Source organism: Miscanthus floridulus, chromosome 6 (assembly GCF_019320115.1).
Source record: "Miscanthus floridulus cultivar M001 chromosome 6, ASM1932011v1, whole genome shotgun sequence".
NCBI lineage: Eukaryota > Viridiplantae > Streptophyta > Magnoliopsida > Poales > Poaceae > Miscanthus > Miscanthus floridulus.
The window spans coordinates 104,642,058-104,710,523 of record NC_089585.1 but is presented as its reverse complement, the minus strand read 5'-3'; the positions used below and the strand labels follow the sequence as shown (position 1 = coordinate 104,710,523).

The following is a 68,466-nucleotide window of genomic DNA, read 5'->3' as shown; positions in this document are numbered from 1 at the left end:
ACATTTGTACTTGTTGATTCTACTTGTATGATGGTCAAGTCATTTTCTGACATTGTCGGTTGATCATCCTGATGTTCTTGCTATTTCTGTTAATATATTAGGAGCAGTCTTAGTTTCAGAGTAATGGCATTTGTAATACAAATAATTATTTATTTCATTGTACACTGAAATAGTTGGCCACATGATTTTTTTTCTATGTACCTCATCAATCTCCATGTTATTGAATACATCAGTTTGCCAATGATGGTGTTCATTTTTAGATATATCATCATCAGCAATGCTTGCCATTTGTCCATCATTGTCATCAGCAAAATCCTATTTTTTGCAAAGATAAGTCCATTTTTTATGGCAGTAGTACATATTTTGTAATTTGCTTATAAATGTAATCAATTTGTTTAGTTGTCTGTATGTACCTGATATGGAATTCTTGACTCTGATATTGACCAATCAGTTTTGGGTCCAGAGGTTGCATCTAGGGCATTCATGTCATTTCCAATTATCATCTGTGTTAATGATTCTTGCATCCCTTCATGTAGCTGTAGAGTTTATAAGGAAGATTTGAAAATTACACTCCTATTATGCTAAATTAACATCAAATGCACGGTTGTAATTTGCACATGTTGGCACTATATTTTGCACATGGTTGTAACTTGAAGTATAATTTTTTACCTGCGCATTCCTGTTAGTCTGATCATCTTCTTCCTGTGAGTTCAAGATTTGTTCGAACATAAGTTCAGTGTAGCCTCCCTGCATTGAAATAAAATTTAGTTCAAATAACAACCTTTTTATATTGGCTTTCCTGGGAGTAAGCAATGACTTTGCTCACCTTTTTGTATCTGTAGGTATTGAAAAGGTCAGTGAAACAAGTTGTGCCTCCAAATACTTGATAAGGAGCTGACTGCACTACCTTCATTGCTTCTATACTATGTGAGTTCATTGATGTTGGATAATCATCAACTCTACTTGATGTTATATACATACTATTCTGCTTCATAAAAAAAAGCGAGCACCTGAGTACTTATTTTGCTTTTTATCAGATCTTCTTAATTTTTATTGCATTTATGTAATGTGTTTTTTTTACCTCAAGTAATTGATCAAACTAATATTGTGGCTCTGACATTTGCTCCTATCTTGTACGTCTTCCTTGGTTCTTATTCTGTTAAAACATAAAAAATTATGTAAGATGTAATCTGCTACTCATACAATCGTCTAAATTTTAAGTAAGTCCATGGGATAGTCTATTATCTCATCTCCTATTTGAACATGAAATTAAAAGCATTATAATCTTTTATGCATGATAGCCAGACTAGTCCAGCATGAAGAAAAATTATACCTTCAGAACTAGCACTCTTGTCATGGTTGTGTCTTTGTGGTTGTGTTGTAGTGTGCATGTTAACTCTAGCTTGCTGATAGTTTTTCATTTTTAGTTTCTTCTGCTCTGATATTTGTGTAAGATGTTAATCCCTGTCTGGCTACTTATTTGCACATACTGGAACAAGTTGTGTCAGGTCTGTTAACTCTAGCTTGTTTTGTTTTGCAGTTCCAGGAGCAGTTTTCAGAGATGAGGGGCCAGGAGCTGTTGTTGTAGTATCTACAGATGATGGACTAGGGGCTGTTGTTGTGGTCTCCACAGATGATGTGCCAGTAGCTGTCGTTGCAGTCTCTATAGATGATGACCTAGGAAATGGTGTTCTAGTCTACTTACTACTTAGTTTGAAGCTGTCTTGTGCTCTTCTGCATACTAAGTGTGGGGGTATGGCCCCCCAGTACTCACGGTAGACCACATGGGCTGCGCCCTCAAGGGCAGTCCAGCCCACAAGATAAAGCCTTGCGGGGCACGACTCTGGTCAGTGCCTTTCATAAGACATCTGGAAGATATCCCAAAGATACTATGAGATCTGTTAGGATATGTATGATCCCAAAATTCTTGTAATCAGTTATTACTTTCTAGTTATCTCTCAGATCTAACTGACTTATAACCCTGCTCCCTGGACTATATAAGGCGGACAGGGACCCCCTCCAAACACACGCAATATCATACAATAGCTAATACAAACCAACAAACCATAGGAGTAGGGTATTATGTCATACTAACAGTCTGAACCTATCTAACTCATGTATCTCTGTTACCTTCTTGTTCTTGATCTCACGTTCCCTTGCCGATCAATCTACCTTTGTGGGATACCCCTCGAAGGACTGTCGATGATATTCTGTCGATAGTTGGCATGCCAGGTAGGGGTGTGCGTGTTGTTTCCTTATCGAACAAGATGGTTTTTTCTGTAGGCTCTTTGTCCCTTCCGTAGCCCGACCAGATCTTCATGGTCGGATCCATCTCATAGGTCATCAACGCTGATGGAGTCGGAGAGCTCCTCGAGCTGGTGTAGATCGGTTCTGCCTCGACCACCCCCTGCACCTGCAACTGTAGATCCTATCTTGGAACCACTTCTGAGGTCACCATCAATGACTCACCGCCCGCTTCCTCGCTACCAGAGGGGGTAGATCAACAATGATGATCTAATCGAATCCATCGATTGGGTCGGTCTGAAGCTCGCCGATTGCCTCTCCATCACCGAATCGGCCTTGGATACTTTGGTTCAGCACCGACCACCCTCTGATCAAGATCTGTCAGAGGCTGCTCGGAAAACTCTAGGATTTGTGGCTCTGCCCTTCAGGCTCACCAACACCGCTGCCGCTTACCAACATGACATGAGGGGTAGATTCGCCTACCAGGTTGAAGATGTCCGTCCTCTCGCCGACCAGATAACGCCATACGTCGCCGAGCAGACTTTCTGTCTAAAGATAAGTCATGCTTTAATATTCTTCTAAATATTCTCCAATCTCCGTATATTGCCATGATGTTTCTCTGAACTGTTTTCTCTATATTTGCTCTCCAAACAATTTTCTGAACCCCTGAACAGTCATGTTGATGCTCGGACGCCTCTAGAGATGGCCCTGTCTCTGGCTTCTCCCTACACGTGCATGAGCGTCTGCCCTCTGCGTTATGGGTGGTCGGCAGCGGCTCCTTGGTCATGCCTGTTCCTCCTGCATGTGCATGGGCTCCGCGCTCTACATTATGGTTAATAGGCTAGCTAGGGTTGGAGACTCAGCTACACACTAACTATTCGAGCGGTTTATATTAAATGCATCTTCGCTCCAACTGATCGCCAAGCTACATACGCTATTTTTTCTCCGGAGTTCATATATTTTTTCATCATGTACTACCCGTTCTACATGTTTGTATTACAGGGTCATCGTCTAGGTGATCGAACCACCTGGTGCTCAAACTTCTACACCGATCAATTGGTCGGACCACTTGGTTCATCGACTTCGTCGCCGACCAGTTGATCAGACTGTTTGCCGGTCATTTCTAGTCAATGCTCACTTCGCCGCCGACCAGTTGACCAGAATGTTCGTCGCTCGTGCTTCATCGCCGGTTACGTCGGTTACTCCTTGGCCCTTAGATTCTTCGTGCCCAAGGACTAAGTGGGCACACTTCACCGCACAGACGTCGCCAGCTACGCCGGTGCTCGGACCTTGCTAGATTCACCAGGAACTCCTTGGTGCTCGGACATCGCCAGCTACACCGAGTACTCCTCGGTGCTCGGACATCGCTAGCGACGCCGAGGACTCCTCGCTCCTCGGAGCTCGGTCATCGGCAGTGACGCCGGGGACTCCTCGCTCCTCGGTGCTCGGTCATCGCTAGCGATGCCAGGGACTCCTCGCTCCTCGGTGCTCGGTCATCGCCAGCGACACCGGGGACTCCTCGCTCCTTGGTGCTCGGACATCACCAGCGACGTCGGAGACTCCTCGCTCCTCGATGCTCGGTCATCGCTAGTGACGCTGGGGGCCCCTCGCCCCTCGGTGCTCGGACATCGCCAGCGACACCAGTGGCTCCTCGCTCCTCGGTGCTCGGTCATCGCCAGCGACGCCGGGGACTCCTCGCTCCTCGGTGCTCGGTCATCGCCAGTGATGCCGGGGACTCCTCGCTCCTCGGTGCTCGGTCATCGCTAGCGACACCGGGGACTCCTCGCTCCCTGGTGCTCGGTCATCGCCAGTGACGTCGAGGACTCCTTGCTCCTTGGTGCACGGTCGTCGCTAGCGATGCCAGGGACTCCTCGCTCCTCGGTGCTCGATCGTCGCCAGCGATGCCGAGGACTCCTCGCTCCTCAGTGCTCGGTCCTCGCTAGTGACGCCAGGGACTCCTCGCTCCTCGGTGCTTGGTCATCATCAGCAACGCCGGGGACTCCTCGCTCCTCGGTGCTCGGTCATCGCCAGCGACACCGAGGACTCCTCACTCCTCGGTGCTTGGTCATCGCCGGCGATACTGGGGACTCCTCGCTCCTTGTTGCTCGGTCATCGCCAGCGACGCTGGGGACTCCTCGCTCCTCGGTGCTCGGTCATCGCCAGCAACGCCGGGGATTCCTCGCTCCTCGGTGCTCGAACATCGCCAGCGACGCTGGGGACTCCTCGGTGCTTGGATCTTGCTATGTCTCATTGGTGTGCTATCAAGCTGCTCCATGTTGTTTGGATCAGGGTGCTGATCTTGGGCAGCACGTCTGGGGTCTTGATACGCGCATGCTAGACGACGTCGGCAAGCTTTCAGACTTCTTTGACCCTGCTACAAGATTCATTCTTCATCTTCCAGCAGGCTCGAGGACTAAGTGGGCACACTTCACCTTACGATGAATGTGCTTGTTCTCATCTCATGGCTACGCCTGGGGACTGGCTGCCTGCTTGGTTGGTCTTCTACTTTCTGACCCTAGCACCACATGACTATGTCACCTACTGTCAGGCTCAGGGACTAGCTATGGGGGTATGGCCAAAGGTACCCACGACAGACCACATGGGCTGCGCCCTTAGGGGCGACCCAGCCCATAAGACGAAGTCTTGCAGGGCATGACTCTGGTCGACGCCTTCCGCAAGATATTTGGAAGATATCCCAAAGATACTACGAGATCTGTTAGGATATGTATGATCCCAGATTCCTATAATCGGTTCTTACTTTCCGGTTATCTCTTAGATCTAACCGACTTGTAACCCTGCTCTCCGAACTATATAAGGCAGGTCGGGACCCCCTCCAAACACACGCAATATCATACGATAGCTAATACAAATCAATAGACCACAGGAGTAGGGTATTACGTCATACTAACGGTCTGAACCTGTTTAACTCGTGTGTCTCTGTTGCCTTCTTATTCTTGATCTCACGCTCCCCTACCAATCAATCTACCTTCGTGGAATACCCCTCGGAGGACTGCCGATGATATTCTGTCGATATTGAGTCAGGTAGGTGTAAGAAAAAAATGTAGTTTGAAGCTGTCATTGTAATTGATCTCTGATAGATTTGTGAACATAGGATTTGGAAATGCATACTGTCCAGCCTACATCTATTTGAACATATATACTTATTGACATATGTCTACTTACAATGGGTAAATAATTATTTGAAGTAACTAGTACCTGGTTAGTCTGGTACATTAATTGTAAGGTTTCTTGCCACTTCTTGATCCCATCTGGTGTTGTCAGATCAAAGTTTGGTTCTGAGTTCCCATCCATAGTGTCAATTATTACCTAAAAATATAGCAGATGCATAAGATATATGTGTGGTGTGCCTGCAAAAGTCCTTAAAGAGATTGGCCAAGGAAATTTTGATTTCTGTGTGTGTGTGTGATTGAGCTATCTAAATGATGCTCTTATCTTACGTAATCTATGTTGGATCCTCCGGCACTAATTTACTACTTTTTCTAGAAATTCTTCCTCCACCAGTTATTTAGTAGAGATACCTAGAGAAGATTGTGCTAAAAGGAAATCTAATCAACATTCTACTCTTGTCTCATGATTTACAAACTAATGAGGTAAAATTCCTTGTACATATTGTTTGAGACCATCAAATCTTGATGAGGACATATTGCAGGTATCTAACACATGCAATCCTTAGATGTGGAGTGTACTAACCTTGGAGGATGTTGAGGTGAGTCATGCCTCCTTGGATCTGGTGATTTTCCCCTGCTCTGCGTGAGCAGAGTAGAGCTCTTACCTCACGAACAGATCTGCCGATCTATTGTGTGTGGGTTTCCTTCTTTCTCAAGTAGGTGATTTATTTCATAGGAATTTTGTTGCTGGGCTGATGGGCCTGGGACTTGATAACATGGGCCTTTTTGTCGTCATGTTTCTGGGCTCACTTGCACAATTACAACTACAACAAATCTTCTCTCTGTGGGCCTTGTTTGTTCTCCTCACACATATTACAACTCCAACATAAGACAACTACAATAGATTTCAGATACAACAGAATCTGTGTGCTACTTCCTCCTAAAACACACGGTTTTTCTCCCTGGATGGATTTCGTGTGCTACTTTAGGAAAAAAACACATGGTTTTTTCTTTCTCTACTGGGACTCTTGTGTTGCCTAGGCTGCCCAAAATCGTGTGTTAGGTTCCAAAAACACACACGGTTTTTTGGGTTCCTGGAATTCGTATGTTTTGTTGGCACAAAACACCGTGTGCTGGTTTTCTTCAAAACACACGAGTTTCAACTAGACAGGCTCTTGTTTTTTATGGGTATTTTTTTTATATGTCGAGGAGGGGGGGGGGGGGGGAGAGAGAGAGAGAACCCCCACCTGTTTCAAATTATATTGTGGCTCCAAAAGCCAAATGTTTGGAAAACATTACAACGTTTTACTGAGCTTTTATATTGCGTTAACTAATACTGAACACCACTTTTCAGCAACTTCCCTGTCTTTCTTTGGTAAACGCACTCTCCAGAACTGAGCCTCGGTCTTGCAGGCTATCAGTGCCCCTTGAATTGTAGTACGATGGTTCCTGAAGACGATGTTGTTCCTCCCTCTTCCAAATATGCCAGCAGCACAGCAGCAAGAAAGTTTGGAAGTGTTTTGCTGGGATATGCATAGGTACCGTGATCTCTTGCAGTTTCAGTACCGCCCAGGAAGGGTCTCAGTTGTGATCTCAATGGACTCCCAGAACTCTCGCGCGGCCGGGCAACCGAAGATGACATGCGCTGGCGTTTCCTCAGCTCCATGACAGACGTCGCATTCCGAGCTATCGACGATTCCTTTTCTAGCCAAGTTAGCTTTGCATTGTATCCTCCCTTGTGATAACAGCCAACCAAAAAATTGCACTCTAGGCGGCGCCTTGTTCTTCCAGATGAACTTGGTCCAGAGATCCGGACTGGAGTCTGATGTTTTGAGCGCTCGGTAAAGCAGCGATGTATCAAGGCTACCATTTCGTTTGAGTAGCGGGCTCTGCCTGCGATCTCTTCCATCAGTGAATTGCTGCTGATCAATGATAGCAGTGGCTTCAGTGAGTTGGAGAGCTATATAGAATACATTCATAGTACTTCAGCTAGCCGAAAGAGAATATTTTAGTCCTTGTGCACTACTTTGCTACCACATCATGGTTGCTCTTAGAGTAGCAACGATAATTTCACAGTGCTAGCAATTGTCACATATCATATACACAATCGTCATTTCAAAGGGAAAAAAACTATACTCTGCCAATTGGTGTGTTCCTGAGCATGTATTTTCTTCACATGGGCCAAGGTTGGGGTGGACTGGCCTCAGGTGGATGTCGAGCGACGCCCTACTGGGCCAAATTCAGTCCATTTTCGACAAGTTGGCCCCTACGCGTCAGTACTTTCCAAAAATACGGATTTTACTATTTTTAGAATTTTTTTTAAGTATAAGATGTGTATTTTTCATCCCAAAAGTTAACTGTTATTGACGATAAAATTGAGCATTTGATTACCGTCAACATCCTGCTAGCTAGAGGGGACAGTGAGTGGCCGAGCAAAGACTACCGGGAAGAGTGCTCTAAGGAACCACCCCACCGGCGACCACCCGGTCCTGGCATCCACCTTAGCGGCCGCCGTCGGCCTCTCGGTGTTTGTGAACAAGGAAAACGAACCGGTAAGAATTGAGTTATAATCGGATGTATTGTTGTACCCTATTTACAACGTTGCAAAGATCAATTATAGTTTTTATTATATGGCATACGAGTTGAACTGTAGTAGAAGATTTCAGTAGTATTTGACCTTGCGCATGAGATGTTTTTGCATAAAACATGCGTACCACAAGTGCATGTGTATCGCTACAACATGCCAATAAACTGTTTCAAGCTACAGCTGTTGTGAGTAGGTGCCTAGGTGGTGTGATTTGTATATCTGATTCTAATGTCACATTCTTTTTTCACAAATGACTAACTCGTCTAACCTTGACGGGAGAGGGATGAGGAGGAGACGACGAAAGAGATGGGTAAAAAGAATAAGCTGAGCGGTTAGGAAGGACAGGGCACGGATGGTGGACAGACGACACGGCACCCGAGGTACCGCTAGCCACAGGGGAAGCAGGGAAGGGAAGGAAGAATATGAAGGCACCTTGTTTTGTGGTCGGAAATCGATAGTTAGTTAGGGAACTAGCGGATGCCGCTAGTTATTCACTAGCAGTCGCGAACCCAGAAATTTTCTAGAGCCTGGACGAACATAACGATGGATAATAGCAAATTCACATAAACATATCGACCACTGATCTAAGCCAACTTTACAGTGCACTAGTGAACCTAAAAGTTATGTCTTCATTGACTCCTGTTTATTTTTAGAAAAAAGAATAAAAATGATTACTTGCTACAATCAGCCTGTTCGCTCGTTGGTTTCAGCCAGGGTTTATCAGCCAGCCAACAGTGTTTTTCTCTCACAACAAATCAGCATCAGCCGGACTTATCAGCCTAGAAACCAAACAGCGAACAGACCGAATATATAAAACCAGTAAAGAAAAGGAGATGTCACCAATTGTCTAGATAATATGACAATAAAAATTAACTGTACATTAACAAATTGCCACCAAAAGTTCAATATACACCGCGAGCCAGCTATATATTTCTGAGACCGATGAGTGGTAATTTGACTGTTGAGTGAAAATGACCGGTAGCTGAGTACTATCTGTTGCTTGTCTATTGCTCCGTGAGACATGAGAACTGATTTTCTGGAGCCAGGCAGTAAACCAGGACTGCAGACCTGCGGCGCTGCATTGGCGATGCTACCTTTCACTGTGTCACGTCGTCACCACGGAGAGCCCGGGCAGGTGCCCTGGGTCCGCCCATGTTCACTAGCTCGTAAGGTAAGTTGGTAACAAGACTGTGAGGACTGAGAAATCTGCTAGCTAGCGGATTGGCACTAGTGACAAGAGACGCGAATCTTACCACGACGATGGACAGGTATCGCGCGAAGTTCAGTGGACATGGGGCTCCCAAGTCTCAGACTCTCAGCCGACCCGCACGGCGCGGCCTCACCCACATGAAGAGCATCTAATCTGATCTAATCACCGAGATGTGTCTGCTAGTGCTTGCAAACACAAATTGAAGGGGCAGCTGGCTTCGGCCCATGCATGCGAATGAAATTTGCCATCTGATCTGATACCGTGAATTAATCCTGGCCTGGCTTGTGTCCGTTTAGCACCTTGGAGGCTTGTGGACCTGTCGGTGATATGGCGAGGACATCGACACATCCTCAGATCGCGGCCCTTCTCGCAATTTAGACAGTGGGAGCGAAAAAAAAATGACTCCAGCAGACTACCTACTCCACCCTACAAATTTATTGGCTATCAAAATCTCCCCTCCCACTACTCATTCCTGTTGGGCCAGACCAGACTACCCAAATTTTGTTTTCGGCTGCATGCCTGCGTCCTCTTCATCGCTTGGTCTCCTTCGCCGCGGCCACTAGCAGCCCGACGGCGCCACGGCCTGCCCCCGACGACAACCCTACCCCATGGCGATGTTGCCTGCCTCGCGTGGCCTACCCCGATGCGAGAGCCTTTCTCCGCGGTTGCCACCCCAGGCCCCGCACGCCTCCAGCCAAGCCGCACCTGCCACCCTAGGCCAAGCCACATCTAGCCACGCTCCGCTGACCATGCCGCATCTGGCTGCCCCAGGGTCCGCCCTGGACGTCGTGGTCTCCTCCCCAACGGCGGACCTCCAGGCGTGGCCTTCCCTGCCCGGCACGGGCTGTCCCAGTGCGTCCCAGTTCGACTCTGCTCCGTCCCTAGGAGGAAGATGCTGACAGAGGATGACACGTGAGACCCGCCTGTCATTTTCTACTGGGATGGGTTTGAGTAGCCTGTTTTATGTAGTATTGCTGAAGTTGAGAGCAAAATATGGATAGTAGAAAAATAAGTGGCTACCTAAAGATGCATTTAAGTAGTCTAATTTAGGTAGCATCGTTGCAGATGCTCGGAAGCCGTCAATCTAGCCTGGTGGGCTCGTGAATTGTTCTGCATCGATCACATCCGGCGGTTTCCAGTGCATGTACAGTGCTATCTTTTGTTTTTCTATATGAACCTGCTGCGTGTACAGTAATCCAAACTTGACAGATAATTCATCTACTTGATCGGATGCCGCTATTCGCATTTCACATGGTGTTGCTCGATCTTGAAAGACACCGCAAATAAGATGTTTGTCTCTCTTGCCACTTCGCTTCAAATAAATAAGTAACTAAGATGTGTGTCAGTTTCTTATTAGACTAATAAAATAGGAGTTGCTAAAATTCTGTTTTCTTTTAGATGGCGGTTATTCCATATATTTTATACTCAAATTACAATTAGTTGGTTGTAATACATGTAGGCATAATCTGTAATTTTCGGCTCTAAAAATAAAGAAATTATTAAACAAAACCAAAAACCTGATAAAATCTTCGTCACGTTCGTTTGAGCTTGTTTGGCTTATAAGCCGTACTTTTTCAGCCAACGAACAGTATTTTTCTCTCATACCAAATCAGCCAACAGTACTTTCAGCCATGGCTTATCAGCCAAACAAACCCAAACGAACAGGGCGTGTCGGTGCAGAAAGTGATCAACTAGTGAATATTTGTAGTTTTGCCATACGTTGTGATCGGAGGTGACCTAGCACTCAATGACACAGGATTTATACTGGTTCAGGCAATGTGCCCTACGTCCAATTTGGGTCGGTCAGTGACTTTATTTCTGAGCCCAGGTGCTCGAAGTTTGCAGTGGGGTTACAAACGAGAAGGAGAAAGAAAGGGTGTACAGGAGGTCCGGTCGGAAGGGCCAAGAGCGATAGGAGCTACGCTATGAGCTAAATGTTCAAGCGTGTGCTTGGAGTCCGAACCCGGCGGTTCTGTGGTCGTGAGCTATTGAACTTGATCGGTGCTTGTGGTCTTCAAGAAGGGCTCTCTCCCTTTGTTGGAGGGGGCGCGTCCCCTTTTATAGATAAAGGAGACGGCTTTATAAGTGAGAGGGTGAGGGTACATATGCTACCGAGTCTTGTTGTCCACGCCTACCGAGCCTTGTTGCCCACGCCGACGGATATAAGATAATAGTAGACACCTACAACACTGTTGATGTCACTGTAGAATGTCAAATATATACGGGAGGTCGTGCTGCCTTTTTCAGGGATGGTAGACGTCGGTACCTGCAAATACTGTTTAATGCCTAGAGGCATGTGAGGAGTCTCGCTATGTTCATCTGGTACAGTAAATCCTGGCGCTCATACCGCTATCGATGCCCAGAGGCACGTGGGGGGTCTTACCGTATGAGAGTTTTAGCGGCCCCTACAATACTGTAGAGGCAGATGTCGGCGCCTACAATACTGTTTGTGTCAGGGTGGCTGCAGAGTACTATTCCGTGCAGGGTAGGGTCCCTGGTACAGTGGTTTTGACTTGCGAGCCTTGCCTTGCTTTTCTCCGCACGTCTTCTGGTTCCCACCGAGCGGGGGTCCCCAGTCGGATGGCTCTAGTCGGCTCTGAGTGTGCCGGTCGGAGAAGAGCGGTGAGCAGGGTTCCTGTGAACCCAGGTCGGATATGCGGGGTCAGAGTCGGAAGTGGTGTTTTAGGCCAGGCCTTTTGATCGGAGGGGCCGTCCGGAGGCGGCTGGAGTCGAAGCGAATGCTCCGGTCGGAGAGGTGGGCCAAAGTAGCCGATGAGCGGGCGTTGTTCCTCTTCGGCCAGACCTTCCGGTCGATAACTGGGCTACCCTTCCGCCCTGTCGCTTTAGACTCTTGGGTTGAGCCTTGGCATGGAAGCCGGTCCCCGAGGGACCCTGGGTTTATAAACCCGACAGAAGCCCTCGAGCCCCCGAGTGATTCGGGTAGAATCGTCCGGGGGATTTTTGTCTTGTCGGCTGGTGCGCGCCAGCGCACCCAAGGGTGTAGCCCCTGAGCCCCCAGGCGGTTCAGGCAGAACCGTCTGGGGGTTCCTATGTTGTCAGTGGGGGAGTTTTTCGTTTTGAGATGGAGTTTTATCGACAAGGCATCGTTGTGCAGCCGAGACGATTTTTAGTTGTTTTGAGAGATTGGGTGAGAGGGAGCTTGTGGATCCTGGCGTCGGTGCGCGCCGTGGATCGAGCGAGGGAGTCAGTTAAGGGTTTTGGACGAGACAGAGCTTCACTGATCCTGACGTCGATGCGCGCCGTGGGATCGGGTGAGGCAGTTAGTTTTGGATGAGACAGGGCTCACTGATCCTAGCGTTGATGGGCGCCGTGGGATCAGGTGAGGCAGTCAGTTTTGGACAAGACAGAGCTCACTGATCCTGGCGTCGATGCGCGCCATGGAATCGAGTGAGGGAGTCAGTCTTGGATGAGACAGAGCTCACTGATGCTGGCGTCGATGTGCGTCGTGGGATCGAGCCAGTCGGAGTCGTGTTTTGAATGATACAGAGCTCATTGATCCTGGCATCGATGTGCGTCGTGGGATCGTGCGAGGAAGTCAGTCTTGGATGAGACAGAGCTCACTGATCCTGGCGTCGATGTGCCCGTGGGATTGAGCGAGGGAGTCAGTCTCGGACGAGACAGAGCTCACTGATGCTGGCGTCGATGCGCGCTGTGGGATCGAGCGAGTCAAAGTCATGTTTTGGACGAGACAGAGCTCACTGATGCTGGCGTCGATGCGCCCTGTGGGATCGAGCGAGGGAGTCAATCTTGGACGAGACAGAGCTTACTGATGCTGGCGTCGATGCGTGCCATGGGATCGAGCGAGGGAGTCAGTCTTGGACGAGACAGAGCTCACTAATGCTGGCGTTGATGCGTGCCATGGGATCGAGCGAGTCGGAGTCGTGTTTTGGATGAGACAGAGCTCATTGATCCTAGCGTCGATGCGCGCTGTGGGATCGAGCGAGGGAGTCAGTCTTGGATGAGACAGAGCTCACTGATGATGGCGTCGATGTGCACCGTGGGATCGAGCGAGTCGGAGTCGTGGGGCGAGATCGGGGTCACAGACCCGGATGTTTAGAGCGCAGTCGGAAGCGTAGCCGGATAGGGCGAGATCGGGGTCGCAAACCTAGGTTTTTGGAGCGCAGTCGGAAGCGTAGCTGGATGGGGCGAGATCGGGGTCGCAAACCCAGGTTTTTTGGAGCGCAGTCGGAAGCATAGCTGGATGAGGCGAGATTAGGGTCGCAAACCTAGGTTTGTGGAGCGCAGTCGGAAGGGGTGAGTTCGGGGTCGCAGTCCTAGGCTTTTTGTCTTGAGCCTCCGAGCCCTGTTGGGCCTTAGTAGGGGTCGGTGTGAGTTGTGTGCGTTACCCCATCCTCGATTCCTCACAACTGGAGGGGCTGAGTTTTGTCGCTTGTCCCGATCGCTCGGGCTCGAGTGACGTGCTCGGTGAGTTCGCTAACGGGTGTGATCGAGTGGAATCCGGGTCCGTCGTTCGTGACGGAATCGGCATAGCCCTCTTGTGACATTTCTCTACTCCTTTACCTACAACCCGGCAGATGCCTGGGTCGTTCCGGAGACTGACCTAGGTGGCCTAACGGCCTCCCCTCGATGGAGATTCTGTGGGTTTGGCGAGAGGTTCAGGATCGAACGAGAAGGTTGAGATGACTCGGTCTGCCTGACCGGGCGAGGGCCGCACGGGGCTCATCTACGTTTTTCTCCCCTGGCTCTGTTGGTTGCTCATGTCGAATGAGGCAACCGCCGCTTCGTGACGCAACACGGAACGTTGTGATGTATTTCGTTGTACATGCGATACTTAGTTCCCGAGCCTCCGGACGGTTCAGGGACCCCGAGTTTATGAACCCGACAGGGCGCTTATCCGTGTTGGCACAAACAATCTACAATAGTCAGACAAGAACCAAAAAAATGATGTGTTGGGACATAAAGATAAATAACAAAACACAAAAGTAACAATTTACTTGTACTAATTGGTTAATTATACAAGAGTGTCGTCTGAAATCATCTTAAAATTTAGGCACTTAAAATACACAAGAAGTGATAAAATAAAGTTACCAGTATTCGTTCATTCTCTTATTTGTACCATCGTGCATGATGCATCTATAATCTTTTGTGCATGCATGCCACTAACTAAAGGAGGAGGGTATATAACCAGCATATTAACTTTGTATGAGAATTTGCTCTTCGTTGGTGTGATAAGATGGTATCTTAGGCCTAGAACATGGAACATGGTCTTATTCTACGTTCTGGGAACTTCGTTCCCAAATGAGAAATAGAAATAATGTGCAAAGGCTAAACACCTCTCGTCCGCACTTTCTCACTATGAAATTTGATTCTACCACATGTGTTGTTTGTGTAATGTCGTACTAACGTGCTACAGTGGAACATGCATTACCAAAATGAAACATGCTCCAAGTCCTATGAATATCATTACAATTAGGGAAATTTTGCAGGTGGACACCGTTCTTCGATCGAATTGGTTGTTCCACATCGCTATTTTTTGTACTTGCTCAGTACCATTACACAAATTTAGCCGTTTCTATAATGGTACTGAGCAAACACACACAAAAAAAAAGAGGTGTTGTACAACCAATTCAATCAAAGAATGATTTCCGTCAGCAAAATTTACCTTATAACTATATTATAGGTAGACGTTTCATCTGTCGAACGAACCATACGAATAAAGATATCCCTTTGTACCATAGCATTAGAAATAATGTTCTTTGTTTCACGTCCCAGGTCCTTTCCTGTCGTTTCGAGAATCTTAGCTAAGGGTCGAATAATGAAACGGCTAGGAGCTTTCCTAAGCCGGCCTCCACATGACGCATGACGCGATGTTTCAAGCTTTTGCATGCAAACATGGACAAATGCAGATGGTGCGCTCATATGTGAGATCCACCTAGATATGTGAGATCCACCTAGATAGCACTGAGCCTCTGTTTGGGACAGCTCCACCAAGCCAAAAAATTGGATATCTAGAATTCACCTAGATCCACCGTAAACCAGCTTCAGCCGGAGGTGTTTGGGACAGCTTCACCTTCATCTCTATTTCACTTCCGCATGGGTCCCACGCGTCAGCACTTCATCCCCTCTATCTTCATCTGCCTACGGATCAGATCAGAGCCGAGCATAGCAGAGCATCGTTGGGGAGTCGGGAGCGGCGTACGGCCGGCCTTGGGCGACGCACGGCTGGCTGATGGGCGTCGTTCGGCCGTCCTGCCGCAGCAGGACGCGGCGGCAGCCATGGCTGCCCTCGAGCATTGGGGATGCGAGGCGGAGCAGCGACGTCCAGAGCCCGCGCGGCCTGAGCAGAGCCGCGCCGGGGCGACGCTCGCGGACGACGTTGGGCCCTCGCGCTTGGGGTGGGCGGATGGCGTTGGGCCTCGCCGGGGCTAGGGCGAGACCTCGCCGCGGCGAGCGGGTGTGGCACGCCGGGGCTGCGGCACGATGTCGCCGGGGCAGACGGGCGGGCGTGGCCGGCCAAGGCTTGCAGCTCCTGCGGCGGCCTAGGGAACTCGCGGCCAGCCCTGGCGCGCGGCCCGCGACGGCCACGGCACCGGCGAGTGCCACCCCGGTCAGCTCGGCCATGGCTCCGGCGGCCTCAGTCGTGCTCCAGGCGGGCTCCGTCGTGCTTCAGGCGCGGCTTCGTCGTGCTCCGGCGGGAGCAACAGTCGTGAGGTGCTCCGGCGGTCACGAGCAATGCTCCGGCGGGAGGGGCTCACGACAGCCAGGCGCGAGATGCGGGAGGGGAAGGCGCTCGTGATGGGAAAGACGGGAACAGAACAGATCGAAAGGTTATTTTTGTGTAATCAGCGGTAGCGATGGGTAATTTTTCGTAACTCTACTAAAGTTAGATCCAGTGAAGCACCCCTTGAGGAGATCTAACAATTTGGTGAATCAGTAGGTAGATCCACCAATTTGATGGAGCAGGCTAACTTTTTTAGATTTGGATCTGAATTTGTTGGATCCGGAGCTAGGGGAGCTGCCCGGGACCTAAAATGCGAATAATCCTGATTCCCGCTATTGAGAAAAAATTGCTAGATGGTCGAATTTGGACGGAAAGAGAACTTATAGAAGGCAAAAATTGACGGAGGAACAAATACAGCATGATTTGAAGATAAGAGGAAGGAGAAAAGGAAGGCGAGAAACAGAGGACACCGCGTTCTCATGGTTCAAAACAGTCAGGCAGGACCAACAGAGGACACCGCGTTCTCATGGTTCAAAACAGTCAGGCAGGACCATCAGCCTGTTCATTTAGTCATATTTAGTTTATAAACCATGACTTATTAGTTAACAAATAATATTTTTCTCTCATACTAAATCAGTCAACCATAACCATGACTTGTAAGTCAAACCAGCCGAACGACCGGACAGCAGCCACCACCTTCGGGGGAGATTCTCCGCGTCCGCCGAATATCCGCTGCGGGACACCCCCAGGAAACGTGACAAAATCGGGGCAGTACATGATCTTTGCGGAACTGCCCAATCTCGTGCCACAAGCACGACAGCATTCCCCTGGAGCAGAGCAGAACACAATTTCGCCACTGACAGTATATAGCAGAGACTGCTGTACAGAACTCGAAATGAGCTCGCTTCAGTTTTGTGCGTGCATGTATGGATCAAAAACAAAGAGGAAGACGTCCAATTATTTTCACTTGGTTCACGCAGCGTGAGGTGGGGCATTTTTTATTTCCTTTATTAAAAAAAAACTGAGGGTAGACCAGTTTCGGTAAAAACAGAACAGAGAAGCTTCTTTCGATGATTCGATCCATTCCACTCAGGAAAAAAAAAATCGTTGGCACGTAAATCTTGGCTCGGGTGAACCACGAGGTGTCCGCAGATACGGAAATGCGAAAGCGACTCGACCACCGCTCCCCGAGATGGACCGGGAGTGGATATTCCCTGGTGCAGGAGCCAAGCATCTCCGGGTCCTTCTCAAGAAGCCGCCGTCGAACGACTAGCGCCTTCCTTTCCAATACCAAAACAGAAGCGGAGAAGCCGCATCCCGCGCACCGCCACCGCCACCGCCCGCGAACCAGACCAGAAGCTGGCGCCACGCGTGGTTTCTCGAGGGAGTTTGGCGAATCGCATCGGTCCGCCGCGCCGAATCTACTCCACCGCGCCAAACTTGACGCGGCCGATCGATGAACCGAACAGCACCGAGACCGAGACTGGCTCGCTATTCTTAGGCATCTCGGTAATATTCCCTCAGCATCTTCCCGCGCCCCGGCCCCGACGCCCCGGCATATAAGGCCGCCTCCACCGCGGCTCCCCAGCCATCGATCCACCGCAAACAAGCCCTTGGCAATCCACGACGACACAAAGCAAAGCATCGTAGCCAGCCAGCCGCCCAGCCCCCATTGCCTCTCGAAAACCAGCCAGCTAAACCCATGGCCGGGATCGTGGTGGTGTTCGACTTCGACAAGACGATCATCGACGTGGACAGCGACAACTGGGTCGTCGACAACCTCGGCTTCACGGAGCTGTTCGAGCGCCTCCTCCCCACCATGCCCTGGAACACCCTCATGGACACCATGATGGGTGAGCTGCACGCGGCCGGCAAGACCCTGGGCGACGTCGCCGAGGTGCTCAGGGCGGCGCCCATCGACCCGCGCGTGCCCGCCGCCATCAAGGCCGCCTACGCGCTGGGCTGCGACCTGCGCGTGCTCAGTGACGCCAACGCCTTCTTCATCGAGACCGTCCTGGAGCACCACGGCCTCCGGGGCTGCTTCTCCCAGATCAACACCAACCCCAGCCACGTCGACGCCGACGGCCGCCTCCGCATCGGGCCCTACCACGCCGCCCCGCACGGCTGCGGCGTCGGCACCTGCCCGCCCAACATGTGCAAGGGCCAGGTGCTCGACCGCATCCTCCGCGAGTCGGCGTCGCCCGCCGGGACCGGGAGGAAGCGCGTCATCTACCTGGGCGACGGCCGCGGCGACTACTGCCCGTCGCTGCGGCTGGCGCGGGAGGACTTCATGATGCCGCGCAGGGGTTACCCCGTGTGGGACCTCATCTGCGAGGACCCCGCGCGGGTGCAGGCGGAGGTGCACCCGTGGGCCGACGGCGCCGAGCTGGAGGAGACGCTGCTGCGCCTCGTCGGGAGGGCGCTCGTGGAGGAGACCGCGCTGCTGCCGGCGCTCGACTGCAAGCTCGAGTCCACCATGCCCGTTGCCGCGCAGGACGCCGGCATGCCCATCATGCCGCTGGGAGTCAAGAACTGATACAGTCTGTCTCTGGTTGAGAATTTGAGGAGATTATTGCCGGTTCGGGTTCGTCGCGAGAGCTCGAGCTCGAACAAGTGCGGGCGAGGCACGGTGTACGATTAGTAGCGTTTATTATTAACTGTATTGACTAATTTTTAGTGCGTGTGGTGTATCCCTCCGATCCGGATCGAGCCTGTCACTGCTGAATTGGCTATGGCGGCTCGTTGTATCTTGCCTACCGACAAAAGATAAAATTAATTAATGGATGAAATCCTTTACGACAAGCAAAAATCCATGCGCGTGCTTCGCTGTTAAACAGGGCACTACAATTTGTAGCCACAATTACCCAATTAGCGATGTGAAATTCATTCACATTTAGTTGCAATCAAGCGTGCGTGATATTGTATGATTCTGCCATACATTTTGCAAGGCTAGCGTATCCTATGCCGCTTAAATTGGTCTCGTTTCGAATCGCACTAGCAGCACTAGAGAGTGTGTCTGCACCGATCTCCGAGCTTGTTGCGCGCCACAAAAGACAGGTAACCTGTCACGCATCATATGCCCCGTGAAAGAGATACTATTCGCCGCAGATCTGCGTTCCATCAAATTTCAGGTACATATTCCTAGGATATGCTTTGACATATCCGCGATCCGCGTGAAAGCAATTGAAACGAACCGGAGTCACGGACTCCCAGTCTCCCACTGTCCCACTCCCACATCGACATCGTCGGATACACGCACGCCCAAGTCCCATCTGATTGGTGTATGCACATACGCTCTCTCTCAAAAATAACGGTAGAAATCAAAGTTTCTGAATTTCAACAAATATACAACACAAAATATATATATATATATATATATGTATATATGTGGTGCGTGAATATCAGTACATTAATCATGGTATAGGTTTTTATAACAAATGTTGAAACTACTCCCTCTGTCCCACTATGTATGTCGTTCTGACAGTGCATTGAAGTGTCTACCTTCACGGTTTCGTCCATGCATACGGACACAACCAACATCCAGGTTTAGAGAATCATTGCTACACCATGTTGAAAGCTAAAACGACTATTATAACGGGACAGAAGGAGTATTTCGTATAAAATTAGTTGAATTCAAAAAAGAAGTACTCCTTGAGAAATGAAATACGTGGTTATTTTGAAATTGAGATAGTGTAGATGTTGACCGAGGGCAACCAAGACCTTTATGTTTTTTATTTTCAACGTTTTTAATCACTACTTTAATAATAACCAAATGTTTGGTCACACAAGTATGCCTGGTGTGATAAGACTGTCGGATAGAACCTGCCACACCGTTGACTCGGATCAGCATGGCGGTTTGGTGGGACCCACTTAGTCGCGCCAACCCCCGCTTGTTGCGACATCCCGCCTAAGGCGGCATGTCTTGTCGCACCGCCCTTCCTAAATTGGAGTATAGAAGCCACACTATGCCCTTCTGTTCTCCATTTTTTCCTTCTCTCCATCTTCTGTTCTCCTAGCCCATGCTTGCTTTCTATGCTGGATTGCAATCTCGCTGGTGGCTACTCATCTCTTTATATAGACTGAGGCATAGCTAGCCATGTTTCATGCTGTCACAAGACAACAATGATTTTATGTGATTTTCCATGCAAAATTGTTGTTCATATGTGAAGGTGATATATGCTGCAACAGAGATGACACCAATTGATTTGTATGCTAAATCTACCCCTTATATAAATATATATATATATATATATATATATATATATATATATATATATATATATATATATATATATTCATAATATGCCTATTTAGAATTATAACAATTGATACTTGATACTATCTTTTATAAGTTTAGTCCAATTAAAATAGTTTGACTTGACAAGATGAAGAAGGACACTTTTTTAGGGATTTTTTTTGAGACGGATGGGATACCGTGAGTTGTAGTACCATTTTGTAAAAAAAAGATGGAAACAATCTATTTGACCTTCCTCAATTATTGCATAAGTTAGTCGCAAAAAAATTATTGTATAAGTTCAATTTACCTCCACAATTAAAAAGCCATTTTTTAGACTCCTCCAACTAGAAACCGTCCAATTTACCTCCCTGAGCGGTTTTGAGAGTGGTTTTAACTAACGTGACGCCACATCAGCCCACCTATATGGCGCTAAGTCAGCCACTAGGGAAGTAAACTATGCCTTCACGATAGTTCAGGGAGAGGTCAATTAGATTGTACAAAATATTTATAGAAATATTTTTCCAAAAAATATCCAAATATTTTTCCAAAAAATATCCAAATATTTTTTCTAGAATATATATGCATTTAAAAATACTAAAATGTGCTTTAATATTAGAAGATTCATACAAAATTTGTTTTAACTGAGAAAAATATATACCCTATTTCATATTTTTCCTAAAATCATGCTCCTAAAAACTTTGTAGAAATAATTTTTTAAAAAGTTATCCAAATGCTTTCCTAGAATAAAAATGATTTAAAATACTAAAATTTGATTTAATATTAGAAAATCATAGAAATTTTGTTTCAACTCAGAAGAATATGAAACCAGTTTCATGATTTTTTCTAAAATCATGCTCTATATTTTTTGAGCTAGGCACCATAGCATGTTTTAGGAAACACTTGAATTCCAACGTCTTGAGCCTAGCCAAATTGTCTTCGTGCTGAATCATGCTATCGGTGCTTGTGCAAATCTATAATGGCGATGATGAGTAAAGAAGCGATTGTGTCCATCCGGATGTTGTCAGTCAAGATGCAGAAGTTGGTTTGGGAGGCTAAGAAGTCGCATACTAATTGATGGTCCAATAAGTCTACACATGGCATTGTTATGATGTCCCCTAAAGAAGACAACGGCACTATAAAGTTAAACCACATGATCCATGTTGTAAATATGCCATCAGAGTTTGAATTATATGTTTTATTTAGATATTTTTTCTGCATGTGTTGACGGTTAACCAAGACACAATCTTTTTAAGTTTGCATGGAGAGTTGCACAACGACCCATGCTATGGTCTGCAAGATTTATCTTGGTCTATGTCCTCTAGTTCATATTTGGCGCAATTTCAAATTTTAGGAGGTTGTATTAGATTCAAATAATTCTAAGTAAGGAACAGAAAGGTAGATCATGATTTTAGAAAAAATATGAAACTGGTTTCACATTTCTTCTAAGTTAAAACAAAATTTCTAATTATAAATCTGATTTCAGTATTTTTAAATGCATATTTATTCTAGAAAAATATTTGGAATCTATTTTGAAAAAAATATTTCAACATTTTTTATAAAAAGTCTAACCGTACTCCCTGAACTATTGCGAAAGTCCGATTTACCTCCCTCATGGCTAACATGGCGCCACACCAGCTAAAACCACTTTCAATGGTGCTCAGGGAGGTAAATCGAACGGTTTCAATAGTTGGATGAGTCTAAAAAACTAGTTTCTAATTGAGGGGGTTAAATTGAACTTGCGCAATAGTTTTTTTTTTTTTGAGAGAGAGACTTACGCAATAGTTGAGGGAATCAAATGAACTTTTTTTCCAAAAAAAAATAGGGCTTCCTCTGCAACAAAAAGGAAATTTAGGCCCACTGGTGAATTAACCTTGGACGGGGCCCTCTGCAACAAAATAGGGCTTCCTCTGCAACAAATAGGGCTTCCTCTGCAACAAAAAGCAATTATTTGAGACTTGGGCCTGGGCCGGTACATAGAAGACACCACATACTTATTGGTCCTTTGGGCCAGTCACACTCACGGCGCGCACACAACACGCGCCCCGACCTCCCCACGGCCACGCACGAGACAGCCACCTCCCGACCTGTGCCCCCAGAGCTCCGAGAAGCCATCCCCAAATCGGCCTACGCTTCCACCCCCTCCTCCACGAGGTGAGGAAACCCTAGCGGCCGACCATGGCGTTGCTCCCGCGCACCGCGCGGCTGGCCCTCCTCTCCACCCCGCGGGCGTACTCCGCCGCCGCTGCTGCTGGCGCCTCCCCGACGCCCCCAGCGCCATACGGGGGCGCCCCCCCGCCGGCGATGTCGAAGACGGCCGAGTTCGTGGTCTCCAAGGTTGACGACCTTATGAACTGGGCGCGTAAGGGCTCGATCTGGCCCATGACCTTCGGGCTCGCCTGCTGCGCGGTGGAGATGATGCACGCCGGCGCGTCCCGCTACGACTTCGACCGGTTCGGCGTCATCTTCCGTCCCTCGCCGCGCCAGTCCGATTGCATGATCGTCGCCGGCACGCTCACCAACAAGATGGCTCCAGCCCTCCGCAAGTCAGTAACACATTCCTCATCTCGATGATTAGGCCGATTTTAGATTTCGATTTGGGGGTCCTTAGATCTCTCAAAGGATCTGGGTAGGGAAATATGAAGCAATATATTTCTATCTTTGCACCGAAAAAATAGGATCCATAGAATTAGATTTTGACTACTGTTTGGCCATGGCGTCTGTAGAAACCATGTTGTGCTCAGATCATTATAGGGAGCATTTTCAGTTTGCTCCCAAGAATAACATGTTGATAGAATTGTTGAAGTATGACATGGTACTTTGATTTGACAACCAGCCACATAGACTTGATGATCTGCAATTCTTCTAAAAATGGTTATAACTTGTATCAACAAGTTTTGAGGATAATTGTGTCCCAAAAAAAAGTTTTGAGGATAATTGTAATCGATCAATTTGCTTCGGGCAGACAACCAGCCACATAGGCTTGTTATTTGTATAGGGATTTTACTGAATACCGAGCTTCTGTTAATCCAAACCCACCATTTTTCTGGTTTATGTATTGTCTTCTGGAGTAATTGATATAGTATGTGACCTTAGTTTGCATATCATACCAATCAACATTGGTAATTCTTGGTACCAATTTGCATAGGAGACCTGTTGTTTGAGTTGCGCCTTTCTATGATGTGTGGTTATGAAGTTGTGTTCCTTTTCTTTAGCAGGTTGATGGCAAACTATAGAAGTTCAAACATAAACTTAGTTCATTTTTGTATCTTTTGTACTGTTTTCTGCGCTAAGAAGTTTTGGAGAATTAAATTCTAATGATCTAATCTTGTACTGATTTTGCAATGCTTGTTAGTACTAACTGTAGATGCTGAAACACAGGAGTGCTCTAGCAAACCCAGCATCATTTTGGATGCCAGCTCACCATTGCATTCATTAGTTTGGTCTTGTTTGGAAGCCTGGTAATTAGGTCAAAACCCTTGTAAATTACAGGTTTGTAAATTTTTCCAGCTGAAATAAAAAATTACTGTTTGGATGGTTAGTGAAGCTACTAATTTTACATCCGGATTTAGCCAATACCGTTGTAAAATAAAAAGCGTCCCCCTCGGCCTGGAAAAGAAAACGAGAAATGTCGGGCTCCTCCGCTCGACTCCTCGGTCTTCACTGGTCGCGGCGGCGGCGCCGCGCGAGGATTCCTGCCTTCCCGGTGGCAGCGTCGACGAGTTACAAGCTCCTGCTCAACTCCTCCATGGTCGACACCCTGATCCCTCGACTCGGCAGGAACCGCACGGATCCGAGGCGAATCATCGGCAAGGGCAGGCACATCGGTGGCGGTTTCTACGGCAGGCAATTTCACAGTGAAGGCACGCTAATCCAGCAGCGGCGTGAGTAAATCCATGGCGACAGAAGAAATTGCAGGCGGAAGCTGCTCTTCTACGCCTCTGAGCAGGCCACCCTCCGGCCGTCCGGCGCTACTTTCGGGCGAGTGGCGGCGCAAGGTCATGACGTGGGGCCTGCAGGCACCCGCGGCTTCCTCCTGCTCGTGCCCCATGCACGAGGAGCGGCATGCCGCACAGCTAGAACGCTGGCTTGTAGAACTCCAGCACACAGGCATGGCAGATCGATTGCACGGTGTGGATTATAGTTGGTTTTCAGTTGTTTCTTTTGAATTTACCCAAACAATGTTTTACTAGGGAATGACATTCGGGTTGTCTTCTTGTGCACAAGAAATTACAGATGGAAGTAAACTACAGATGAAATAATTTACAAAGCTTCCAAACAGGGCCTTAACCTTTTAAATTTGATCACTTCTCAATGTATAAGTCGTTAGGACCATGTCTAAGTTACATATAAAGTTGCCACTCAAACTACTGTTACGGCACCACCTCTTTTAACAAACTTAATACACCCTCTGGTTGGATAAAGGTTTCGTTACAACCGGAGGGGCCAGTCTCTTTCAAATAACATTGATGATTTTGGTCAGCATGGTATCTTTATTCGACCAGAGGTAGTAATAATACATTGATATAAATTCTGTAGTAAAAGATGTTGGAAAAGACATGCTCTGTATGACTTTATTTGCTGATACTGACAATATTAGGAAAACAAATAAGCTTGCATCGACTGGCTAGCTGCATTATCTGCATGGATTGACTTATCCATTTTGCTTGCTGAAACATAAAAATATCAAAATTATAGGAATGGAGGAAAGAGGCTTTGCTTGGTATCCTTAAATTACAAATCTGGACTGTATACTATAGAGACTTGCTTTAAGCTTTAGGTGCTTCTAATATTCCCTATTTTGTCTCTTCTTTTGTTGAGACGCGTGTATGAACATATTTAACTGTACATGTTGCAATTTGATCATAATTCTGTGATTTAGAGAGTTATTTATTTTTATTATCAAATCATACTTTTCTAGTGTAACATGAACTTCATTTGTTATCTGCAGGGTTTATGACCAAATGCCTGAGCCTAGATGGGTTATTTCAATGGGCAGCTGTGCCAACGGTGGTGGATACTACCATTACTCCTACTCTGTTGTACGTGGATGTGACCGTATAGTCCCTGTGGACATCTACGTCCCTGGGTGCCCACCAACTGCTGAGGCACTACTGTACGGTGTTCTTCAGCTCCAAAAGAAGATCAACAGGCGCAAGGATTTCCTTCACTGGTGGACCAAGTGAAGCATGCTTCTGCTGTAGCTCGCTCCCTATATTTCTTTGCATTTGACCTACTTGCCTCATCTGAAATAAGGACAGACTTTGCGTGGATTTGCAAATTTGTTGTGCCTGTAAGGATGTATGTCCAGGTTGTTTGCCTGTAATGGACACCAGACCTGCTGTCAATCTGTTCTTAAGCTCCATTGTAATACAGCAATACACCATATCCTTTGTCTGTTAATGGGTATCTTCCCCCTACCATTGGGTTGAGATACAGGCTACACGTCTTGTCTTTTATTATCAAATGCTAAACTAATGAATGGTACTGCATATTTTTCTTTTGATCTGCAAGCCTTGGGAAATTGTATTGTTTTCGGAAGCACTGCAGAAACTTAAAGGCAGATAATGTGTCAACAGCACTTTTTTTGAGTTATTTTTTAAATTGACATAATTTTCGCCCTGTTCGTTTGGCTTATAAGCCGTACTTTTTTAGATAACGAATAATATTTTTTTCTCACAATAAATCAGCCAACAGTACTTTCAGCTATGGTTTATCAGCCAAGCGAATAGGACACTTATTATCATAGTTTTCATGAATTATTTGAGACTTAATTTCAAACTGAGCTCCATGAGTCGAGCGGAAATCAAAATTAATTCATCTTTGTTCTAAAAGGAAAACCAAAGGTTAATCAAAATTAATTCATCTTTATTCTAAAAGAAATATTGAGTTCAATCAGAACAAATTTTAAACAAGCCATATATGTCTTTGGGATGCTACTTCTCGAGTCCCTTTTTTTTGTGAAATGAGGTCGCTAATCTGTATGGGAACTACTGGAATCGTATGCATAATAGATCTAAAAAAGAAATCGTATGCATAATGGAGTCCACTTGGACAAAGCAGGCGCTAACCTCCCCTCCAAGCCAACAGCGCCGCTAACAAGCCTACTAAAACACCGCTGTCCCCTTCCCGTAATCCCGTCCCGTCCCCTCGCAGCCGCCTCTCCCAAGTTCCAACTCGTGCCCTCACCTCTCGGATCTCTGCATCCCCTTCGTCCAAACCACCGACCACAATCAGAAGGTAGACTCAAAGAATCCATCACATCATCCTCGAATCCGCGCTTCCCGACCACCGGAATTTTCTCTTTCCCTTTGTAATTTTCTTCTTCTGACCCGCATTGCCCCGTTCCGAACCGTGAGCAGCGGCGCCGGCGCCACATTCCATGGCGGCGCTGGGGTCGAAGCTGGCGCAGCTGCAGTCCAAGGCGTGCGAGGCGACGAGGATCGTGGCCAAGCACGGATGCTCGTACCACAAGACGTTCATGGAGAAGAACAAGCACTACGTCGTCGACCCTCCCACCATCGAGAAGTGCCAGGAGCTCTCCAAGCAGCTCTTCTACACCCGACTCGCCAGGTCAGTGCTCCTTCTCGTCCCCGCGCCACCAACTCTGATAGGACAGTGGAGGAGGATACGCTTTGTAGAGTTCTGGCGCGTACTCATGTGAATCTCAGTATATCAATTTTTCAGCTTTTAGATGGGAGATTTGGCCGTCGTGATGGATTATGAAGCTGCTCCTTTAGGATATGGTAGCTTATCTATGGCCTCCTGAGGAGGTGCGAGGGCGCATGCATGGGTTGGGTTTGACCGTCTGAGTTCCAATGCAAGCACCACGATCGTTTGATGACCTTATTTAATTGTGTAGTGCTGGGTAGACAATCAGGAATTTTACAATCCGCCTAATCCTTGGGATGTGCTGATTTAGTAGCACTGTAGCACCCAAAACTTTATAATTCAGGCGGTTTAACTACGGTGGATTCTATTCTGTGCTGTCACATTTTGCATATTGCTATCACAGTAAGCATAGAGGAAGGCTTTGGATATCTGTGTTTGGATGAATCATGTCTCTTCCAACACATTGAGGTTCATCAATTCTGTCTCTTTCGCTGCAACACTGGTCTACTAGGTTGTTCATGATGCTTGTGTCAACACAACTTGGAGTCAATGTATGTGCTACAGAATCTGTGTGAATTACTGAAATTATTATCTAGTAACTAGAATTGTATCGAACTGTTGGAGGAAACGCCTTTGTAGGGTTTTTGTGGTGTGCATTGTTAATTTGTTAGCTTCTAGATCGTATGGGAGGTTTAATGATCAAATTGGGATTCAACACTGTTATATGGGCTTATGGGAGGCCTCTTGAGAATTGCAGCAAAACCTATATGGATCGACCAAGTATCGTTTAGGTTTTTGTATTGATATAAGATCCCAAAGTGCTTATTAGATGCCTTGAAGTATTCTTATCTGATGAAATTATATGATTGGGCCATGTTGGGTTAGAGTTAGACGCAATTGATTGGTTCCATCGCACAAATAGACATTAACAAATTCCAGAGCCTACCTAATCATTGTGACGTGCTAATTTAGTGGCACAAAAAAATTTAGGATTTTTTGTCTTCTATTAACTAGTGTGAGTCCTAGTTTCTGTGGCACACAGTTTGCATTTGGTTATCAGAAAAGAAATGCATAACACGTTTGGATGAATCATGTCTCTCACACCACATTGAGATTGATCAATCATGTTTATTGCCTCTTGTTTGAATTACATCTGCTGAACTAATAGAAGATTTGGTGTGCTTGCTTGTTTATTTGGGGTAACATGCATGATGTTTTGTCTGCATAGGAAATTACTGCTGTATAAATTGCCTGCCTGTTAAACTTTTTATGTCAACTGAAGTTTCATGTATAACTCCAGTCAAATTATTTATTGTTGTCTGCTAGCCACCCATGCTGAGTTTGATATCAACGATATGTTTTGATCTAATGTTGGAGGCCTACAATATCTTTGAAATATATTAGAAGGCTCACTTGCTAGTTAAATTCTAAGTATTACACCAAGATGGTGGACGTCACGACAGTCAGTGGAATTCACCTACTGAACTATTGGGGCACCTGGCAATATTGATTTCTGGATGCATGTATCCTGAATTTATGTTCAATGGCTATGTAGCCAGTGCTTGTTTCACAAACAGAAGTTAATAATAAATGAAGCTGTACTGCTGCATTTTAGACAATTTTTCACAACACACGATTTGAGAATTATGCATTTTTGTATATTGTGCTCTCGTCAGAAATTTTAACACTGGATATGTGTTTCTTGCAGCCTTCCTGGTCGTTACGAGTCATTCTGGAAAGAGCTTGATGGTGCAAAGCTCCTGTGGAAGAACAGAAGCAATCTGAAGGTTGAGGATGCTGGTGTTGCGGCGATGTTTGGCATCGAGTTGTATGCGTGGTTCTGCCTAGGTGAGATCGTCGGTAGAGGATTTACTGTCACGGGCTACCATGTCTGAAACCTCTGAATGCCTGCCTTACCTCTAGAATTAGCAACCACATTAATCCACATTTGCCGACGAATATTATGGAATCGGTGTTAGTGATGCAACGTTTTGTTATTTGGAAGTACTATTGAATCTTGATGCTGTGGAACTATATTCATCTCGGTGGACGGGAAATCATGAGCTAATAATTTACTGTATATCATGCCCTTTTTTGGAATATTTCCCGGGCCGTTCTCGGGCATGCCTTGCGCCCGTGTTCCGTCAGTCGTCCAAGCGGGATTGCATTGCATGCGCCCTCCACCCCCCCCCCCCCCCCCCCCCCCCCCCCCCCCCCCCCCGATGCTGTCGTGCATTTGTGTCCTGTGGAGTAACTCTACTGGCACTTGCAACTTTGGTGAACAAATCGTGAGCTCGGCAATGCCCCCGCGTTTTGAGATAAACACCATCTGATTATCCGACGCTTGCTTTGCTGACCGGACTGCAATTGCTGAGATGCAAGAGCAGAGAAGCACCATCTTCGGACGAAACTCTGTCAGTCTGTCGTCAGCAATTGCTGAGATGCCAGAGCAGAGCACTATCTTGTTTTGATGATAGCGGAGGGTACGGTTTTAAAGGAAACTGAAGTTTAATAAACACAAGGGGTGTTTCAAATTAAAACAAAGCCAGTAGCATTCATACCATAACTGAAAACTTACACCAGGCGTAGTATATAATTGGAAAAGATTTTAAACGCATGCTGCACACGAAGAATTTCCATCGGCCATCTTTAGCACGTCCGGCCCGCCGCCCGCCTCTTCACCGGTCTACCACTTCGCGCCATCGTGCCGTCATGGCGTCGCCCGACGCTCTTCCGCTACGGTTCCTCCTCGTCGTCCTCGTCACCTTCACCGCTGACGCCACCCAACGACCAAAAACGCTGCACATCCCCGTCGTCCACCGAGACGCAGTCTTCCCGCCCCGGCGCGGTGCCGCACCGGGCAGCCTCCGCCGCTGCCGCCATGCTGCCCCCTACACCGCACAGCTAGCGTCCTTCCACTCGATCACCGACGACGACGACGACCGGCTCCGCTCCCCCGTCATGTCGGGTGTCCCCTTCGACAGCGGCGAGTACTTCGCGGTCATCAACGTCGGCGACCAGCCCACGCGCGCGCTCGTCGTCATCGACACTGGCAGCGACCTCATCTGGCTCCAGTGCGCGCCCTGCCGCCACTGCTACCGCCAGGTGACCCCGCTCTACGACCCGCGGAGCTCCAGCACGCACAGGCGGATCCCCTGCGCCTCGCCGCGGTGCCGCGACGTCCTCCGCTACCCCAGCTGCGACGCCCGCACCGGAGGCTGCGTGTACATGGTGGTGTACGGCGACAGCTCCGCGTCCAGCGGCGACCTTGCCACCGACAGGCTCGTCTTCCCCAACGACACGCACGTCCACAACGTCACGCTCGGGTGCGGCCACGACAACGAGGGGCTGCTGGAGTCGGCGGCCGGGCTGCTCGGCGTCGGCCGGGGCCAGCTGTCCTTCCCGACGCAGCTGGCGCCGGCGTACGGGCACGTCTTCTCGTACAGCTTCGGCGACCGCATGTCCCGCGCGCAGAAAAGCTCCTCGTACCTCGTGTTCGGCCGCACGCCGGAGGTACCGTCCACGGCGTTCACCCCGCTGCGGACGAACCCGCGGGAACGGTAGTCCCGCAACTGCTGTTCGCGTGCCCAGCATCGTGCTGCACTTCGCCGGTGGTGCGGACATGGCGCTGCCTCAGGCGAACTACCTCATCCCCGTGCAGGGCGGGGATCGCCAGACGTATTTCTGCCTAGGGCTCCAGGCGGCGGACGATGGCCTCAACGTGCTCGGCAACGTCCAGCAACAAGGCTTCGGTGTTGTGTTTGATGTCGAGAGGGGAAGGATCGGTTTCACGCCAAACGGATGTTCAGTTTAGGGCACGTTCGGTTGCAAGGGAATGACTTTCTGGAAAGATTCCTGGCTGGATTGCTTAGTTAATTTGTATAAGCTTCATCAGGAATGGTTCCTGGGCTTGTTCCAAGACAACCGAACGAGCCCTTAGTGATCAGAAACGAGGACTGGTTCAAAAGGGATTGCTACTTGGGGAGCCAATTTGCCGCATGGAGAATTTTTAGGTATTATTAGCTGATGTTGTGATTACATGTTATAAAATCCGGCAGAGTCCAATGATCTTTTGCTGGGTTGCCACAGCAGTGCAAGTTTTTTCACCTTTCACACTCCTTTTTTTTTTGACAAAAAAACTTCACATTTTTCGTGTCACGGTGGAAGCTCATCTATCTATTTAATACAACAAGTGTTAAAAAAAGTTCCAGAGTCTAGAAATTTTGAGATTAATCTGAAAAAGAGAAAAGAAGAGTCAAACCTATAATAAATAAATACAATTAAAAGAATAGTACATGTCAAGGTTTATATTATAAAAATATAATAAACACAACTAAAAGAATGCATAAGGATCTGTTTAAATCCACCAGTGTTGGTAATACTATTTTATCATGGGACGACATGAAACTAGCAGCTAGTACTTGCTAATGAAATTCCTAATTCCCAATCTTTCTAATCCTGCTAACATGACCATAGCTATCGTTGGCAATTTGGCACACAGCCGCTCAAGCAACGAGGCCGACGTACTCGAGCTCCACGGAGCCCAGCCACAGCTTCCCCCTCCTCTCCGCCACGTCGCTCAGTGTGACACCCTTGGCCGCCGTAAGCTCCTCGACCTCCACCCCGTGGGCGTCCAGGCGGACCCCGACGAGGTGCTTCACGGGAGCCGTCGCCGGAGTCGCGTCCAGCCGCTGCTTCTCCTGGTTCAGCGCCACCCAGTAGCCACCCTTGCCGTCCCGCCTCACGTTGTCCGGGTAGCCCGGCAGGTCCGTCAGCAGCTCGTACTGTCCCGCCTTGGCGCCCCGGAGGAAGTACGTGAACGCCTGGCACGGCACGGTGTGCGCGACCACGACCTGCGCGCCGTCGCGGCTGACGGCCACGCCGTTCGGGTACGGCAGGCCGGCCTTGAGCACGGTGACGCTCTTCGTCTGCGCGTCGTACTTGAGCAGCCGTCCCGTCGAGTCCGCGTTCATCATGATCTCCGTGTTAAACCTCCTCGGGTACGTGCTGCTCGAGTCCGTGAAGTACACGTCGCCGGTGGCCTGGTGGACGTCGAGGCCGTTGACGAAGTTGAACGGGACGCCGTCGGCGCTGGTCGCCAGCACCTCGGCCTCGCCGCCGCTCGGTCCGACCCTCATGAGCCCCAAGTAGGCGTCGGCGATGTAGAGGTCGCCGGTCTTGAAGTGGAACTGGAGGCCCAGGGGCCGGCCGCACATGCTCTCGGTCTCGGCCGATGGCACCACGCCCGCCGTGCACAGGGGTATCTTCCTGTAGTTGGCGCTGTGCGCGAACGTGGTCCAGCCGACGGCGCTGCCGCCCGACTTGAGGACGCGGCCGTCCGAGACGCCGGCGTAGGGCCCCTCGCTTTTGCCGTCGAAGGCGAGGCTCTCGGCGCCGCTGACGCCGCCAGGTAGAGGGAGGTGGAAGCTCCAGCGCGTGTCGGTCGTCTTGACCTGCGCTGCGGCGCCCGGCGTGGCGAAGAGGGCTAGGACGACGACGGCGAGGAGCGACGACGCCCGATTCAGCCGCCGCCCCATGCTGTGCAGTGCGTCTCCCGACTAGCTTGCTTCCTCGCGATGATCTACGATGCGTGCAGCGTGCGCTCTCGCAATCTCTTGCAGCGTGCAATGGATTTGTCGTGTGTTCTGATGTGCCTCTCGCGGCGCCGGGGGCTCGCGTTTTATGGCCCTTCTCCCCGTCGCTCCTTACGGACTCGGCCGCTGTTGGCGGGAGATTTCGTTTACGAGCCGGACTGCCCTGCCGATCACGAGACGGTCCTGTTGGTGTTGGGATTTTGGAAGCTGGCTCGCGCACGCGGTTTTGTACCTATCACAGTTCGGCCCTTCTGTCTCTTTGGATCGGAAGCTCGTGGGCGTAGGGACCTCCAAGATTTGTGCGTCAGTTCGCCGTTGCTTGACAGGGACCAGGGCCTCGTCGCGCACAAGCTGGGGTTTTTTTTTTTTTTTTTTTACAACAGCGCACAAGCTGGTTGTGGCATCGTCCCGCACAACGCAGACAAACAGAACGACAAAGGCTGTTGCGCGAGCGACAAAGGAGAGCTTACATCTGTGCTTCCTCACACGGAAATTTTGATTTTATTAAAAAAAAAAGGTTATATCAAAATCGTCATCATAACTCCGAGTCTTCAACGGACGAAGAGGACGATGTTTTGAAAGTTACACTTCTAGCTTTGTCGCTTCAATCCAAATTCAGACTCTCTTGGTCTTGGATCTCCAACACCACGCATCATGATCAAGGTTTCAAGTGTAGTAATGCGCGGTGCACTCCAGTGACAGGTCGGGCCGCCACCACTGGTGGATCCCGTGCGCCGTCTTGAAGTCCGGCGACGGCACGCGGTTCACCGTCAGCACGGCAGAAGGGAACAGGTGCAGCGGCTCGCAGCCGCCGCCACCGCCGCTTCCACCCTTCCCAATGCCCAGCAGCAGGTCCTTCACCGAGTTCCTCGTCGCCAGCCTCCCCACGGCGCCGGCCCCGATGGCCTCCATCTTCCTGCGGTGGTCGAAGTACCCCACGTACTCGGCGCTGATCGGGTCCGCCGAGTTCACGAACAGGTTCGGCACCCAGGCCGCCATCACCGCGAACGACGCCTCGTGGACGCTGCCGCCGCCGCCGCCTCGCTGCAGGACGGCCGCCACTCCTGCCGTGACGAAGCTGTTGGCGATGCGGATGCCCTGCCTCAGCCGCCGGTCCCCGATCCGCTCCACGGGCGCGGACACGAACGGCGCGTTGAAGAGGAACGTGGGCAGGGCGGGGGCGCCCGCCCTGACCAGGGTCTTGGCGCCCAGCGTCGCGATGGCCGAGCCCAGCGAGTGGCCCGCCAACCAGACGCGGCCGTGCTGCCCGGCCGCATCCGCCAGGGTATCGTGGATCGCCTGCATGGCGGCGCGGAACCGGGACTTGCCTTCCAGCCCGTTGCGGACTAGCTGGAGGTCCAGCTCCAGGTCCCGCTTTGCCGAGCCCTTCTTGGTGATGGTCCCGCGGAAGGCGACGGCGTAGTGCGGGGCGCTGGCGGCGGCCGTCGGGTCGAGGAGGTGGAGCGGCGGCTGGAACACGTAGACGGCACCGAAGATGGAGCCGTCGGCGGCGTCGATGAGCACCTGCCGCAGCTCGAAGTGGAAGAACCTCCACCACGCCGGCGCGCGGGCGTCGGGACCCTGCCGGTTGCACTGCCGGTCCCGCTCCAGGACGTACACGCCCTGCACAAGGCTTGCCATGACGGATCGCCGGTGGTGAGGGCAGTTCCTGGCCGGACCAACGCCGATAAATACAGGTAAGCAATTCATATGATACATCTTGATCTCATCGAAAAGGAAAAAATGCCACATTGGTAATGACAGAACTCAGGAGCATATCACGTACTACATCGTCTGACAAAAGCGTTGGAAATAGATCTAAATTTGCAGGGGCCAGTTTCACTGCGATCGGCTTGTGTTCATTCAGGATTCAAGAACTAGGAGAAAGTAAAATACTCTATTCATAGTCGGATAGGCCACAATCTTTCAAGCAGAAGTAGAAATTGAAGCTGGATGCTGCATTGCTGATCACTACAGTTGTTGTTTTGCCTTTCAACAAAAAAGTAACCAACTCACCAGTTCACGTATGCCAAATACGTTGGCCCTGAAACATCAAAAAGGTCCTTCTGTGGCGTCATTTTGGTTCTTCTTTCTTGTTCTGAACCTTCTGTCAAAGAAAGATGAGAAATGAATTGTTTGTAAAGCATGCTGGGATATCTTTGAACAAATTTACATATATACTTACTAAAGAAGAAATCAATCAGCATGCACTTTTGCAGTTTAGACGATAGAGAAGTTCAGGCCCAACCAGTGCACCTCTAAACCCAAGGTAATCTTCAGAGTTCTTTCAGAAACACAGATGGATAAATCAAACCCATATTCCAACAACATTTCGAAATACCCCTCATCCCTTACCCCTTGATGCTTCATCCTACTGCTGACCTATAATTCCACATTCTCTAGGGTCCAGGGATATATCCATATCCTCATCAATAGTTTCTTTTGTTCTCATCGGACATTCTAAACAATTCGTTAATCGGCACCATATCCACAGGGCTTGAGGCACAAACCATAGATTCAAGATGCAGCACAGCAAGCACATTTCTGAGGAACCAGCAGAGGAAAGCAAATTAAAATAAACTAGGAAATTACCAGAGACATGCCTTCTTCAGCTGTGGAGCATCCTCCTCATTCCAGTATGGACTCTGCAAATCTCGTACCCTGCCGCAGTGCTGTAGCTGAATATGTGGGCAACGACTTTCAAGTCAACGAAAGGACAATTCTATTTTAAAGCCACGATGAAAGAGTTGAAGAAAATGGGGAGATGCAATTGGAGAGTTGGGCAATTTTTTTTGCTGGTGTAGTGGTGCTGACTCGATCGGAGATTTCAAGAAATGAGACCGAGCTTTAGGAAAGAACTCAAAGAGGAGAGAACGACTTATGAGCATGAAGCGCTGAAGTCTTCCCATTTATTAAGTTGGGAGGATCACAAGTGGGATAAATGAAATGAACTCACCACATGCCAAGATATCGTGCATAGTTCCACGGCATTAATTTTGGGTATCTTCTTTCCCTCAACAGGCAAGTATAGATGTGAGCAATTGATGGAGTATATAATATATTGCTGGATGTATAAATGGGTTCTATTAATCCTCCTATGAACTGGATGTTTAGATGGATTTTTTTAATGCCGTGGAGGCCTAGAGGGATATTTTTTGCTGAAGAAGGCACACTATGAGGCAATTTTGCTTACAGATGGGTGAGAATCTAATAATAGATGTGTCGATGGTCACTATGGTTCTGTGAATTATGGAGCGTTGCTGTTCTGTACCAACGCGGTTGGCAGAACTATCACTGAGTGGAAGCAAAAGTTTGTTGCATGGTAGTTTGGATTCTTTGAACAATCTATACATGGTCGATAACTACTATGGGCTACGGAACTACTCGTACAAGGTTTTGTGTCGCAAGTTGCGACAAGTGAAACTGGAGAGCGCCAAATAGATTGCAGTCATCTACTGAAATTATTATTGAAAGTGCATGGCATCTTATAGAAGTCTTTAGCACGTCATTTTAGCTTTTGGGTTGGAGATACGTGACCAAAGATTTCCATTTTCTGTTTCCTCCTTGCGTTTTTCTGTAATTGTTTCCTCGTCCCTTTTATTTTGCTTTTCTTTCCCAAAACATTCTACTACTTACATACTTCATCCGTCTCAAAATAAATCTACTCGTAAAATCCCAATAAGTCAAACTTTAAAGTGAAGAATAACAGTATTTATGATACCAAATATGTAGATTATGAAAATATGTTTCTTGGTGTATCTAGTGATACGAATTTGATGAAATAAACGTTAGGTCCTTTTTTTTCTATAAATTTAGTTAAACTTAAAATAATGCATGGACGGCAACAGGCAACTATGTAGATCATCAGGCAGCTATAAAGAGCATCTTGATGTAGGACGATTCATGGACTCCAGGTACTTCTAGTTTTCCACAGTACTAACTACTAAATAATATTTCTATGTGGTCTTAGCAAATGTTTGATTTCTTAAGTTCTTTTTTTTTCTTTTTCACTTTTCCTAGTTTGTTGCTACTAGATAGTAGAATGTACATTGTTGTTGCAAGCACGCTTTCTTTTTTACTCGACCAATATGGTTTCCAACTCAATGTGTTCTAGATTGAGAATAAATTGAGTTTAAGTGTCGTTTTTCCTACAATTTGATTGACCAAAAGTCTAGAACCCTACACATTTATCTTATTGTAATCTTGTTCTAGATGAAAATTTGTTTTAGTTCTTTATTTAATGAAGGCTGTTTTAGTGAATTAATTTCATTATAAATTGCTTTACGATAGAACTGTCATGTCTGAATATTAATGTAATGGACAAATTATCTACTACAAACTGCATTCAAATTAACAGTGTATCACTTCATTATGGATATTAAAAAGGCACCGTTTCATATCTTCTTATTGTAATCTTGTCCTAGATGAAAACTTGTTTTAGTGGTTTATTTAATGTAGACTGTTTTAGTGAACTAATTTCAGTACATTTTTCTTGTATGACAGAACTACCATATCTGAATATGAATATAATGGACAAATTATCTACTACAAACCCCATTCACATTATCACTTTATTATGGATATTAGAAAGGCATCCTGTATCTCATTATTTCTTTGTGTGTGGTACCTTTCAAATGCTAATCCTAGTAGGATTTTATTTGTTGTTAAGGTGGTTGTTTGATATGGTTCTGGTGTTGGTATTCAAAGGTTTATGGATACAAATAAACCTAGCATTTTGTTTGAAGTGGCTATCTTTGTATTAGTGGACCTTTATATGATGACCTTTTTTGTTAGATATTACTCTGTAGTTACTTGAAAGGGAGCATATGGGTGTTCATCTGTAGAGTTTTCTTGTGAACAATATTTGATTTTGAGGATATATGATCAAGAAAGGCATAACATGATTGATAACATATTACAATTAATTATATCCATATATTTGATTTACTTTTTTGTTTTCTCCAATATTCAGTTTTGTTGACAAAAATAATTCCATAGATGATCTAGTTGGTGTCGTTGAGCACTGTGGTGGACCATTCATGAATGTTGGACTCTATGTCGCCTATGTCAGCACAAGAAAGATTGGAAATCAGCAACAACAGAGCAACTGCTCTTCCTCATAGTTTTGTGCGGATGATAGTAACATCATAGAAGTCACCCTTCGAGAAGTTCTCAAGTGCAAGCCTTATGTTCTTTTCTACGAGAGGATGGAAGGCAAATGCATGTCTGTCATAAGATATGACAACTTATCAAAATAACTGTAATAAAACAAGCTGATTAGTGAGATTAGCTAGCATTCTTTAGATTGTCATTGATTTAGTTAGTGTACATGTAGGCTGTTGGTCATACCCATTTTTTTTAACAGGGCTTAAAGTTTCATTCAATCCTACAAATTGAAGTCTTTGGCTTGCCTATTCATGCTGATTGATATCTTTTGTTTATTGTTAGAAAAATTTCGCCTTTTAGGATCAACCCATGAATGGAATGGGGACACGTGGCTTGGTCAGACCGGTTAATTGGCCATACAGGCCCTGTTAGGTTGTGTTGGATGGTAGTTTTAAATGCTAATCATTTACATGCATTATGGACAAGACATTGAATTTTTTTCCTGAAACTTTGAGCTTTGGTTGCAGCAACATTGTTTGCAACATGCTTTAAATAATCCCTGAGCTGCAATTACAGGCTTATTGTTACCTACTCCCTCACTTTCATTGAAAGCGTCGTTTTTTTTTTTACTTTTGGACTTCTTGTTTAACGGTTTGTCTTATCCAAAAATTTTATATAAATATTATTTATTTTGTTATGACTTATTTTATCGTTAGAGATAATTTAATAATAATTTATTTATTTGTATAAAAAATTTAAATAAAATGAACGGTTAAACAAGAAGTCTAATAATAAAAAACGATATTTTCAATGGGACAGAGAGAGTATAGTGGGTAGTCATGGAGGGGAGCGGTCGAGCGGGTGTGGGTGCTGTTAGGATTAAGAGATGGGATTTGGCTGATGGCACATCCAAAACCCGATACTAAAACTCGTTTCCGCCCCCATCAGGTCCGAAACCTGCGGGTTACAGGTCCAAACCAGCCTGACTGTCATCCGTTCTTTTCTCATGCGTCGTGCGGCCATGCCCAGTGCCCGTTTCGCACGGCGCCAGCTCAGCTCCTCTCCTGCGTAGGCATCAGCCATTACATCTTCTCCAAGAATTCCGTGTGGTGATTGAGCGCACCGTTGGCTTTGCGCATAAACAAGAGCGAGGCAAGCTATGTTTATGCAAGCACATGTTCCCCAATTGCCCTTTACATATAACGCAGAGCAACACGTTCCTTAATATAATGATGGCTTCCTTCCTAGTTACAGTACTTCTAAGTTCTTTGGCAGCCGCCTGAGTACACCGTAGCACGATGAATATGAGGACATGAGCCTTGACGAGATCCTCTACACCTACAAACTTTCCGCAGCTTGCTGCTTGGAATTGGGCGCCACCCATAGCTCTGCGAACTTCACCTTGGAGATGCTCTCCAGCACCTCGTACGGCGTGATGTCCCCAATCACCACCACCTTCTTGTTCTCCAAATCTACCTCGAACGACGTCACACCTGCGCAAAAAGACAGAACAGGTTAATTGAGACTTTGTTTTGTTTTTCCTTTTCTTGAGATTGAGAAGAGAGATAGTCCTTGGGGCCGGTGAGCTATGTGTAGGGCCTGTTTGGTTCCACACTCAAAAATTTAGTGGCCTCTAAACCCTTTTAAAATTTAGTGACCCCAGTATGGTTATAATGACTAAAAGTGACTAAAGCAGCTATCCCATGTACACTTTAGTCACTTTTAGCTATCCATTGGTGACTAAAAGCCACTAAACTTTAGCATGGTGTTTAGCATTTTAGTGACTAAAGTTTAGTCACTAAATTTTAGGAGGGGTGAACAAAACAGACCCATAATACTCCTAGTAGTAGTACAGGCGTACAGCAGGGCCTAAGGCCCAGTTTAGTTGCCAAAAAATTTGGCAAAACAGCACTGTAGCATTTTCGTTGTTATTTGACAATTAGTGTCCAATCATAGTCTAATTAGACTTAAAAGATTCGTCTCGTGGATTTCGTCTAAACTGTGTAATTAGTTTTATTTTTTATTTATATTTAATGCTTCACGCATGCGTTCAAAAATTCGATATGACGGGAAATTTTGAAAAATTTAACGTTTTGGAGGGAAACTGAACAGGCCCTAAGGCCTTTTTTTCAGAAAACAAACAGAGCAGGCAGCATCGACAAGTGTAACCGAAGCAGGAGCCAGAAATGTGCCCATTCCGGTGCAGTGCAGGAAAAGAAACGGCATTCTTTATGGCGCCCGGCAATGGGCCGTCGGAGTGGCGGAGGCCGTGCGCTCTTCTCTCGCTCACACCACACCACACCACCGAATCCTGGCCACCGACTGCCTGTCTCACGCAAAGTTTTCCTTTGCAGAATCCAGAAAAGGCAGCTGAGCCGGACATGCACATGTGCACAGTGCAAACATGTGCCGGGGCCCGGGGCGCCATGCCTGCCCAGTGCCCAGGCCCAGCCGATACGACACGACGCCAACTCACGGGCAGCCGGTGATCACTGGGAGCAACAAGGCGTTAGCGTGACGAATGACTGACGCTCTGCCAGGTCCCGGCATGTCTGCCGATCCATGTTCACTGTTCGGTGCGATCCAGCAACAGCAACACCAGTTCTCTAGGCCCTGTTTAGTTGCACCCCAAATGTTAAATTTTTCCAGATTTCCCATCACATCGAATCTTTGGACGCATGCATGAAGCATTAAATATAAATAAAAAATAAAACTAATTACACAGTTTAGATAAAATCCACGAGACGAATCTTTTAAACCTAATTACACTATGATTGGACACTGATTATCAAATAATAACGAAAACGCTACCGTAGCGTTTTACCAAAAATTTTGACATCCAAAGTAGTAAAACGATTTTTTTTACGAGGAAATAGTAGTCAAATGATTGGGGCGTGCACAAAGGTCAACCACGGGGCCGCGTTTTTCTTGCTGCGTCTGGCGATCTTGACCCTGTTGGTGTCATGTCCCGTCGCTGCTCTTGCTCGGGATGCTTCTCAGGTCTGCAACTTTGTCCTCTCTGGACGGAGGAGACCCTGCTCGCATCCCAAGCCACACGCCTCATGTAGTAGCAGTACGTGCTATTCTATTCCCTACTGGCTACTGCTACTACTAAACCTAGGAAACGAGAAGGGAAAAACAACTGTTGCTCTATAGAGGAGTGTACTCCTAGATGTGTGCCATTTTCCTCGCCCAAGACCCCAAGTGATGCAAAGTAACACGAAATGCGCGATGCAAGAACGCATCGAGTAGACTGCTTTGTTTTCTCGATGCGTTTCCTTGCCTCAGATTGGCATGCGTGGCCGGCCAGGAGAAACTGATCTCCGAGAATTAAGCACTGCTGATCTTACACTACTGAAGGCCGTCTCTTGAGGAAACTAGCACCAAGTGAACTAAACGTGAGAAAGTGTGACTGTTAGCTGTGTGCGATAGCCGATAAGTTGTACTATGAACCTGTAGGTTAGTAGGTCAGTCGTCTGGTCACCTATGATGAATGAATCTAGTATGAAATGATTCTGAACACTAGATTCTGAACACTAATCTAGTAGGTTAGTATGATGGACAGACCCAAAAGTGGGCAAGGATAAGGATCAGTTGTCATACCGTCCATCTTGGAGATGTGCTTCTGGACTTTCTTGGCGCATCCATAGCAGTGCATGGACACCCTGAGCTCCACGGTCTGCATCAAACAGAGCACGCAGGACAGATGATCCATGCAACAGAGAGCATATTAATCACGGAAAGTTAAGCAAAAATGAGCAGAGGTTAACAACATGTTCTGCTGCAGTGCAGAGGTACGTATATATCTGAGACAGTCTCAAGGTAGATACTAGATAGATAGATGTCCGCGTACCTTTGGCTCCAGATGGAAAGCAAGAGTCTTGGCGGCTCCATCGACGAAATCCCTGAGCTTGACCAGCTCCTCCAGCTGGCTGCTCACCAGGGCCTTCCGCTCGTTGGCCTCGTCCTCGTCTTCTTCCTCCATGGAATGTATGCAGGCGCAGGCGTTGGAGCACAGGGAGAGCGAGAAGCAGTCGAGGACCTTGTCCAGGCCCAGCTTCGCCGTCCTCCCCATCCTCTCTCTTTCTTAGCTTTCTCTCCGCTGTCAGCAACTGAAGCTTCCAAGTTATATATAAACACCAGGAGGGCCTGCAGGCTGCAAAGTAAAGAGCAAAGCACCCTTCCGAAAAGCAGGCAGAGGCGTTTGCGTTTCCCTCTCAAGATTGGCCGGGATCTACTGTCGATATGCACATCTAGCTAGCTCTCAAGCTCTGCGTGAGAAGAGACAAGTTTATCTGCGAGGTGAGCAAGCAGCTAGCAGGCCGGCAAAAGAGATCGAGGACGAGGAGCATATATGTAATGTAAGCAGGAGCGTTGAAGTGGTGTGTTGCTAAAAAGCTTGGAGTTGGCGGCAGCAGCTTCCAAGAAGTGAATTTAAATTTGGTTGGGTGCGTTCAGGACAGTCATGGACGCACCGGTTTGACGAGCAGACAAGATGGGAAGCTCTCCATGTGGCAATGTGCTAGCTTATTGGCACCGGTGGAATAATCATGCCTTCGAGAAACACATTTGCAATGTTATGTAGCTAGAAGATGTAACAAACACCAGAGAACACGTCGATACAAAAGCTTAGCAATATAATACACCCAATCATGCACCAATGAATAATGCCTGCCCTTTCGTTCGCTATTATTCAAGTAAGTTGCAGCAAATGAAACTTGCTGGTACCACGTCAGGGCCGGCTCACAAGTTGCCACATACGTGCCTTTCACTTGTGCACATCAATGGATATGTAACAGGGGCGCAGTATAGGTTTGGTATGTACTATTAGGCCTGGTTTAGTTGCAAAAAAAGTTCCAAAAAGTGCTACAGTATCCATCACATCGAATCTTGCGATACGTGTATGAAGCATTAAATGTAGACAAAAAAACTAATTGCACAGTTTGGTTGGAAATCGCGAGACGAACATTTTGAACCTAATTAGTCCATGATTAAACACTATTTGCCAAATAAAAACGAAAGTGCTACAGTACCCAAATTCTAACTTTTCCTCCAACTAAACACAGCCTTAGTGTGTGTGTATATATATATGGGTGCATTTTATATACTCCCAGGAGTAGTTACTCCCATAATCAATAAATCATGTTTTGTATGTGTACATACTCATTTATCAGTTTGAGTATGTTGACATACTAATATTAAGATACTCCAGATCTTTACTATGTGAAAAAATTTCAAAAGAGCACATATTTTTTTAATATATTATATAATACTATGATAGTAGCATATAAAATAAGTATAACCATATACTCTAAGTATATATACATACTTGTCATACATAGTACCATAGGTGGTCTAGTATGATGATATACTTCATCTACATATACTTGGTCGGGCTACATACACCCTAAATCTAGAGATATACATATGAGAGTAACTACTCTTTGAGAGTAGAAAATAATTTCCATATATATATTATAGAACTACTACTCTGTAGCTGGCTATAAAATAACTTATTCTGTAGTCACCTTGAGTTACGATAATTACTATGTTAATTTATGAGATTATAGTAACTCCTTACTAAGCGGCTTACTATAACATTATGGTAAATATCTCTATGTGTTATAGTAACCCAACTATCGTAAATATGTATTGACATTATCGTAAATTAGTATATAAAATTATCGTAAATAGAGGTGACTATAGAATAACTTATTTTGTAACTGGCTACTGAATATACTATATATATATATATATATATATATATATATATATATATATATATATATATATATATATATATATATATATATTAGATATAGAACTACTATAGCTGGCTGCAGAATAACTTATTCTGTAGCCACTTTGAGTTACGATAATTACTATGTTAATTTACGAAATTTACAGTAACTCCTTACTAAGTGGTTTACTATAACGTTATGGTAAATATTCCCATGTGTTATAGTAACCCAACTATCGTAAATATGTATTGACATTATGGTAAATTAGTATATAAAATTATGGTAAATAGAGGTGGCTACAGAATAACTTATTTTGTAGCCGGCTGCTGAATAGCCTCTCCCTATATATATATATATATATATATATATAGAGGATCTCTCATTTGGTGAGCCAGGAATACGTGTCAAGGTAAGCTGAGCAACAAGAAGGCGTACAAGTAAGAGGGCATCGATTTAATAACCATATATAAAAACCATATCCGCTTGGCCTTGCGCCGAGGAGGGGACAGATCTCAAATTCGGTCGGGGAATATGAAATTCCCCGTATGTCGTGTCGCCTTCGAAGACGTATATATGTATGCCACAGCGGTTTCAGCCTCGATCGGTACGTCACTACTTTTGCAAGTGACGACGACCGTTTGTTTAACCTTTAGGCGATATATATCAATATATATGCGTTGTACGTACGTAGTAAATTGTAACCAAACATCGAGTCATCAACTGATAAATATATGCCAGTTTGCCACCAAGACTCGTCTGGTCGATGCAAAGTATTTGCGGACGGTCCCTTGTTATTGCAGAGATACGCAACGTGAGTAGTGTTCTTTTGATTAATAATCATAATCGCACCATCACTCTTGTGCTGCTGTCACCTTTTGCATTGCTTGCCGAAAGTGCATTGCACTTGCACATCGGCTTCATGTGACAGGATCCGAATGCGCCTGCGTCCAATTACGACTGCCAATGACTAATCAATAGCTAGCCACCAGTGTCTTTCTTTGGCGCATTATCAGAAACGTTCCTCTTTGGTAAAAACAAGACACTCAGTATGTGTTTTTCCTTGCTTTCTTCTTGCAAATTCCCTTGCGTACTGACCGAGAAAGAAACAAAAATCTTAAACATGCCTATCTGTGGTGTCACTTATCACCCTTTACTTGCCGAAAGCGCGACGAGCACCCAGCTTCATGTGATAGGATCCGAATGTGCCCACATCCAATCCAATTAGGAACGGGGTCGAGTATGTAATCAATCAATAGCTAATGTTTGTGGTTACATGCGGCATCTCCGTCGCCCCAGCTTTGGTTAACAGTGGCGAGCGAATATGGTGGGCCTTTTGACGATTGAACTGTCTGCTCAAGGACGACGGGATGTGCCTGTGTGCATCTACTATCTATCTATTTGAAAGGTTATACGTAGGTGAGTGGCCAAGGGAAAGGGGGCAGACATGGCCGGTGGGCGCGGCACGGAATTATTGGATCAGTTGGACAGCGGCAGGCCATATGATGCCGTACGCTTGTCTTGCGAGGATTGGCTGGCTGCATGTCGGTCTCAGCAAATTGCAGCGCCGAGAGAGAGAAACGATCGAGGCAAATCAGGCAGAGACGTGTGCTACAAAGGAAACACGAGACGTCTGAGACGCAATGCTTTTTTGCTTCTACAGTAGAAGTAGAACCATGGGATCGGACAACACATCCAAGACAGCCACAGGCGAGTGACGTGTGCCGACTGCCGAGCAATGTGCGGATGTGCCATTCATGCTTTTGTGCCCATACTAGTGGAAGAGAGACTGTTGTGACCCAGTGAGAAGCTAGGGGCGTTCTCTTCTTTGCCAAGAATAGCCATCATTCAGCTTCCGCACGTCCAGGGCCTTCAGTACAAGAATCAAACTGTTCCATATGCGAGTAATCATGCATGGCGTCATGTTTCTACTGTTGCCGGCTGCTCATGGAGCTTGGAAATGGAAGGGGTATGCATGACTTGTACAGCCGATAGGATGCTGCATGTAGCCAGCTCACATGTTCAGGTGGCCTTCCTTGCCATGTACTGATGTACAGTCAGCAGCCACTAGCCAGAGGGCAACGTGAGGATGTTTCGCGGGTGGGGGTGTGGGGCGCCAAACCAATGGATGCTGGTTGCTGGCTGTACATCAGTACATGGATGCTGAAGTGGGCACCCCGGCAACCCCCACCACTTCCGGCTGCTTCATTTACAGATAGTAATAGACTCAGCAGCATGAGAGGTTTTCGCTCTTTGCGCCGGGCATGAATTTGACAACAGACTGGCGCTCCAGCAACCTCCCCTGCTGCTCATAACAGAGCAACTGAAAACCCCTGAACGCGAATGGTAATACTAACACACTATCGACCGTACAAGAAAGCAGAACAGCTTTCGCAATTACTCAGCCAGAGGGCAACGTGAGGATGTTTCGCGGGTGGGGGTGTGGGGCGCCAAACCAATGTATGCTGGTTGCTGGAGCAATGGACCTGAAGTGGGCACCCGGCAACCCCCACCACTTCCGGCTGCTTCATTTACAGATAGTAATAGACTCAGCAGCATGAGAGGTTTTCGCTCTTTGCGCCGGGCATGAATTTGACAACAGACTGGCGCTCCAGCAACCTCCCCTGCTGCTCTCATAACAGAGCAACTGAAAACCCCTGAACGCGAATGGTAATACTAACACACTATCGACCGTACAAGAAAGCAGAACAGCTTTCGCAATTACTCCATTTATTTTAAATTGTAAGTCATTTTTACTTTAATTATCTTTTAACCAAGGGTGTACCCAGTGCAGAGAGCTCCCGCTCTGTGCGGGGTCTGGGGAAGGGTGTCAGTGGCAAGCCTTACCCTCGCCTGTGCAATGCGAGGAGACCGCGACTCGAACCCGGGACCTTCCGGTCACAGACGGTGAGACTCTACCGCTTGCACCAGGCCCACCCTTCATCTTTTAACCAAGCTTACAGAAAAAAAATATAAACATCAAGATTTGTTAAATATACATGAAACAGCTACACTCATTCATTTATGAACGTTCGAGGCCATAATCTTATATTCCTTATAATCTAAAAAATTGTGAAATATATTGTAACAGTATATTTATTTGATATTGTAGATGTTAATATAGTTTCTATAAATTTGGCCAAGTTAAACAAGTTTGACTTAGGCCAAAACTAAAACGATTTACAATTTGAAATGGAGGGGTAACAGGTTATTTCAAAATTCTCACTAAACACACCTTCATGAGCAATTCAAAGCAGAAGTCGAAAGCAGAGGAGCTGAGCAAGAGATACCACAAGTAACCACTGAATAGCTGAGCAAGAGTTACCACAAATAACTACTGAAGAGCTGAGCAAGAGTTCCCACAAGTAAATGGGCAGAGATCCAAATCTACATATTTCCATAATTTATAAACAGATAGTATACTTTTTACTCTTTTTTTTCTAGCAATCACTGAAGAACTGAAAGTGTCTAGAAAGAATGAGATTCTCATCAACCCGTGCAAACACGCAGCAACAAAATAAGGACACCGAAACGGCAAAACCAATGTGTAATGTTTATAATTTTTAAAAGAAAATTACCATATTCTGAGAAGTTCATATAAACCTGTCAAATTCCAAGCAAAGATTTCATTAAAAAAAAAATCCCAAGCAAAGACTAAATCACATTCTGAAGTTCTGAAAGAGAGAAAATTACCACAAATAGTGATCTTTCATTTTTCACTGTTGATGATTACTTTTTTAGCTTCCGGTCAACTCCACCATAACCTCCAAAGGAGGGCTTAAGTACCAACATTTCACTAATACAGTTTCTAAGCGGAATGCAAAAAACTACGAGGGGTACAACTCATGATCAGAAAACAAGTGTGCTTATCGTACCTGGTGAACGAGACATTAAAATCTGTAGCTTTACAAGGAAGCAGGACTTGGTCTTGGGAAAGAACTTCCATTCGGCAAAATGACAACAGACTGTCAATTCTGTACTGACAGATGGTTCAGTGAATCCATTTGAACTATAAAACTTTTCACAAGGCAAAGCTCGTCTCTGAGTATCTGAAAAATTGTAAGTCATGTCAATCTTTGCACTGGTGTCAGCACATGGATCATAAACCTAATATATTCCAAAGATCTTTGAACTTACCTGCGAGTTCTGTTTTGAAGATTAACAAATTCATGACCTTTAACCTCTGCTGTAAATTGAGGAATCAGAAAAAGAAGACAACTGGAGATTTTTGAATAAAGTAAGAATGACCATTTAAATAAAATAATTGTTTGAACACAAAGAGAAGAAAAGAGAAAAGGACATTAGTTGGTTCCACCTGCTATTTTTTGGTAAGTCAGTGGACATAGGATCTTGGGAAGTCAGTGAAATAGGATCTTTCTTTACACCATGGTCACTGCAATGAAACGAAATAAACTTCAAATAATGGGCATGTATTCTTGCTTTTGCTGGGTCATATCATTAAGAACAAAACAAGTACTATCAATTCTAGAAAGCATATTGTAATATAATTGGCAGGTAATGCATACATGGAAAAACACGGCTGTAATGGACTGGCAATGGGAACACAGCCTGAGGAAGTTAATCGAGAATCTTAAGTTGTTATTATCGGCATTAGCTACTAAACAAAGAGTTCTCAAAGAAAATACATATTGCGATCGTACTAAAGTAAACTAAAATATTTAGCATCAACCTAATCAAGGAACTAGGATATTTTCCAGTATCATGTTCAGAATTCAGAGGGTAAACTTAGTTAAAATATCATACAATACAACCAGCCATAAATACTTGACGCTTTGGATATATACCTACAAATATGTGAGTATGATACCTAAAACTGTAATACACAGGATAAAGCTTGAATTTACCTTGGCGATGCTAATGAAGATGCAAGTTCAGAATGTTGGAGACAATTACTACCAAAATAAGGTGGACTGATTGCTCCTTCCTGAACCCCAGTAGCACCAGTCAATATTGGCGACCTACTTTCACTAGAATAAACACAAAATAGGGGTCAGAGGTAAGTGCAGGACCATACAAGAAATAGGAGCGCGCAATCCAGTTATAATCAGTGCCACAGCTAAGTAGTAGTGTTGGTTATATATGAAGCGTCAGAACCAAAACGAGCCAGCTGAGTGCACCACTAAAGAAAATACCAATAAGAATTTGTCAATTACTCGAGCTGTTAAGAAAAGTAAAAAAGTTCCAAAAATAAAGGACACAGATCAAAACTAATGAATGCATAGTTCTTCCACAAGATTTATAGAAATTAAGTCATGAATACCAGGCCATTAGTCTGATTTCAGAATTGCCACCACATCGTTGATCCACAAATTCCAGCAGAACCATAGCATCAGAAGTGAAACCAGGTCCCCTAGGATGAAGGCCACTAAACAGCATAACTGCATGGTAAATGCAGTAAAACATTACCCTAAAGTGTTTGCAGAACTACAGCTTGAAACATACATGTGCAATTGAAAATGAAAGGATAGTGGGGGCAAAATGAAACAAAACTGCATATAGTTTAATGATACAGTTTTCCAACAGCTCAGGTAGGGTTAAAACTTGGTATCAGACTCATACTGGAATGGTTAAAATTAGTTCGTCTGTTGATACACACTCAAGTAGCAAAGTGGAAATCAAACCAATACTATTTTCACTTCCACTCAATCAAGTGCAAGTATCTGCACCATTAAGAAGAAAGGTCCTTCAAATGATTTGATTACTTGATAGTTCTATGGTATGCATATAACTCTATGTATAATAAATTGACAGACAAACCTGACAATTTTGCTGTAGTGTTACTGGCACCTGGGTCATCAAGCATTGAGCCTCTTGCTCCTGTATTGCCAAGAACAAGGCTACCACCATCAAGAAAATAAGTCCTCTCTGCTTCGTTCATATCATCATGCCCTGTTACTGCTGATACCACTACAGAACTGTTTGATTCCGGAGGTGCAGTGGCCTCACCATCACCAGATGAACTTACCAGTGTTGTTTGTGGATGAGATTGAATTTTGTTGGTACTCGTAACTTTCTGAACAAATATCTTAGTAGACGCCCTTGGTGTGGGTAGGATTGGTCGTTGAACTGATTTTTGCTGATAAACTGCATTACAAGGCTGAGTACAATGTCATTGATCGGATGATCTAGAAGAGTAAAAGGGTGGTGGAGCTGAACTTATGTTTGATCCAAAGGTTTGCTTGCAAGGAAGGGTTTTTTTCATGCTGCAAATGTGCCTTATGAACAGCTGACGAGAAGAGTTTATTGAACGTTACACAACATGCTTTCTCTCTTTGCATAAAAGGTGATTCTCGATGGGGTGATCTAGTAGCAGAGTAAAAGGGTGGTGGAGCTGAACTTGTGTTTGAGCCAAAGATTTGCTTGCAAGGAAGGGTTTGATCAAGCTGCAAATGTGCCTTATGAACAGCTGACGAGAAGAGTTTATTGAATGTTACACAACGTGCTTTCTCTCTTTGCATAAAAGGTAATTCTCGATGGGGTGATCTAGTAGCAGAGTAAAAGGGTGGTGGAGTTGAACTTGTGTTTGATCCAAAGATTTGATTGTAAGGAAGGTTTTGTTCATGCTGCAAACTTGTTTGAGAGGAGTGCTTTTCCGCACCTGCATTGTACGAAACCTCTGCATCTTGTGATTTGGAATATGATTTCCTGAAACATAGGCAGCCTCACTATTAGTGCTAAATCCAGCTAACATTGTATTTTCAAAGGGCACAAAAGGAGAGAAGAAAATGGAACTCCACTTACGTATTATTTTGTGCTGAAGAGATTCTAGAAGTCGTCCAATGAGCTTGGTTGGTTCTAGAGCCTCTCTCTCTGTATATATTTCTTTCATCACTGTAGCCTTTAGCATTGCCATAATATGAATGAAATTGTGTCAGCTTTACGTTTTCAATGCTTTTGGTGTCATGGTAGGATTTGCATTCATGAAAATAATCATTGTCAACACTCTGCATGATACTTGCATTATCATGCTTATTATCATGGAAATTTATCTCATTAAACAGATCATGCGCCCAAACTGCCTCTTCTTTAGGATGCCATATCTTTTGACCACCAAAACTTTGCCTGAATCAATGGCATGGATATATTAGGAATCTAAAAAAACATGTGGGCTATTCTTTATTGTGAGTTTTGATGACAATGAATGGCAACTAAATGCCAAATTTATCTATTGAAACTCTCATGCAACCAGCCAAGCAGACCCTTGCCATGTGGGTTTTCTATCTACACAGTTGTAAACAATGTATCCTTACGACAGCGCCACTTATTCGGCAACGTCCTCCACAAGAGTAAATGGTATGCCCACTGTAAAGTGTAAAACGTAAGAGTGTTTCCAGTAATATACGGTCACAATTTTGTAAACAACAGGTTTAATTTGAAAATCGAAGTTGCAACTACATCTCTTACCACTGCTTACTATATTATTTGGTTTGTACTACCACTCAGATAAACAAGGGAATAAGAAGCGATGAAACAAGGCGCAAAGTTTTAAACCTTTGGTAACGGTGGTTGCCGTCTTCCTGACCCTGAAAGCGATTGTCGTGCTGGTAGAAGTCGCCTGTCGTCGGCACGGAGTAGGGCTCACTGTCACTAGCCATCTTCACTTCCTCTCTTTTCATCGCCTCTTCATCCCCTTCCACTGCCGCTTCATCGTCCTCGTACTTCCCTTCGTCCTTCGCCAGAGACACCTCACCATTCACTACTCCAGTCTCTCCACCCCCAACTCCCGCCTCGGACTCCTCACGCACGTCCTCGTATTCCACATCCTCCTCCTCGTTGCCGTACACCTCCTCGTCGTCGTACAACTCGGCGGCGCCCTGCCCGCCGGAGTCGTCGGACTCGGCGCCTAACACCGTGGAAGGCGGCGGCGAACCCCTCCTGCTCCCACCGCCGCCCTCCTCGTCGTCGTCGCTCGCCGCCCCCGCGACGCCTCGCCGCGGAGAGGGGCCCGTCGTCGAGGAAGCTCTCGTACTCCTCCGTCGCCTTCTCCGCTTCGGTCATGGGTGGGATCGATCGAGGGTTTAGGCAATTGAACGAGAATGCTAGGGTTTATGCCAATCTGAGGGAATCTAGAAAGTTCCGATAGGTTCCCCGAGCTCCCGACTGACTCCCTGCTGATTTGCCGCCGCGCATTCGCTTGATCGCCCTTTTGGGCCTGTACGCTGGGAGTGCTGATTGATCGGATTGCTTTGCGCCAACTGTCGAGGGGGTTGTTCAAATGCCGGAGTAATCAGTAATCAGACACTGGTATGTGGGTCCTAGCGATGACAGTATAGTGGTTCTACTGGACAAAGAGCTCAGAGCAACTCCCCTAGATTCCATCCCCTTTCCCTGAAAAATGCCGTACAGAGGAATGAGGTGAAAAAACTGCTCTAGCAGATTTCCTTTTTTAATCCCTTTCTCTATATCTTTTTTCTCAGTCCCTCGACATCCTTCAATCTCCCAAATAGAGAGGAGGAAGCAATATTTTTTCTCAACTTCCTTTCCTTCCTCGTTGGAGCAAAGTTCCCTTATACTCCAAAAAATCTTTTCCAATCCTCTTTAGCTGCATGTAGAAAATTGGATATCCTCGATTTGGTAGAGATGCTCTTAGCCGGGGTAGTTTGTGTTGAGGATTCTCGATCATCGCTCAACTTTTTTGCCTAGGACACCCGCGACAATGAAAGACAATTTACTCCTATAGAAATTCTATCTCTGATATAGTAAGGAACGTAGATTATTTGTTCAACCGTTATTTATAGTACAAATTCCTAAACACGTGTGGGGCTAGCATGTCAGTTCTTTTTAATATGCCCATGCCCATCTTCTATCTCATAGATTAGTCGCATCAAACACAGTAACAGCGAGGAGCGCTTCTCGTTGCGAATGGAAGAAGCCGGAGCCCTTTTCGTGTACAGTGACGGAGCATGAAAAGTGGCTTCATCTTGGGGATCCGACTCTGGCACTGGAGCTGGAACCGCGCGGGCGTAGCCCTCAAAAATGGGCTCAGCAATGTGACCGGTGGTCATGCCTCCTTGGGCGGATGAAAGAGGGAGACTTGCATGCCATCCAAATTCTAAGTTTTTTCACTCTCTTTCTATCACATCAATTTTTAGCCGCTTGTATGGAGTATTAAATGTAGGTAAAAAAAAAACTAATTACACAGTTTAGTTGGAAATCATGAGATGAATCTTTTGAGCCTAGTTGGTCCATGATTGGACAATATTTGCCAAATAAGACGAAAGTGGTACTATTTATCGGGTTCAAAAAAAAAATTGCAAAGTGAACAAGGCCTTGGGCAAATGACAAACATGAGTTGGGCAAATGACAAACATTTCATACTTTATAATAGTAGACGGTCGGCATAGACATTTCATACTTCGGGTTTGTTCGCTTGTCTGAATTCTGGAGGAATCTAGATGATTCGGAGGAATGCTGGATGAATTTGTGAGAGAAAAACACTGTTCTAGATGAAAAAAAAACGGATCAAGCCGGGTTTAAGGGCACGCGAACAGAGCCGTAGTAGCAGGCAGATGAAAAAGTTAGCTAGACGACACGGACATTTCCTACTTCACGGCAGTAGTCAGCCTATTCGCTTGTTGATTTTAGCCAGAGCTTATCAGCCAACCAACAGTGTTTTTCTCTCACAACAAACCAGCACTAATCGAGTTTATCAGCGTAGAAACCAACCAGCGAACAGGCCGAATAAAAAATTAGTAGAAGATACGAGGAGGACGTGCCAATAGATTAGTATTTGGATTTTGGAATGTAATACCCTTTTAGCGATTCAACAGCCTATTCTTCTGCAATTGCAAACTGGTACAAGCAAATCTATGAGGTTCATTGTGACCTCCAAAGTCGAAAGCTATACAGGTTTATACACAAACGCTAGCTACCTATCCCCAGCCACCTCGCTATTTCCCTTACAAGGACCTGAAGCTACAATTCAGCACATCCAAGCACCACAACTAACCACACCCCAATCCACCGCTCCTGGCTCTGAATCTTCTCCTCTACCTGTGCTGCAAGGACTCCCGATGCCTGCCTGCCTGCCTGCCTGCTACTCAATATCTACAGCTAATGAGCTATACCTCCTAAAAGACTGTCCCTGGACGCTAGCTATACTTCACCGTCTTCCTTGCTTCTAGATCTCTGGAGCGCGTACCGGCACGCCGTGATGGCGTCCTTCACCGTGAGGAACACCCACTCCTCCCCTATGATGTCCTTGATGTACCCAGACAGCACCAGCTTCTCTGTCACCTCCAGCCTGGGGTTCGTCAGCGCTATCTGCAATGAGCAACCATACATGTGTTAGTTTGTTACGAGTACTCATCAGTTCAGTGAATAAAATCTCGTTCTTTGGGGTAAAAATAGCTGGTTTGGAATGGTACTGGTGATTACCCTGATCCCTTTACGATCAAGGCTCTTGTGAACCTCTACTAGCATCCCAATCCCCGTGTTGTCGATTGAAGTCACACCTGCAATGTTCAGGCAAGTGTCACTGGTGGACTGAACTTGCGTGGAAGAAAAAAAAACTGAAATGGTAAAGGACATACCACCAAGATCAAGGACCACGTATTGCAAATCTTGCCCGTCAAGCTTGCTGGCGTTCTCCTCGTCTTCCACCCATCTTAAAATCCTGTGATGCACGGCAGATTAGCATCTATCTCTTCAGCCCTTGTTTAGTTGCTACCCAATTTCCAAAAAGTTGCTACAGTACCTGTCACATCGAATGTTTGCGGCCTATGCATGGAGCATTAAATGTAGACGAAAAGAAAAACTAATTGCACAGTTTGGTGGGAAATTACGAGACGAACGTTTTAAGCCTAATTAGTCAATGTTTGGACACTATTTGCCAAATAAAAACGAAGGTGCTACAGTAGACCCAAAATCCAAATTTCGCGAACTAAACAAGGCCCACATGAAAAGAGAATGAATGATGTGTGGTACAGTACAGATGATGCACTGTGCATGCTCACCTTTCTCGCAAGTAACCTGCATTGACGAAATATATCGGAGACCCCAGCTGCAAAACGAGGACGTTGGGGATGTTCCTCGCGTTCGGGTAGTGCCTGACGTCGCGGAAGATCTCGCCTCCTGCGATGCTTCCGAGCTTGCAGGTGCTAGGTCTCGCCACATGCAGCAGTGCCCTGATCACTGACAAGCCCACCTGCACGTGCACAGGCACACATGAAAAGCGAACCACATCAACCACACCCCACTTCCTAGCAAGCAGAGTGAGTGCAGTGGCAGGGGGAATGAAGCTAGCAAAGCATACCGATGCACTGAGGCCGATGACCATGGTGAAGAAGATGACGCCGATGAAGGCGACCATGCAGATGCAGAAGTCGAACTTGTCCACCCGGTAGAGGTGGCAGAACTCCTTCACCTTGATGAGCCCGATCATGGCGACGACGATGATGGAGGAGAGCGCCACCAGCGGGGTGTACTTGAAGAGCGGGGCCAGGAACAGCAGCACCAGCATGATGCACACCGACATCACCACGTTGGACATCGGCGTCCGGCACCCGGCGTGGAAGTTCACCGCCGACTTGGAGAACGGCCCTGATGATTGGTCAGATAAGATTAGCATCGACGGGAACGCATTCAAGAGGCAGCAGCTAGCTGCTATATTGTTACCTGTGGTGAGGTAGCAAGAAGTGAAGGACCCGGCGATGTTCATGATGCCGAATGCGATCATCTCCTTGTTCCCGTCGATCTGCTCGTTCTTTATCAGCGCCAGGCTCCGCCCGACGGCGATTCCTTCCTGAGAGCCATCGAGACAGGCTGGTGGTGAGAAATACTTGCCGTGCGGCAAAAAAAAGACATCCAGGTAAACAAGATTCCATGGCTGAGAGATGAGAGGAAACATGTTCGTACTGCCAGTGCCAGAATCCCAGACAAGAAACCTGCTTTCACGGCCGTATTGACGTGCTTGTCTGTAAACGTCAGCTGTGAAATAGACAGCGGGTTGATCCCTTTCTTCAGATCGCCAACCTGCGTCGTCGTGATCACAAAAACAAGTAAGTTAGCCACAACAGTCACATATGCATCATGGACTGCGCTGTCAAGTGTGAAGTCTGGTTCCGGCCATGGACGGGCTTACTATTGGGATGCCATGCTCGTTTCCTTTGACTAGGAAGGCGAAGATGCCGCCAATGACCACGACCATGAAAGGCGCAATGGCCGACACCCAGAACAAATTTGGCTTTTTCTTCCTCTGAAAAAGGTTGCTGAATCAGCTCGCAGACAAGGGGGAAAGTCATGTTACTTGACAATCAGGATTCGATGCTTACCAAGTGCTTGCTTGACAACAAGAGCAGGAGGAAGCATATGCCAAGAACTGCACTCTGCCACTTCCACTGGACAAATGGAAAAGGAGACAGATTCAGACAGTTACATTTCAGGATCTTACACGTGCAGTTTCCACTCAAATCATATGGTCCTCAGAAAAGATAAAAGGAAACTTGTATACGTAAGCTTCCTGATGCGCATTATGGGCACGGATCATCACACTTTATCTGACTGACCTTAGCCAGTGCCATCAGATCCAAGTATATAGGGCGGTAGGGCCTGTTTGGTATAAACTTTAGAGCTCAAACAGGTGGCCCCCACCTCAGATTAGAGCTTAGATCTCAAAACTGAGCTAAAATGCTCTAAAGTTTCAGAGCCTTAAAGTTTAGAGAAGGAAATCCAAACATGCCCATATACATACGGAATAAGGCGATAAGAATTTGAAAACACTAGGGTGTTGAAAAACAAGCATGATATGTCGGCATCTGCTCGGTGCACGCAAGAACTGCAAAGCTTGTGGGGTCTACTCATCAATGATTTGGGGTTTTTTTTTAAGAATGATTTGGGTCTTTTGTTAGTACTACAACATCCAGTCACGGGTAAAAAACAGATACTGTGTGCTCGTCTCGTCTGTCATTGAGATATGCTCGTCTTGTTCTGAAAGTGTTTGTCCTGAGACAGTGGTTCAGTTTGAGAAAACTCTGGCTGTTTAAAGGAAAAAAAGGGGAAATACTAGTAACTATTTTACACTGGAAAATTGAGTTTGAGGGGCAGTGAATATTTTGAGCAAATAAAATATTTAGTATGTACGAAAAATTGAAGTTGTTTTTTCCCCTTGATTGATTGACTCTTACTCCTTGGAGAAGTTACTGTGAGAGGTTAAGAGCAACTTCCATCCACGGCACGTCATCACCTAGACAGTTACGCCTCTCAGCATGCGGTTGCATGCAAGTTTTAGCCCAATACATAGATACTTAGTAGTATACTCTTACTTCACCGTAAATGCGTTACTCCCTCCGTTCTGAATCACTTTTTTTTTTTGTTAAACTATTCTGGTTTCGAGCAGATTTATGCATTGGCATCTATATAGTTTCATTAAGTAATCTATAGAATATGTATTGTAGTGCATATATTTAAATTTATAGATATCAATATTTCTCTAATGTATATTGGCATTTGAATTTTTAACCCCAAGCGAAAAGGGACGAAAATTGCCCAAAAGAACCGAGAAAATCAGGGAAGAAGTGAACTGAGAAGCAAAGGAGAAGCCAACTTCTACTCCTATGCTATGGAAATAATGAAAGGTGCGGAGGAGAAGAGAAATACGGCCGGAGTACTCCGTATGTGCATGATTGTCTCACACGACACTCACCTCGTGCCTGTAATGGAAGATGGAGCGCATGACGGAGATGAGGTCTGTCTTGGGCGTGAAGTGCTTCATCCCCAGCATCCCCTTGAGCTGCTGCATAATGATGATCGCCGCCGTGCCGCCCATGAACCCGGTGATCGTCGACCGCGACAAGAAATCCACTATCAGCCCTAACCTTCACCAGACAAGACAAGCATGAAATTTGAGTTCTTATATCTAGTAAAATTTTCGGTTAGTTAACCAAATACTTAAGGCAAAAGCAAGTATATGTTACGGACCTGAAGACGCCTAGTGCGGTCTGGAAGACGCCGGTGAAGAAGGCGGCTGTGTAGAAGAGCTGCAGGTACAGCTGCGGGTTCTCTTCCGGCGGGACCTCCGTCTCGATGATGGACGCAAGCAGCAGCGACGCCGCCGCCACCGTGCCCACCGCCAGGTTGTTCGAGCTCCCGAACACCGCGTACAGCAGTGGCGGCACGAAACTGGAATCTAGTAGTACAAGACACCAAGAAGAATTAAATGTGAGCTGAAATCAATGCGCTTGCGGCGAACGTGTGCAGAGACGCACGTCCACGTCTATCGTCGTGATGACCGAGAAGGCGGACGTGCGTGCGGAAGAATTTAATCCATAGAAAAGATGCATGGCACGCATACAGAGGCCGATGATGGGCGGGAGGTTGGCGAGCTTGGCGTAGCTGATGCCCTGCGGGATGGCGAGGCTGGCGATGGTGACGCCGGCGAGGAGGTCGTACTTGAACTTGCCGACGCTGTACCGCGGCGCCCACTCCAGGGCCGGCACGAAGTACTTGAGCGCGCCCCAGGCCCGCGCGGCGGGCGGGCGCGACCCGAAGCCCCGGAACGGGTCGTCGGGGAAGAACGTCTCCGCCAGGCCCGTCCGCACCGCCTGCACGAACGGCTGGCGCGCCGACAGGTTCACCTTGTGCTCCGCTGCCGCCGCGGCGCCGAGGGGGCGGTCGCCATCGCCGGCCGCCGCCGTCCCCATGCAGGATCGGAGGGGCTGCTGGCCGGATCAGATCACGGGAGTGACGGATCGACGACGACGTACGCGGACGAAGGAACCGGGAGGGAGTGCCCTCCGTTGTGTGGTCAGTATCTTCTCCCACAGTCTCCTCACGTATGCCTAAATTAAGCAGGTTTACTGGCGGCCTGGCGGGCAACGGTGAGGCGGTTTCGATTGGATTATCGCGACACGGGCCGAGTGCGCGCGGTTCGGGCGCTCTCGTCTCTTTCTTTCTCGATCTCTGCTCGAGCCAGGTTGCTCGTGTTTCGTTTGCATGCGTGCAACCGATGAGGAGCGCATGGCGGTTTATATAGAGCACCAGAAGCCGGTTGGGAAGCGGAAGACGTGGGGGAGACGGGAGAGCGCGGCGGCGGGATGGGCAGGCAGTTCACGCTTTTGCGCGGATTGGCTCGAGCCCGGCTGGGGTGCTGGAATTGTGCATGTGATTGACGATGCCGGAACGATGAGTCCATGAGACAAGCCACGATTCGCCATTTCAGAGAGCATCGGCAAGATATTAATCAAATCGTTTTCTAAGGTAAATTTAGTTATTATTAAAGGAAAAATGTCTCTAAACTCTGTAAAATGGCTCTTCAAATTTAGTAGCTCTCTATCTCATTTATTCGCTATCTATTTTTGCATAGCCTACCTCACCAGTCATCCGGCCTCTTAGTTTTACAAAGTATGTTGGAGTACCCTAGTATTTTCTTTTTTTGTTAAATCTATTTTAAAGAGTAGTTAAATCAGTAAATTTGGCTAGTCTTTTTTGCTATTCTCTTGGAGATGCTCTAAAATATTGAATTGGAGGTGGTGAAACATAAGCAGTGGGCTTCTTTTACAAGCCGTTGGATGCTGCCGGCCGGCCTGCCGGGCCACCGTTTGGATCAAACGCTCCTTTCTTCTAGGATTATATATATTCTTTTTTTTAGCAAATTGGGTAGGTGCTCTGCCTTTTTATAGTAGACATCGAGGAATATGTTCTTCTAGGAACATATATAGGAAGTGTCTAGCCAGCCCACTTGAGCGTTTTACCCGTGAAGAGTACTTGATTATTTCACTGTTCTTCTTCCTCCTCGCCCCTGCCGCCATCGTGTTAGGGTTTCGCCAAAGCTCTGCGGCTGCGGCCCGGTGGCCTCCTTCTTCCGCTCCCTCCTCCCTCCTTCTTCCAAGGCGAGCTCCGACCATGGGCTCCCCCATCCCAACCTGGTCCGGCCGCCTTCGCCGCCGCCAGGACCCGAACGTCGCCCTGCCACCATCTCCACCGTCTGGCCGGCCTGCCTCCCCCGATTTCCCCTTCTAAGGTCGCCGGATTTGGAGAAGAAGAGAGGGAGAGGCCAGAGAGAGAAGGCGCGCGGGCGAGGAGAAATCTGGTGTCCAACACTCAGTTGTTGGATAGCATTTCTCTATATATATGTTCTTTTTTCCTTTTCTCACCCTAGTAATGATTTCTTCTAAGAGGTGTATGATTCATTAGTAACTACTACTATGGTGGGAGAAGAAAATAGATGCTCGGCACTAGCTTCCAACTAAACATTATAGCTAACTAATTAGCTGAAAGTTAGCTAGCTAATTAATAGCTTCCAGCTAGATATTAACTGGCTAACTTTAGTTGCGAGACATTTGAAACTCTCAAAGTATATTCTCATTTTATTGCTTCCTAACCTCTCCAAGACATGTAAAGCCAAGTAAGTTTCATCTTGACTAAACCTATCGCTTTTGTCTTTTCTTAAATAAAAGTATTGCTATATCATCATACATGTTTATATAGCATCTTGTTGAAATGAAGATAAAAATTCCTATTGAGAATGGTCCAAGGCAATCCCAACCTTGAAACTGCAGGGTAGTTTCTATAGGTGCCACTTCACTAATAAATTATGGATATAAAATACTATTAAATATTCAGGCATTTCAGACATAATTTAATCAAGAAAAATACTTAGCAGATTTGTTAGGACATATATATGCATGCGTGATCTATTCACAACAGTAATCATACTCGATGAACATATTGATCATGACAAAAAGTGCTAAACTTCACAAACTCAGTGAGTACAGTAGTATACCTAGAGGCGGGACCTGTGACAGAGACACCGATGTCATTCCCACTAGTCGACATAGTGGGTTGCTCGATGTCATGGACCTCAGTCGATGCAGGGAAATGTACGTCGTGCGGTCTCACAAACGGCCACCATAAAGTGGATGTTCACGAGGTTGTTGGGAAGAAGATGACGTTGAGCGGTCAACAAGAAGAAGACATCACAGAGCGCAGCATGACCACCACGAAGTAGAGGTTCCAGATCTATGACCGAGTACAGGAGCAGTCATGCGATGAAGTGCGCTCCCTAAAAAACTAATCACACGCACATCTGAGCAGGTGTCGTAGATGAACGAGGAAACTAGAAAACAACAACAACAACAAAAGAATGGTGCACTAGATGTATGTTCTTCATACGTGAGGCTAAAGGCGAGCGCACCTTCTTTATAGAAAAGACGCGGGAGGTGGAAGGAGAAGGGTAGAGGATAAACTTGGACGCCTGAAGTGCGCATCAATCACCGGTAACCGCAGCCATAAATATGGGAGTTACTGATCAGCTGAAGTGGCACAACTACCCCATCTCGCATCATGTTGTGACAGTGCAACCCAACCTGGCTTGGTCCACACGTGTGGCAAATCTTTTGTCTCACTTAAACTTCACTAAATTAAGGTCCACACAACAGTCATCTATTTTAGTTGACTACCTTTAGTCAAATTCCTATGTGGGACTGAGACTCTAATTCACATAATTCAATCTAAGCTTTAGAATTTATTTGATTTTTAAATGAACAAAATTAGGATAAGTCCGGATCAAACAACTACGCCACATAACCCATAAAGATATTCATGTGGGCTTCTTCTTTCTTTTCCCCTGTTCGCGCGTGGGCATCTTCTTCCTTTTCTCCGGTCCGCTCCTTTCCCAGGCCGACTCGTTCTTCTCTCTCTTCACTCATTGGATCCAAAAATGACGCAAGCACAGGGAGCAGTGGTGGCCTACGGCATGGCGTCGAAGCAGCGACCACCGGCAGGCATGGTTGCGGATTGGAGCTCGGTGGGGGAGCACGCTCTGCGAGCAGGAGCCAGCGGCGTGGCACGCACTCGATGAACAGCGACCGCCGACGAGGCGTGCTTGTGGACCCACATGATCGGTCGTTTCTTTGTGCTTTGGTGTTCGAGCCAACACAGCTTCTCTTATGTCAGTTTCAGTGGGGGTTTCATCTCTCAGTTTCTAACACATTCATATTTTGGAAACAGTGCAGAAGAGTTTTATCCTCATGAAACTCTCTCTACTCTCATGAAACTTTTATCTTCTCTCTTCATCAAGACAGCGTCATGTCAGCATATTTAATGCTCATAAAACTCTATAAAATCTCCATTGAAACTGGCATTAAGAGAAACGATTTCCTCTAATTTTCTTCTCTTTTCTCATTTAATTCCATGCATATCGGCTTTTCTGCCTATGTGGTAAGCTAATTAATGATAAAAACCAGTGGCTATGTTGAACTGCCCTAACAAGTAATTCATGAGCATTAAATAAGCTACAACTATTGCAAATATACCGACATAACACAATATTGATGAAGAGAGATATTATCGAAGTTTTATAGGATTGAAACAAGTTTTATAAGGATAAAACTAGTATACACACTATTTCTAGACCTTCTAAACCGGGACACTAAACTTTCATTGAGACTAACTTCCACTGAGACTGATATATTATGAGAAACTTTCGTCTATACCGATGTGAGAGGGAATTTTGGTAGCGGAAACTCTGCTGCAATGAATGTTTTAAGAGAAAGTTATAAGCGTTTTAGTGCTTTAGTCCACTAAGGCACTGAGTCAGTAACAAACCTCTAAGGGCTAATTTGGAAAGAAGGGGAGGCACATCCAGTTATGAAAAAACCCTCCATTAAAAACTAAATAATTATTCAAATTATTTCCTCGTGAATTTCTTACCTAAAAAGGTTAAAATCTCGAAGGGATTTGAGTTTTTAAATTAGCCCTAAGAGATGACAAAGTCGACGAGGAGTATGTATCAATCATGGACATCCCCTGTTCGATGCATCCATAGACAGTGGCGAAGCTAGAGCTCCAACGAGGGGGTGCATAAGGGGTTTAGAAATTTAACCAAATTTTGTTGATTTTTTGTTCTACCGGTGACCTCTGATAAATTTACATACGAGTAATGCCGCTTTCTTCTTTCTTTCAGACAATATTTTTTGGGTTTTTTTAATTCTAGCCAAAATTTTATACCTTTTTATCGACCTTTCAGCGGTTTTCATGATTTTCCGTCCCACCAATCCCCTCATGTTTGTGTTTCAACCGGTAAGTCAAACCCTAAGTGCAGCACTTCAATTCTACTTAGACCCTATTTGGCATGGCTCTAAACAGTTGTGCCCCCTGCTATAGAGTGCGCAAATGAGCTAGAGTCGGGGAAGCAAAAAATATTGGCTTCGCCGGCTCCTAGTTCATTTATCTAAATATATTTTTACGATATAAATGAGACAATGCTAGTAAGAGAGTGGTGGAAGTGATGGCTCCTCCTCCTCCCTCCCCCTCCCCAGCCCTGCCGCGCGACCGCTCAGGCGCCGCCAGCCACCTTCACCTCGCCGGCCTCAGGTAAGGACGCCGCCTCCTCCCCCTCCGCCCTCTCCCCAGACGTCGAGCCCTTCTTCCTAGGGGCACGGTCGGCGGCAAGGGGCAAGTCGCAGCAGTGGGAGATGGACTCCTACGACTCCGACACCGACTTCGACTGCAGCTCGCCGGAGGCTGCCTCATACCTCGACGTGGCACGCCGCGGGTGCGAGGCCGCCTCGATGGGTCGCGCGGGTGCGCAGCCTGACAGCCAAGGCCCGGGGGAGACCGCGGCCGAGGCGAGTCACTGCGCACCCACCAAGACGCAGAGCCGCCATCGCCGTCGCGCCAGAGCAGCGGCTCGGCGAGGGACGGGCAGAGCCACAGCGACGCAGCGGTGAAAGGTCCTTGTTTGGTTTTGGTAATTGAGTGACAACTTAGGTGGACTAATTGTGTTTATGTGAGATACACAGGTGATTAGTCCACAGGTACATGTGTGTGAGCAATATATGCCATGAAGGTGAAAATGGCTTGGAGATGTTGCAAAGCTCACACATGTGATGATGAAGGAGCTTAAATGCACATGAGACATGACATTGAGTCATGTGATCAAGGTGGAGAAGATCAAGACAAGACTTGGCTTGATGGACCGGTTGCAAGCGTGAAGGGCAAGTCGAAGGCTTTGGAGTGATGGACCGCGTGGCGGTGAAGCTTGAGCAAGACTTGGCGCCGATGGACGATGGCAACGGTGAAGAGCAAGTAGAGTCAAGATCGATGAACCAATATGATCATGTGATGATATGAAGTGGATCATATCATTGTTGATCGTGTTGGTGCATGTGTTGCATCGACATTGGAGGAGATGGAATGGAATGCGCAAGGCAAAGGTATAACCTAGGGCATTTCATTTCACCGGTCATAGGTGTGTAGAGAAGTTTATGACTGGGTTTAGGATAGATGGCCGTACTATCAAGAGGGGCAAACTTGTTTGCATATCGGTCATCTAGTGCCACTCGAGTGATCTAACTTTGCATTGTCGCTAGGATCGAGTGGCGTGGCAAGTTGAGTGGCTAACATCCTTTGGGAAATGATTGTGAAAATGCTAACACACTTACACATGGTGGTGTACACTTGGTGGTGTTGGCACATTTACAAAGGCGGTGGTGTTTGCAGGGTTGAGATGGGTTTGGGTCCCTCTCTCCCTCCCGCCGAGCTTGCGAGGCGGGATTCGGCGCTTTCGGGAAAATGGAATGTCTATTTTCTATTGTGCCGGATGCAAATTCTTGTGGTTAGCACACTTGAGCAAGAGTGAAGAGAATGGAGAAGATGCTGGCGTCGGTCAACTAACCGGACGCTGGATCTGAATGCACCGGACGCTGGCAGGCTGTGTCCGGTCGCGCTGACGTACGGTGACGCAGTTGCTGGAGAGTGACCGGACGCTGGCTGCATCCGATCGCATTCGACCGGACGCGTCCGGTCATGCTCGGGAGCTTACTGGAAACGACCGGACGCTGGGGGTTCAGCGTCCGGTCAGTTGAGTGCTGCTGCGTCCGGTCAGGTCAAGTGACCGTTGGAACCGGGACACGTGGTCGTCTGTGGGCGACCGGACGCTGAGGTCCAGCGTCTGGTCAACACGACCGGAGTGTCCGGTCGGCCCGACCGTTGCCCAGTGAAGGGGTAACGGCTAGTTTAGCCCTTGGGGCTATAAATAGAAGTGGCCCTCGGCCATGGCTGGTGTCGAGCACCTCAAGGGACTTAGTGTCCATGCTTGTGAGTGCTTGGGAGCCCTCCATCACACATATACTTGATAGTGATCATTCGATTGTGTGAGTGAGCGATTCTAGTGCGATTGCATCGTGAGGTTGCATCGAGTGGCACTAGGTGATCGAGTTGCAAGCCGGTGGTGCTTGTTACTCTTGGAGGTTGCCACCTCCTAGACGGCTTGGTGGTGGTCTCCGTCGAAGCGCGCAAGAAGCTTGTGCGGCGCTCCGGAGAAGTGCTTGTGAGGGGCATTGTGCTCGCCCCGCGGGAGCCGCGAAGAGCAACTCTAGTAAAGCGTGTCATTGAGCTATCCTCACTCAAGGGGTAGGTTCTTGCGGCGCCCGACGTGCGGGCTTAGCGGGTGATGCTAATTAGCCGCCGAACCACCAAGTGAGCGGTCGACACAACGGGGACTAGCGTGTTGGCAAACACGTGAACCTCGGGAGAAAAATCATCGTGTCAACCTTGTTCTTCCCGTTGGTTTGCATCCCCATTACACAAGCTTGCCATTACTTTTATACATATTAAGCTTGTGTAGTTGCTCTTGTAATTAGATAGCTTGTGTAGCTTGCTAATTACCTTCTTGCTTGTGTAGCATAGAAGTAGCTCCCTTGTGTGGCTAATTTGGTTTTAGTAACCTTGTTAGTCACATTGCTTAGTTTGTGTAACTAAGTATTTGCACTCTCTAATTAGGCATTGGTTGCCTTGTTATTGAGCATTGCTAGTGAGCTTAGTTAGCTTTGTGCTTTTGCTTACTAGCATGTGTAGGAGCTCCCTTGTTGTTTAAAGTACTAGTGGCATAGGTTTGTGTGACCTTGCTCCTAGAATTGTTTAGGAGAGCTCTAGCTAGCCCGGCACCTTAGTTGCATAATTGTTATTTTTGCAAGGTGCTAGTGAACATATATAGAGGGGTATAGTCTTGGCTAGATCGATTATTTTAATTCCGCATTTATATCGGTTAGCCGACGTGATTAATTTTAGAAAAGACTATTCACCCCCCCCCTCTAGTCGCCATCTCGACCCTTCAAGCGGGTCCCGGCGACACAGAGGATTGGCCCTCAGGCAGCGGAGAGGGTCCTCGCCCATCGGCGGCTGGGGCCCCAGAGACGAGCCACCCCGCCGGACACCAACGACTAGCAGAAGGTGCTCCCGCGCGACGAGGGCCGTCCTCCGCCAAGAGCGTCGCAAAGACAGTCCTAGTCCCAGCTCGGCCGCCGTATCCCACCGGAATTCGCTGGTCACTGCCTCAACTGCTTCTCCTATAGTCACAGGGTGGCCACGTGCCGTCTGCCGCACCGGTGCATCTGCTGCCACAGTCTGCACCACTTGGTAAAGGACTGCAAGTGGCCAAGAGACCACGCCGGCGGCGGGGACAGGCCGGCGGGGCAAAGATTCGTCAGGGCACGCCATGACAGCTCCACCACGCCACGGGGGTCAGCTGCGAGGGGCCCGACGCCACCTCTCGAGCCGCTGCCACTCCCCGACCGATCCTCCGAGGAGCCTGCATCCGAGTTTGTCGACGGGGCACCACCTAGCCACCCGGCCACTAGGCCATGGGAGGTCGAGTGCTTCATCCAGCGTGACCTGGCCACAGACTCCATGGAGAAGGCGCTGCACCTAGCCCTCATCGTGTAGCCGAGCGGGTTCACCGTTGGATGCTCCACATCGGAGGTTCTGCTGGCGGTCATGGCCACATCAGGGGTGGCGGCGAACAATGTTCGGGTCAAGAAGTTCTACCCGGAGCAATTCATCATTTTGTGCAGTTCACCAGCGATCAAGGATCGGGTATAGGCGGCATCGCCGGTACCGCTCAACGACACGCCGCTGGTGCTCCTACCGTGGACTCGACTGGCGCACGCAAACCTATCGATGCTATAGTACAAGCTCACCGTCGAGCTTGAGGGGGTGCCACCGCACATCTGGCATGAAGACACTGCAGCCAAGCTCCTCGTGCCATACTGCTGGATACAGAGCATCGAGCCAATCACGGCCGCCGGCGACGACCTATCCTCGTTCCGCCTCACAACATGGACGAATAAGCCGAGCTCCCTGCCACAAATCTTATGGCTCAATGTCGTAGAGCACGAGGTCAGATCAGCGGAGACCGGAGGGGTCAGATTCCGCAGGACTCAACCGTTCCCGTGGAAGAAGGACACGCTGCGGTACAGGATCATCTTCCACCTGAGATGCGTTCATGACTACTCACCGCAGCCGGATTACAGGGGTGATGGATCCTCGTCCGATGACCCAGCCGAGGACGGTAGGAACAGCAGGCATCACCACGGCCACCATGACTCCGGCACAGAGATCTACCCCTTCCCCTGCCGCCGTGGCGAGCCGGACGGCAATGCTCTGGGGACATCAGGCGGCGGCGGGCATGACAGAAACCGGGACCGCCAAGGCCAGCGCAGGCGCGTACCGGCACACCAAAGGCTAGGCCCACACGGAAAGGCTCGTGTACCTGCTCCCCAGCGAATCAGAAGCTACGAACAGCCTCGTCACGGTCAAAAAAGTAGAAAGCAGTTCTAGGCGTCGTGGCAAGTCTGGCGTCCTAAGCAAGCTAAGAGACAGGAAGCAGCACCAACCCAGCCAGAGATTGCTAAGGCTGACAACCGCTCTACTACCACTAGTATGGGGGGGCACCAGGATAGCTGCTCCCCAGCCAACCCACCTGGTAGAATATCGGGATGCCCAGGGAGGCCAGCTGGCCATCGATGAGCAGCTCTAGGACAAGCGGCCACCAATCACCCAGTTCGCATCGGAAATACTAGAGGCAGCGACCGACGATGTCACAATAGAAGCGGACGGCAGGGACCTGACAGCAGCGGCAGATGAAGCGATAGCGATCCCGCAACCGGTATAGATTCAAATCATAGCCATTTCAGGGGACCCAGTGGTGGATGACATCGACGATGGTCCGTTGGCAGCCGAAGAAGCAGCAAAGGCAAAGGACACCGCCACGTCGACACAGGGGGACCGGACATAGGTGGAGGGTGGGCCGAACAAAAGCCCGCTACCGCCGACCCATGAAGGGAGCACACCTCAGTCCAACAGCCCACCTGCCCAGGAGGCCAGTCAGGCCATAGCAGTTGATGCCGATCATTCAACAGCCCACCAATCGCCACCATGGGACAGGACGGTGCTGGACGGGGAACAGGGGGCTATAACGCCACCGGTCAACAGGCCGGAGCGCACTACACCATCGCCGCAGCGAAGGTTCAAGTCGTTCACGGTGAAGGTCAAGAGGCCCAAGCCTGTGGCGCTACTGAAGCGCCCATCACCAGTCAAGGTGGCAGAAACGCCCAGGAAAAGGCCGACGTGAAGCCAAAGGATCGCGGCATAGAGTCTGTCACGGATTCTAGCGTCCAAGCGTGGGGAGTATCTGGTGCTCAAACGCCTTGGACACGCTTCCCCACTCTCCACATCCACTGCCAGGAACAAATTCGACGCCTTGTTCGGAAACAACCCAGAGGACGACGAGGAGCTCAGGGAACTGTTCTCGGACGATGGCCACATCGGCGGCCGCAGGAGGCGCCGTCGTGCACGGGCTTAAACAGCTCGCTTCCCGGTCGACAATAACAATAGATAACGCAACCATTGTGTGTTGGAATGTTCGCGGGCTCAACGATAGAGCCCGACAGGACAACGTGCGCACAATGATGAGAGACACGCATGCCCATGTTGTTTGTCGAGTTGAGACTAAACTACAATCTGTAAACCAATGGCTAATAGCCTCCACGCTGGGAATGAATTACAATGATTACGCGTATGTGCCAGCGGCTAACACCGGGGGTGGGATAATTATGGCAGCACGCTCTCCAGATGTCGCACTGCAGGAGCTGCACATCGGTTGCTACTCCGCCATGATCAAGGTGTTAACGCATGGCGCAGATCGATGGTGGCTGTCCGTAGTCTATGGCCCGCACGATGAAGCCGCCAAGGAGCACTTCCTGGAGGAGCTGGAAGCGATCAGAGACCAATGCCAGGGGCCTTGGGTCATCATTGGGGACTTCAATCTAATACTATAGGATTCTGACAAGAACAACAGTCGCATCAACAGAAGGACGATGCAGCGTTTTAGGCAAACGGTGGCTGCTCTACAGCTGCTAGACATACATCTCCATGGACGGCGGTATACTTGGAGTAATGAAAGGGAGCAGCCGACCATGGTGAGGCTTGATCGTGCCCTGGCATCGCTTGATTGGGAAGAGCGGTTCCCGAACTGCCACCTATAGGCTCTCACATCAGACGCCTCTGATCAT

The 68,466-nt window shown here is 47.2% G+C and overlaps 8 protein-coding genes across 13 annotated transcripts; 3 read left to right on the top strand and 5 right to left on the bottom strand.

Moving 5' to 3' along the window:
* Nucleotides 1-17,165: 17,165 nt before the first annotated feature.
* LOC136458894 (inorganic pyrophosphatase 1-like) lies at nucleotides 17,166-18,681 on the top strand. The gene has a single exon (XM_066458803.1). It carries the CDS (start codon nucleotides 17,575-17,577, stop codon nucleotides 18,406-18,408), a length of 834 nt encoding a protein of 277 aa, XP_066314900.1. The 5' UTR covers nucleotides 17,166-17,574; the 3' UTR covers nucleotides 18,409-18,681.
* A 7,514-nt stretch (nucleotides 18,682-26,195) lies between these two features.
* Nucleotides 26,196-28,789, top strand: LOC136458893 (uncharacterized). The gene is made up of 3 exons (XM_066458802.1): nucleotides 26,196-26,346; nucleotides 26,469-26,679; nucleotides 28,427-28,789. Exons 2-3 carry the CDS (start codon nucleotides 26,489-26,491, stop codon nucleotides 28,611-28,613), a joined length of 378 nt encoding a protein of 125 aa, XP_066314899.1. The 5' UTR covers nucleotides 26,196-26,346; nucleotides 26,469-26,488; the 3' UTR covers nucleotides 28,614-28,789.
* A 562-nt stretch (nucleotides 28,790-29,351) lies between these two features.
* LOC136460960 (aspartyl protease family protein 2-like) lies at nucleotides 29,352-30,282 on the top strand. Its single transcript, XM_066460469.1, has one exon. The coding sequence runs from the start codon at nucleotides 29,431-29,433 to the stop codon at nucleotides 30,280-30,282; it is 852 nt and encodes a 283-aa protein (XP_066316566.1). The 5' UTR covers nucleotides 29,352-29,430.
* An 825-nt stretch (nucleotides 30,283-31,107) lies between these two features.
* LOC136458892 (protein STRICTOSIDINE SYNTHASE-LIKE 10-like) lies at nucleotides 31,108-32,394 on the bottom strand. The gene has a single exon (XM_066458800.1). The coding sequence runs from the start codon at nucleotides 32,253-32,255 to the stop codon at nucleotides 31,224-31,226; it is 1,032 nt and encodes a 343-aa protein (XP_066314897.1). The 5' UTR covers nucleotides 32,256-32,394; the 3' UTR covers nucleotides 31,108-31,223.
* Nucleotides 32,395-32,920: 526 nt separating this feature from the next.
* On the bottom strand, nucleotides 32,921-34,396 carry LOC136458891 (GDSL esterase/lipase At4g10955-like). The gene is made up of 2 exons (XM_066458799.1): nucleotides 34,329-34,396; nucleotides 32,921-33,981 (listed from the first exon to the last, which is right to left on the bottom strand). Exons 1-2 carry the CDS (start codon nucleotides 34,388-34,390, stop codon nucleotides 32,979-32,981), a joined length of 1,065 nt encoding a protein of 354 aa, XP_066314896.1. The 5' UTR covers nucleotides 34,391-34,396; the 3' UTR covers nucleotides 32,921-32,978.
* A 4,154-nt stretch (nucleotides 34,397-38,550) lies between these two features.
* On the bottom strand, nucleotides 38,551-41,496 carry LOC136458890 (protein SODIUM POTASSIUM ROOT DEFECTIVE 2-like). Its single transcript, XM_066458798.1, has 3 exons — nucleotides 41,272-41,496; nucleotides 41,022-41,097; nucleotides 38,551-38,911 (listed from the first exon to the last, which is right to left on the bottom strand). Exons 1-3 carry the CDS (start codon nucleotides 41,491-41,493, stop codon nucleotides 38,757-38,759), a joined length of 453 nt encoding a protein of 150 aa, XP_066314895.1. The 5' UTR covers nucleotides 41,494-41,496; the 3' UTR covers nucleotides 38,551-38,756.
* A 5,227-nt stretch (nucleotides 41,497-46,723) lies between these two features.
* On the bottom strand, nucleotides 46,724-51,358 carry LOC136458888 (uncharacterized). 5 transcript variants are annotated; one of them, XR_010760083.1, is made up of 10 exons: nucleotides 50,669-51,358; nucleotides 49,919-50,015; nucleotides 49,143-49,822; nucleotides 48,935-48,994; nucleotides 48,438-48,555; nucleotides 48,022-48,144; nucleotides 47,472-47,549; nucleotides 47,294-47,374; nucleotides 46,850-47,205; nucleotides 46,724-46,759 (listed from the first exon to the last, which is right to left on the bottom strand). XR_010760083.1 is itself a non-coding variant. In XM_066458797.1 (8 exons), exons 3-8 carry the CDS (start codon nucleotides 49,053-49,055, stop codon nucleotides 47,178-47,180), a joined length of 549 nt encoding a protein of 182 aa, XP_066314894.1. In that variant the 5' UTR covers nucleotides 49,056-49,822; nucleotides 49,919-50,015; nucleotides 50,669-51,358; the 3' UTR covers nucleotides 46,822-47,177. The 5 variants fall into 5 exon arrangements, 1 of the variants encoding a protein (XP_066314894.1); XR_010760082.1 differs by having other exon boundaries at nucleotides 48,935-49,822; XR_010760084.1 differs by having other exon boundaries at nucleotides 47,294-47,342; nucleotides 48,935-49,822.
* A 1,544-nt stretch (nucleotides 51,359-52,902) lies between these two features.
* LOC136458887 (probable sulfate transporter 3.5) lies at nucleotides 52,903-57,953 on the bottom strand. 2 transcript variants are annotated; one of them, XM_066458795.1, is made up of 12 exons: nucleotides 57,468-57,953; nucleotides 57,095-57,302; nucleotides 56,820-56,991; nucleotides 55,450-55,515; nucleotides 55,260-55,373; nucleotides 55,034-55,150; nucleotides 54,794-54,920; nucleotides 54,432-54,718; nucleotides 54,133-54,323; nucleotides 53,710-53,792; nucleotides 53,555-53,631; nucleotides 52,903-53,440 (listed from the first exon to the last, which is right to left on the bottom strand). In XM_066458795.1, exons 1-12 carry the CDS (start codon nucleotides 57,814-57,816, stop codon nucleotides 53,273-53,275), a joined length of 1,959 nt encoding a protein of 652 aa, XP_066314892.1. In that variant the 5' UTR covers nucleotides 57,817-57,953; the 3' UTR covers nucleotides 52,903-53,272. The 2 variants fall into 2 exon arrangements, with proteins under 2 accessions (XP_066314892.1, XP_066314893.1); XM_066458796.1 differs by lacking the exons at nucleotides 52,903-53,440; nucleotides 53,555-53,631 and having other exon boundaries at nucleotides 53,757-53,873.
* Nucleotides 57,954-68,466: the final 10,513 nt, after the last annotated feature.

What these genes read in the sequence shown, in the direction of transcription:
- LOC136458892 (XM_066458800.1), bottom strand. Translation starts at nt 32,255, where the DNA reads ATGGGGCGGCGGCTGAATCGGGCGTCGTCGCTCCTCGCCGTCGTCGTC.
- LOC136458894 (XM_066458803.1), top strand. Translation starts at nt 17,575, where the DNA reads ATGGCCGGGATCGTGGTGGTGTTCGACTTCGACAAGACGATCATCGAC.
- LOC136458893 (XM_066458802.1), top strand. Translation starts at nt 26,489, where the DNA reads ATGGCGGCGCTGGGGTCGAAGCTGGCGCAGCTGCAGTCCAAGGCGTGC. An exon ending in TTCTACACCCGACTCGCCAG is followed by an intron (nt 26,680 to 28,426) that starts GTCAGTGCTCCT and finishes TGTTTCTTGCAG; the next exon opens with CCTTCCTGGTCGTTACGAGT.
- LOC136460960 (XM_066460469.1), top strand. Translation starts at nt 29,431, where the DNA reads ATGGCGTCGCCCGACGCTCTTCCGCTACGGTTCCTCCTCGTCGTCCTC.
- LOC136458890 (XM_066458798.1), bottom strand. Translation starts at nt 41,493, where the DNA reads ATGGGGAGGACGGCGAAGCTGGGCCTGGACAAGGTCCTCGACTGCTTC. An exon ending in CTTTCCATCTGGAGCCAAAG is followed by an intron (nt 41,098 to 41,271) that starts GTACGCGGACAT and finishes TGTTTGATGCAG; the next exon opens with ACCGTGGAGCTCAGGGTGTC. An exon ending in GCACATCTCCAAGATGGACG is followed by an intron (nt 38,912 to 41,021) that starts GTATGACAACTG and finishes CTTTTTGCGCAG; the next exon opens with GTGTGACGTCGTTCGAGGTA.
- LOC136458888 (XM_066458797.1), bottom strand. Translation starts at nt 49,055, where the DNA reads ATGAACGAAGCAGAGAGGACTTATTTTCTTGATGGTGGTAGCCTTGTT. An exon ending in TCTTCATTAGCATCGCCAAG is followed by an intron (nt 47,550 to 48,021) that starts GTAAATTCAAGC and finishes GTTTCATTGCAG; the next exon opens with TGACCATGGTGTAAAGAAAG. An exon ending in GACTTACCAAAAAATAGCAG is followed by an intron (nt 47,375 to 47,471) that starts GTGGAACCAACT and finishes AAAAATCTCCAG; the next exon opens with TTGTCTTCTTTTTCTGATTC.
- LOC136458891 (XM_066458799.1), bottom strand. Translation starts at nt 34,390, where the DNA reads ATGACGCCACAGAAGGACCTTTTTGATGTTTCAGGGCCAACGTATTTG. An exon ending in TATTTGGCATACGTGAACTG is followed by an intron (nt 33,982 to 34,328) that starts GTGAGTTGGTTA and finishes TGGTCCGGCCAG; the next exon opens with GAACTGCCCTCACCACCGGC.
- LOC136458887 (XM_066458795.1), bottom strand. Translation starts at nt 57,816, where the DNA reads ATGGGGACGGCGGCGGCCGGCGATGGCGACCGCCCCCTCGGCGCCGCG. An exon ending in TCTTCCATTACAGGCACGAG is followed by an intron (nt 55,516 to 56,819) that starts GTGAGTGTCGTG and finishes CCATTTGTCCAG; the next exon opens with TGGAAGTGGCAGAGTGCAGT. An exon ending in TTGATCGTAAAGGGATCAGG is followed by an intron (nt 53,441 to 53,554) that starts GTAATCACCAGT and finishes TGCTCATTGCAG; the next exon opens with ATAGCGCTGACGAACCCCAG.